Source organism: Carcharodon carcharias, chromosome 3 (assembly GCF_017639515.1).
Source record: "Carcharodon carcharias isolate sCarCar2 chromosome 3, sCarCar2.pri, whole genome shotgun sequence".
Taxonomy (NCBI): Eukaryota; Metazoa; Chordata; class Chondrichthyes; order Lamniformes; family Lamnidae; genus Carcharodon; species Carcharodon carcharias.
Window position 1 is genome coordinate 26,171,144 of NC_054469.1, and position 56,522 is coordinate 26,227,665.

Genomic DNA, 56,522 nt, shown 5'->3' on the forward strand with positions numbered 1-56,522 from the left:
ATTCACTGTCCTGACTTGGAAATATATTGCAGTTCCTTCACTGCTGCTGGATCAAAATCCCGGAACTCACTTCCTAACAGCACTGTGGGTGTACCTACACCACATGGACTGCAGCAATTCAAGAAGACAGCTGTGAATGAATAAAAAAAATACGAGTAACTGTGCCAACAAAATGGTGTTCAGGAATGGTCACTCTCCTAAAGCCAAATGGCTCAATTAAAATCTGTGTGGATTTATCTGAGCTAGACAAATCAGTGGAACATGAGACAAAAACAGAAAATGCTGGAAAAACACAGCAGGTCTGGCAACATTTGTGGAGAGAGAAACAGAGCTAACCTTTCGAGTCCATATGACCCTTCTTCAGAGCTGAAGGTCTGGAATAGTAGATCCACTTTATGGCCTCAGTGGATGAGGGTCTGGCCAAACTATCCAAGAGTACTCTGTTCATCAAATTATATGTAAACTGTGGATTTTGGCAGTTGCCTCTGGACAAAGAATCCAGAATGCTGACTACTTTTATAACGCCATTCGGTCATTATTGCTTTAATAACTTACTATTCAGTATTGTGTCTGCTCCTGAAATTTTCCAGAGAATCCTAGAAGGCAAGGAAGGAATAATGTGCCATATGGACAACATGTTTGTACATGGCTGCACAAGAGACGAGCAATACCATAGAGTTAGAGCAGTTCTGAAAGTCTTACATGATACAGGCCTAACTTTGAATTAATAATATGAGTTAGCCAAACTTATGGTTAAATTTCTAGGTCATATTGTACCAGCCTCTGGAGTAACAGTCAATCCACAAAAAACAAAAGTAATCACTGAGTTCTCACCACACAGGGACATTTCAGAACTTCAGTGATTTCTCAGGATGGCCAACCAGATACTGTAGGCAAATTCCTACTAAATTTGGCATAGGTCAATGAGTTTTTGAGACAGCTATTCAGGCAGGTCAATAGCAGTGCTGGAATATGCTTTTGAGAAAACCAAAACTCTTTTAATTTCCTCTGAATTTTTACCACAAAGGAAGATGGTTGTGCTTGTTGGAGGTCAATCATCTCTGTTCTAGGATATTACTGCAGGATTTCCTCAGGGTAATGTCCGAGGCCCAACCACCTTCAGCTGCTGCATCAACGCCTCCCTCCATCATAAGGTCAGAAGTGTGGATGTTAGCTGATGATTGCACAATGTTCAGCACCATTCGAGACTCCTCACATACTGAAGCAGTTCATGTCCAAATGCAGCAAGACATTATCAAGGCTTGGGCTGACAAGTGGCAAGTAACATTCGCACCACACAAATGCCAGGCAATGACCATCTCCAATATGAGAGAATCTAACTATTGCCCCTTGACATTCATTGGCATTACCATCGCTGAATCCCCCACACTCAGTATCCTGGGTGTTACCATTGACCAGAAACAGAACTGGACTATCCATATAAATACTGTGGCTACAAGAGCAGGTCGGAGGCTAGGAATCCTGCGATGAGTAACTCACCTCCTGACTCCCCAAAGCTTGTCCACCGTCTACAAGGCACAGGTCAGGAGCATGATGGAATAATGTCCACTTGCCTGTTGGCAACTCCAACATCACTCAAGAAACTTGACACCATCCAGGACAAAGCAGCCCACTTGATTGGCATCCCATCCACAAACATTCACTCCCTCCACCACCGATGCACAGTGGGAGCAGTGTGTACCATCTACAAGACGCTCTGCAGAAACTCACCCAGCTTCCTTAGGAGCACCTTCCAAACCCATGGCTGCTACCATCTCGAAGGACAAGGACAGCAGATACATGGGAACACCACCACATGGAAGTTCCCCTCCAAGCCACTCACCATACTGACTTGGAAATATATTGCCGCTTCTTCACCGGCGCTGGGTCAAAATCCTGGAACTCCCTGCTTAACAGCACTGTGGGTATACCTACACCACATGGACTGCAGAAGTTCAAGAAGGCAGCTCACCACCACCCTCTCAAGGGCAATTAGGGATGGGCAACAAATACTGGCCTAGCCAGTGACGCCCACATCCTGGAAATGAAGTTTTAAAAATTACGATCCAGACCTACCAGCAATAGGAGCAGCAAATGCATCGTCTACAGGTCTGGGCGTATTATTATTTCAAGTACAGAGAGACGATAAACGTAGACTAGTTTACTATGTCTCAAGGTCACTCACAGACACAGAAAAAAGATGTGCGACATTTGAGAAGGAAGCATTGGCAATAAAATAGGCGTGAGAGAAATTCTTGGACTACATGATGCGATTGCAGTTCAAAATTGAAATGCACCATAAGTCACTAGTCACTCTTCTGAACATGAAAGAGATTGCGAAGATGCCGCCTAGAATCCAACAGTTCAGGTTAAGATTAGTGAGACATGATTCCATAACAGAGTACGTTTAAGGGGAGTACCAAAGGACAGCAGCTAAAATATCGAGGATACCAGTTGAAGGAACCAATCTAGAGGATTTGCATTTCATCAAGGAGGTGGAAGTATATACACCTCTCATTACTCAACACCTACCACCACCTACTAGAAAGAAATTGCAGTAGATAAAACAAGCACAGCAGCAAGATGATAAATGCATTCAGATAAGGAAATACTGTCTGGATGGATGGCCAGACTATATTCTGAACAAACCAGTACTATGGCAGTAATTTGAACAAAGAAAGTACCTCACAATCATTGATGATTTCTTAGTTTTTAGAGACAGAATAGTCATTCCAAGAACACTACGGCTTGATATTCTTCAAAGATTTCACCAAGGACACTTAGGGATAGCAAAATATCAAGCAAGAGCCCATCAATCAATCTGGTGGCCAGGCATTACTTGTCCTATAGAAGAAATGATTTCCAATTATCTTGCATGTGCAATGAACAGTGAAAAGGAAAAAGAACAACTATCACTTTTCCATCAAGGCTGTGGGAGTACCTGGGAATGGATTTATTTGATTTTAAAGGAAAAATATTCCTTATTGTCATTGATTACTATTCATGATAGATTGAAGTGAACAGATTGCACAGCATCACGTTTAAGGGAAGTAACACCTTTCTTCCATCATAAGATCAGAAGTGAGGATGTTCGCTGTTGATTGCACAATGTTCAGCAACATTTGCAACTCTTCAGATACTGAAGCAGTCCATGTCCAAATGCAGCAAGACCTGGACAATATCCAGGCTTGGGCTGACAAGTGGCAAGTAACATTCGCACCACACAAGTGTCAGACAATGACCATCTCCAACAGGAGAGAAGCCAATCATTGCCCCTTCATGTTCAATGGCATTACCATCACTGAATTCCCCCACTATCAACATCCTGGAGCTTACCATTGACCAGAAACTGAACTGGACTAGCCATAGGTTCAAGAAGGCAGCTCACCACCACCTTCTCAAGGGCAACTAGGGATGGGTAATAAATGTTGATCTCGCCTGCAAAGCCCACATCCTGTGAATAAATATATATATATATATATATAAATACTTTGACTACAAAAGCAGGTCAGAGGCTAGGAATCCTGTGACAAGTAACTCAGTGCTGGACTCCCCAAAGCCTGTCCACCATCTGCAAGGCACAAGTCCGGAGAGTGATGGAATACTCCCCACTTGCCTGGATGAGTGCAGCTCCCACAACACTCAAGAAGCTTGATGCCATCCAGAACAAAGCAGCCCGCTTGATTGGCACCACATCCACAAACATTCACTCCCTCTACCATCGCGCACAGTAGCAGTAGTGTGTACCATCTCCAAGATGGTATCTCCAAGAAGGAATTCAACAAGGCCTCCTAACTGCTGGCCCAGCCAATGAAGCCTACTTCCCATGAATAAATGAAATTTTTAAAACACATGGCGGAAGCAGTCAGTCAGTCACTGAAAGAATTTTATGCAACACATAGCATTCCAGATATTGTGGTGTCAGACAATGGACTGCCATTTTCTATGAATTATTTCAAAATTTTGTAAAGGAATATGGGTTCATTCATCTAACCAGCTCACCTCCTTATCTGCAGGCAACTGAAGAAGCTGAGAAATGTTTACAGACCATCAAAGACTTGATGCAGAAGAGTGAAGATCTTAATTTAGCTTAGTTCTTCTGAGTTAAAGAACCTCACCACTACAAAATGGTTTCGCACCATCAGAGTTGTTAATGGGAAGGAGATTGAGAACACAACTTCCAGCTCTGCTACAGAAACTAAAGCCTAATGTCACCTCCAACAACCATGAGAGGGTGAAATAACATGAGGAAGAATGGAGAAACAAACATGCTCGTGACTTTAACCGCAGGCACAGAGTATGTGATTTATCAGTGCTAAAGCCTGGAGAGAGATTATAGATATGAGACCAAGAGAAAGAAGGTATAATATTTGACAAAGCTCAACATCCAAGATCATACAGACCAGGGAACTATGAAGGTAAACCATAGCGCCTAAATATCCTTGGAAAGAAGGCCAATAGAAACTTGGACTAACGATTCAGATCCTGCTGGAGATAAAGAAGAAGAAACAAGATAAAGATCTACAGCCCCCAGGAGAAGGACACTCATATCAGCAGAAGGGAGAGTGCAGAATATCCTCAACCTCAGAAACAGATCAGAACAAGATCAGGGAGATTTGGCAAGGCACCTCAGAGACTAACCCTGTGAAGTCTGAGATCATGGGGGAGATGTAGTAGTATGTATATAGTTGGAATAAAGATTTGTAGGGGGGGTGGATGCAGAGTACAGGGTTAACATCAGAAGCACACGTTGCTGACGTAATGATGATGTAACATCACATGATTAAGTAACAGTGATCTGGAGGGAACAGGAGTTCCAACCTCATGCAGAGATCTCAATATGTATATAGCAGCTGTAAATAAAGTGTAATGGCTTTAAGAAACTACAGTTTCTTTAGGAGAATAGACAAACTTACTTTAGGAGAATAGACAAACCCCAAAGAAGGCAGTCTCGACCCGAACGTATGACGAAACAGGAGGAGCCCAGCACATCAGTGCAAAAGATAAGGCTGAAGCATTTGAAACTGTGTTCCAGTACAGCTACAACACTGGCACCTAGCCAACAATGTGGAAGATTGCCCAGGTATGTCCTGTCCACAAAAAGCAGGACAAATCCAACCCAGCCAATTATCCCCCCATCAGTCTACTCTCATCAGCAAAGTATGGAAGGTGTCAGTGACAGAGCTAACAAGTAACACAGCAATAACATGCTCACTGATATTCAGTTTGGGTTCCCTCGGGGACACACAGCTTCAGACCCCATCACAGCCTTGGTCCAAACATGGACAAAAGAATGGAATTCCAGGAGCGAGGTGAGAGTGACTGCCCTTGACATCAAGGTGACATTTAACTGAGTGGGACATGAAGGAACTCTTGCAAATTGAAGGCAGTGGGAATCGGGGGAAACTCTCCATTGGTTGGAGTCATATCTAGAAGATAGTTGTAATTGTTGCAGGCCAATCACCTCAACCCCAGGACATCAATGCAGGAGTCCCTCAGTGTATATCTTCAGCTGCTTCATAAGGACCTTCACTCCAACATGAGGTCAGAAGTGCAGGTGTTGGCTGGTGATTGCACAGTGTTCTGTATTATTCACAACTCCTCAGATACTGAAACACAATTACCTGGAAAAACTCAGCAGGTCTGGCAGCATCGGCGGAGAAGAAAAGAGTTGACGTTTCAAGTCTGTCGAAGGGTCATGAGGACTCGAAACATCAACTCTTTTCTTCTCCGCCGATGCTGCCAGACCTGCTGAGTTTTTCCAGGTAATTCTGTTTTTGTTTTGGATTTCCAGCATCCGCAGTTTTTTGTTTTTATCGTCAGATACTGAAGCAGTCTGTGTCCATATGCAGCAAGACCTGAGCAAAATTCAAGCTTGGGCTGATAAGTGACAAGTAACATTCATGCACACAAGTGCCAGGCAATGACCATCTCCAACAAGAGAGAATCTAACCATCTCCCAGAATTTATCATTTCTGAACCCAGCAACCCTGAACATATCAACATCCTGGGAATTACCAGTAACCAGAAACTGAACCATATTAATACTATAGCAACAAGAGATGATCAGAAACTTGGGATTTTGTGCCAAGTATCTCTACCCTTGACTCCCCAGGGAATGTCCGCCATCTACAAGGCACAAGTCAGGAGTGTGATGGAATACTCTTCGCTTACCTGGAAGAGTGCAGCTCCAAGAACATTCAAGAAGCATGGCACCATCAACTATCTTAAGGATTTACTTCCTTCACCACTTCTGACTACCCACCCACCCCCTGATATCCCCCTCGCCACACATGGACTAGCCCCACATCCCAACTACCTTTCTGAGACCCCAATTACCTCCACCCCCAACTACCCTCCTGACCTACTGACTAACCCCCCAACCCCGACTATCCTCCCAACTACCTGACTACACCCCTTCCCTCGACTACCCTCCTGACAACGCCCCAACCCCCAACTGACCACCTGACCCTACCCCAATCCCCCCAACCCACCTTATGCTCTCACTGTCCACCCACCCTACCCAACCACCCAACCCTCCCCACCAGCAAACACCCAAAAACCCCTCTACACCTACCCACCCCACTCCACCCTATCCAACATGATTACCTTCTCCCTGGCATCTCAATGTGGCTGAGACCTTTAGACTTACCTGTTTTACGGCAGCTAGTACCCTAAAAAGAGGGCATGGCTTCCTTTCATCTGACTCAACTGCCCTTGACTGAAGGCCTTGGAAACCTGCTGCACTGCCCCTTTCTCACCTGACCTGAGTCGGAAGGTCAGGCAAGGAAGGCGTAGCTCCTGACTAAGGTAGGATAAAAGGAGCAGAGGAGTAATCCGACTGTGATTACTACTCCTCATAAACTCTGGCCCAATCTGTCAGGCTGATGATCTTTCATTAGAACAGTAAAAAGGGAGAGATAAAAAAGTTCAACTGATCAACGATCTCTTATGCTGCTGGTGGACCCTGGTGTGTGTGTGCAAGTTCCCTGCTGTGTTTGTTTACATTGCAATAGTCATGACAATTAAAATTAATTGACTGGTTGCTTTGAAACTTCCTGAGGTGTTTTATCTAATTATTAGGCCTAGACAGGGAGGAGTTGCTTGAAATGTTGCTTGTGTTAATTATTCTGTATCATCCTGATAGTCTTGATGACACAAGGGCTCAAACAGTTTTTATCAGTAAACATCTTATCAGGTCAACAACAGCTACTATAATAATAATTCTGTTTTTGTTTTGTTTTCAACAATAGCTACTGCCTTCTGGCAATGAGGCGATGTGATTTTTTAAATATTCATTAATGGGTTGGGGACATAGCTGGCTAAGCCAACATTTAGTGCCCACCCCTAATTGCCCTTAAGAACTGAGTAGCTTGCTGGACCATTTCAGAGGGCATTTAAGAGTCAACCACATCACCGTGGGTCTGGAGTCACAGACCAGGTAAGGGCAGCAGATTCCCTTCTGTAAAGGACAGTAGTGAACCAGATGGGTTTTTGCAACAATCGACAATGGTTTCATGGTCATCATTAGACTTGTAATTCCAGATGTTTTATTGATCTACCATGATGGAGATTCGAACCCAGGTCCTCAGAACATTACCCTGAGTCCCTGGATTATTAGTCTGATGGCAATACCACTACAGCACTGCCTCCCCGACCAATGCCAATCATACAGTGGGAGCAGAATATTTACCAATATTTGCAGTTCGTAACATAAAAGATGGCATGGACACTTAATCATAAACATTGGGCAGTTCGACATATCTATGTGATCCAATGAATGTGCATTTAGCTATTACAAGGTCTACAAACACAATGCTAAGCGGGGTTAGTATGCCATGGGTTTTTTAAAATCATCTGTTTTTCAGTTAACCAGATGGAATCGTATTTTCAGATCATTCCAACTCCTAAATGCTCCTGTCTTCCTCCAAGAGGAGCTACTATGTAGCAGGGGCCAAGGGGTTAAGAAGTTAATTGTAAAAAAATACGTTTTTAAATTCATTCTTAGGATGTGGGCATTGCTGGCTAGGCCAGCATTTATTCCCCCATTCCTAATTACCCTAAACAACAGAATGTTTTACCAGTGTTCTATTCCAGAAAGCAAGTTGCTGAACTTTGATACTGGAGCCAATCTTTACTTAGTCTTATATTTATTTAGAGTGAAACATTACAAGCAATACAATAGTCCCTGGATTATTAGATCCCTAACTCAACCGCACCACAATAAAGGCAAAATACTGCGGATGCTGGAAATCTGAAACAAAAACAAAAAGTGCTGGATAAACTCAGCAGGTCTGACAGCATCTGTGGAGAGAAAGGCAGAGTTCATGTTTCGAGTCTGTATGACTGAAGAAGAGTCATACAGACTCGAAATATTAACCCTGTCTTTCCCTCCACAGATGCTGTCAGACCTGCTGAGTTTTTCCAGCATTTTTTGTTTTTGTTTCAACTACACCACAGTTTGAGTATAAAGTCTCCATATGTATGCTCAAGTGAAATGTGAGTTAATGCCCTCCAATTGATTTACAGTTAAAAACTAGGCTACTTCAGAGGGACAGTTGGGTGTCAACTCCGGGTTGTAATCTCCGGATTACTCCCAGTGACTCATGCTAGCGAGCTCAGGAATAGGAGAATAGCGCAGATGAATACATGGCTTAAGGGTTGGTGCAGGAGGGAGGGTTTTAGATTCCTGGATCACTGGGACCCTTTCTGGGGAAGGTGGGACCTGTACGAGTTGGATGGTCTACATCTGAACCAGAGTGGGACTAACATCCTTGCTGGCGGGTTTGCTCGTGCTGTTGGGAGGAGTTTAAACTAATTCGGCAGGGGGAGGGGACACAGAATGTTAGCAGAATAGGGACACCTCATAATACAGTAAAACAATCAAGTCAGAGGGAGTACAGCTGCATTAAGCTTCAAGGGAGTAAGGCAAGGCTGGATGGCATCCACTTTAATGCCAGGAGTATTACAGGTAAGACGGATGAGTGAAGTGTGAGGATTCACACATGGAATTGGGATATAGTATCCATCACTGAGATGTGGTTGAGGGAAGGGCAGGATTGGCAGCTCAACATTCCGGGATATAGAATCTTCAGGTGTGACAGGGAAGGGGGTAAAAGAGGAGGAGGCATTGCATTATTAGTTAAGGAGTCAGTTACTGCAGTAAGGAGAGATGATATCTTGGAGGAGGTATCGAATGAAGCTTTGTGGATAGAGCTTAGGAATAAAAAAAAGGGCAGCCACATTGTTAGGTGTTTATTATAGACCCCCAGATAGTCAGTGGGAAATTGAGGAGCAAATATATGCACAATTTGTGGAGGTGTGTAAAAACAATAACTATAGGGTAATTATATGAGGTGATTTCAACTTTCCCAACATTAATTGGGATAGACATAGGCTTGGATGGAGTGGATTTATTGAAATATGTACAGGAGAACAGGTCAGTATGTAGAGGGTCCAACAAGGGATGGTGTATTGCTGGACCTAATTCTGGGGAATGAAGACAGGTAGCTGAGGTGATGCTGGGGGAGCATTTTAGTGATAGTGATCACAACATGGTACAGGTTAAGTTTGTTAGGGACAAAGAAATCAACAAGTTACAAAAAAATGTTTTGGATTTGGGGAGAGTGGATTTTAGTAAAATAAGGCAGGATCTGGCCAAGGTAGACTGGGTACAGTTACTTGTGGGGAAATCTACACAGGAACAGTGGGGGGCATTCAAAAATAAAATGGGGAGGGTACAGGCTCAACATGTTCCCTCTAGGGTGATAGGAAGGAGTAACAAGCCCAGAGAACCATGGATGACCAGAGATATTCAGGTTGCGTTGAGAAGGAAAAGAGAGGCTCTTAGGGGGTAAAAGGGAAGCAAATCAGCAGATGCATTAGTGGAGTACAGAAAGTGCAGGGTGGAGCTTAAGAAAGTAATTAGGAGAGCAAAAAGGGGATATGAGAAAGCTCTGGCTGGTAAAAGTAGGGAAAATCCCAAGATATTCTCTAAGTATATCAATGGGAAGAGGATAATCAGGGAAAGAGTAGGGCCCATAAGGGACCAAGGGGGTAATCTATGGGCGGAGCCAGAGGACATCACTAGAGTGTTGAATGAATACTTCACATCCATCTTCACCCAAGAGAATGAGGATGAAGGTATCGATCCCAGGGAGAGAGACTGCGAGGTTCTGGAGCAAATTGACACAGGGAGTGACAAGGTACTGGAGGTGTTGGCAGGTTTAAAAGTGAACAAATCTCCAGGTCCAGATGATTTGTGTCCCAGACTGCTGAGGGAGGCAAGGGAGGAGATCGCAGGGGCTCTGACCCAAATTTTTAATTCTTGTCTGGCCATGGTGGAGATGCCAGAGGACTGGAGAACAGCTAATGTGGTTCCACTATTTAAGAAGGGTTGTAGAGAGAAGCCAGGGAACTACAGGCCAGTGAGTCTCACGTCAGTGGTAGGGAAACTATTGGAGAAAGTTCTGAAGGAGAGTATCTATCTCCACTTGGAGGGGCAAGGTTTGATCAGGGATAGTCAGCATGGCTTTGTCAGAGGGAGGTCATGCCTAACAAATTTGATTGAATTTTTTGAGGAGGTGACCAGGTGTGTAGATGAGGGTAGTGCAGTTGATGTAGTTAATATGGATTTCAGCAAAGCCTTTGACAGGGTCCCACATGGGAGACTTATAAAGAAGGCAAATACACATGGGATACAGGGTAATTTGATAAGGTGGATTCAAAATTGGCTTAGTTGTAGGAGGTAGAGGGTGATGACAGAAAGATGCTTTAGTGACTGGAAGCCAGTGTCCAGTGGCGTACCCCAGGGATCCGTGCTGGGTCCCCTATTATTTGTCATTTATATAAACAACATAGATGACTATGTGGGGGGTAGGATTAGTAAGTTTACGGATGGCACAAAGATTGGCCGGGTGGTTAACAGTGAGGTTGAGTGTCTTGGGCTACAGGAAGATATAGACGGGATAGTCAAATGGGCAGATAAGTGGCAGATGGAACTTAACCCTGAAAAGTGTGAGTAATACACTTTGGAAGGAGTAATTTGACAAGGAAGTATTCAATGAACGGCATGGCACTAGGAAGTTCTGATGAACAAAGGGGCCTTGGTGTACGTGTCCATAGTTCTCTGAAGGCAGAGGGGCATGTTCATGGGGTGGTGAAAAAGACATATGTGACACTTGCCTTTATCAATCGAGGCATAGATTATAAAAGTGTTGGAGTTGTATAGAACGTTATTGAGGCCACAGCAGGAGTACTGTGTGGAGTTCTGGTCGGCATATTACAGGAAGGATGTGATTGCACTGGAGGGGGTGCAGTGAAGATTCACCAGGATGTTGCCTGGGATGAAACATTTAAGTTATGAAGAGAGGTTGGATAGACTTGGATTGTTTTCATTAGAGCAGAGAAGACTGAGGGGCGACCTGATCGAGGTGTACAAGATTATGAGGGGCATGGACAGGGTGGATAGGAAGCAGCTGTTCCCCTTAGTTGAAGGGTCAATCACAAGGGGGCATAAGTTCAAGGTGAGGGGCAGGAGATTTAGGGGGGATGTGAGGAAAAACTTTTTTACCCAGAGGGTGGTGACAGTCTGGAATGCACTGCCTGGGAGGGTGGTGGAGGCGGGTTGCCTCACATCCTTTAAAAAGTACCTGGATGAGCACTTGGCACATCATAACATTCAAGGCTATGGGCCAAGTGCTGGTAAATGGGGTTAGGTAGGTAGGTCAGGTGTTTCTCACATGTCGGTGCAGACTCGATGGGCTGAAGGGCCTCTTCTGCACTGTGCGATTCTGTGATTCTGTGAACCATGTTGAGGTAGGTAGTCACATGTAGATCAGACTAGGTAAGGAAGGTAGGTTTTCTTCCTTAAAGGATATTAAATAGGATTAGGTTTACATAGGATACAAAGCACAGAAACAAGCTATTCAGCCCAACCAGTTCATGCTAGCCCTTATGCGCTGCTCAAGCCTCCTCCCATCTTTTCTCATCTAAAGCTATCACCATAACCCTCTATTCCCTTCTGCCTCATTTGCTTCTTTAGCTTCCCCTTAACTGCTATTATTATTTGCTTCAACCACTCCCTGTGATAGTGAGTTCCACGTTCTTACCATTCTGGGTAAATAAGTTTCTTCTAAATTTCCTATTGCATTTTTTGGTCCCTAGTTATGATCTTCCCCACAAGGGGAAACATTCTCTCTGTATCCACTCAAACAAAGCTCTTCAGAATTTTATATATCTCTGTTAGGTCACTCCCCAGCCTCCTTTTTTCAAGAGATAAGAGACCCAGCCTGTCCATCCTTTCCTGCTTTGTAAAGCCACACATTTCTGGTATCATCCTTAGAAATCTGCACTCTCTCCAGTGCCTCATTCCCTCGTCACCAGACTTGCCTCAGCTCCTCAGAGTTGTGAACCAGCTGTATTGTCACCAGTGGTCACTGCTCCTATTGGGTCTAGAGGGCTGCAGACTAATCGTGACAATCTAACAAGCCTTTTGACTGATACCTGCTTTGTAATTGAATTCAAATTCTCAAGTTGTCATGGTGGGTTTTGAACTTGTGACTCATGACAGTAGCATGAACACCACAGAAATGTATCCTAACGTTTGCCTATCTCTCAGAAATGACAAAGAGTGTTCTGCTCTTTCAAGGCATTAAGGAAGCTCAGGTGTGACACTGACAGGGCACAAATGGGTTAGCCATTGATTTTTACATTGAAGGTGAGCAGTTCATTTTTTAAAAATTAATTCATGGGATGCGGGCATCACTGGCTAGGCCAGCATTTATTACTCATCCCTAATTGCCCTTGTTCAGGGGGCATTTAAGAGCCAAGCACATTGCTATGGGTCTGGAGTCACATGTAGGCCAGACCAGGTAAGGATGGCAGATTTCCTTCCCTGAAGGACATTAGTGAACCAGATGGGTTTTTAGGACAATCAGCAGTGGTTTTGGGGTCTTCATCAGACTTTTAATTCCGGATTTTTATTGAATTCAAATTTCACTATCTGCTGTGGTGGGAGTCAAACCCAAGCCCTCAGAGCATTACCCTGGTCTAGTCCAGTACTATTCCAGTAACAATACCACTGTGCCACCACCTCCCTCATGAGGGATGGCAGACTGCAAGAGGAATTGGAAGCAGCTATTGGACATCACCTGGTGTGCTTTCCAACAGGTATGACTGGACATTAATCAGAAGATTAATGATTTTCCCCAGCCCTGAGAGGGCGTTGGCCAATTGTGGCCCTCCTGCAGTTGAAATTAGGCAACACGGTATAAATTTGGGATCAAACTTGGCGTCACTGTGTAGTGCCATTATTCTCCCAAACCCCTCCTACAAGCTTTTAACAGAGTCAGTGGTTGAATCGCAATGTCCCAATGCCATTTTATCTCTGCATCATTTTTCACAATTGAGTTCATGCTCACCCGTGCAGACCAGAATAATGTGCAAAGGTCATGATGCATTTAGAATTGATTAAGCTCTGTGTCGTCAAAGCATTTTTTGGCAGGCACATGATAGATTTATAAATTCCAGAGTCACCTCTCTTGCTGCACATTATAACGCAGAGTAATGATCATCTTGAGGCTTCTTGGCCCCATTCCAAGCATGATTATTCATGAAGAATTAGACATGGATGGGGAGAGCGGTGAGTACAGATACTATAAATATACAAAACAGATGGTCAGCAATGAATTGCAAGCATTTATGTGCTCCTAAGTTGGTTCTAACACGTAAGCAGGAACATCATGGAATTGCCTTATCTGTATTCGGCTGTTCAAACACAGGCCATGTGCTGTTGCTTCATTCACTTGTTTCCATTAGCAAAGCACCTGGTGCTACATCGGACCAACTTGTAACAGTGTGCAGTGAGGATAAGGCTACACCTGTTCATAATCTCACTAGGCGACTGGCAATGAGGTTCAAAGTTGCATACATGTTATAATCAAGGAATCATTAGAGCTCAGAAGGAGGCTATTCAGCCCGTTGTTCCAGTGCCTGTTGAATTATCCAATTAGTACCACTTATCCTGCTCTTTCTCATAAACCTGCAAATTCTTCCTTTTCAAGTAAATATTCAATTCCCTTTTCAAATTTGCTATTGAATTGGCTTCAGGTACTCTCTAAGGCAGCGTGTTCTAGATCATAAAAACTCGCTGCATAAAAGGTTCTCCTCAGCTTCCCCCTGGTTGTAAGGTTTAAACATGCTGATTCTGGATTTTGGAAAGTAGTTTGTATAAATATCACAAACATCTAACTATTAAAGGGTTCACTGGTGACCAAGCATAAGAAGTTCTTTATCTTGACCCAGAATATCAGGGTGGTGTGCTAACATGAGATTATGGTGTTTCCGCTCCGTGAGTGAAGTGGATGATAGTTAATCCATGCCGTTTCTTTTCTCAGTTTCAAGTCACTGAACAGCAAGAGGAGAAACTCATGAGTAAAAGTGACTCATTGCCCAATCCCATTAGCCAGGGACTGAGTGCTGTTTGATCTGAAAACATCTATGAGAGGGAGGATACAGGAGCTTGGTAGAGGTAAACACGCCAACGGTTGGGAATGGAACATTGTTCATGTTTTTTGTAGCCAAATTTCAAACACTCTAGGCTAAATTTTCATTTTTGTCCAGGGTCCGAAGACTGGCAATATCAGAAGCCAATAAAAGGGGAGTTGTGTGAACCACACAGCCAGACAGTCTGACACTGCACACAGGCAAAAACTCTACCTCTGTCCATCAGGGAACCTACACATTAGATGGAGCATTAAGCTTCCATCACATTGTCCCTAAAACCATCTTAATCCCAGCAAAGTGTCAGTGAAATAGATCTATTTCTCACATTGAGTTCATGTTCTCCAGTAGCTGGAGTCATAGGGCCTATTGTTCTTTCTCTTTGGGCCCTTACAGTAGTAAAGGGCAAAAGAGGAACAAAAGGAGAGACTTACATTTCTATAGTGCCTTTCATGATCTCAAGCTATCTCAAAGTGCTTTACAACCAATGAAGTGTTTTCTTTGAAGTGTAGTCAAGGCTGTGTTCTGGGAAATTTGCCAAAATGCCGATTTACTTACAACAAAGTCCCACAAACAGCTATAAGTGCCAAACGAGATCATTTGTTTGAATGGTTGAGGAACAATTATTGACCAAAATAGCCTGTTCTCCTATGAAATAGTGTGACCAGAGAGCTTATGTTCCCCTGAAAGGGCAGATGAGGCCCCAGTTTAATATCTCATCTGCAAGATGCACTTATGACAAAGCAGCTCTCCCTTAGTGTTGCACTGGCATGTCAGTCTAAATTATGTCCTCAAGAATCTGGGTGGCACCTGAAGCCACACAAAGATGGCAGTGTTTCTGACAGAGAGAGAGAGAGAGAGAGAGCAAGAGAAGAAACATTCTGTCAACAGAGATAAAGAGGTAAAAATACAGTGTTGTGTCACGCATAACTCGGAGGGAAAAGAAACTTATTAATATAAAAGCATTTTATCAATAGCTGTTATCCAGTGTTACCACCTTGTCACCATTGAATCACATTGCCAGTGATTACCAAGCAACAGAGGATCAGTTATTTCTATGCAGCAGGAAGATCAGTGAGTAAAATGCAGCAGGAGAATCAGTGAGCAAAATGCAGCAGGAGGATCAGTGATTACCATGCCGTGTGAGGAGTAGTGATTGCAATGCAGCAGGAGGAGTACTGTTTACCATGCAGCAGGAAGAAAAGCCATTACTATGCACCGGGAGGATCAGTGATTTCCATGCCCTATCTAGAGTAGTGCTTATGATGCAGCAGGAGTATTAGTGATTACCATGCAGCAGGAGGAGCAGTGATTACCATGCAACAGGAGGAGCTGTGAGTAAAATGCAGCAGGAGGATCAGTGAGTAAAATGCAGCTGGATGAACAGTGATTACAATGCAGCAGAAGGATCATTGATTACCATGCAGTGTGAGGAGTAGTGATTGCAATGCAGCAGGAGAAATACTGTTTACCATGCAGCAGGAAGAAAAGCCATTACCATGCACCGGGAGGATCAGTGATTTCCATGCCCTAGCTAGAGCAGTGCTTATGATGCAGCAGGAATATTAAGATTACCATGCAACAGGAGGAATAGTGATTACCATGCAGCAGCAGGAGGCCAGAGTTAACCATGCAGCAGGGGGAGCAGTGATTACCACTCAGTAGGAGGGTCAATGATTTCCCTGCAGAGGGAGGAACAGTGATTACCAAGCAGCAGGGGGATCAGTGATTTCCCTGCAGCAGGGGGATCAGTGATTACTATGCAGCAGGATGACAAGTGATTATTATGCAGCAGGAGGATTAGTGGTTACCATGCAGCAGGAGGAGCAGCATTGCATACAGCAACAATTTGCAATGATACTGCGTTTAAATGTCCCAAGGCACCTCACTAGGATGTTATCAAACAAAAGCCTCTTCCAGGAGAGGACAGATTTGGAGAGGATTTCCAAAGCTTAGGGCCAAGGAAGCTGAAGGCATAGCCACCGTTGATGGAGTGATGAAAATCAGGAATCGGCACAGACAGAGTTGGAACAATGCAGAGGCCTCAAATTATGGGACTGAAGACGTTTCTGGAGATCAGGAGGAGGTGAGGCCATGGAAACATGGATAAGAATTATAAAATCGAGCAGTTGCTGGACTGGGAGCCAATGTAGGTCAGCGAGCACAGGGCTGTTTGGTGAATGGGACTTGGCCTCATTCTGTGAGATTGCCACCGAAAACAACAGATAATTTGCATCTTCCAGTTCCTCAAGACTGCCCAAAGCACATCACAAAGGAAATGCCAAATTCCGTGCTGTGGGCACTAGCCCACTACTAACTAGTTAGAAAGAAAGACTTGCATTTATATAGCAGTTTACACAACTACTGGACCTCTCAAAGTGTCTTACAGTATACGACATGCTTTTAAATCCTAATCACTGCTGTAATGTAGAAAGTACAGCAGCCAACCTTTCACACAGCAACGTGGTGATGACCAGATTATCTGTCCTTTTTTGAGATGTTGTTTGAAGGGTCAGTATTGGCTAGGACTCTGGGAATAACTCCAGGCTCTTCAAAATAGTGCCATGAGACCTTTATAGCTCCATGAGAGGCAGATGGAGTCTCAGTTTAACATCTCATCTGAAAGATAGCACCTCTAACAGTGCAGCACTTGCTCAGTACTGCACTAGAGCACCAGCCTTGATTTTTTTTGTGCTCAAGTCCTGGAGTTGGACTTGAACCCAGAACCTCGTAATTTGGAGATGAGAGTGCTACCAGCTGAGTCACACCTATCACTCAAGGGCACCAGAGATCAGCCCAAGTTCTAATGTAACTGATTTTGTCCCCAAAATAGAAGAAACAGTAAATATTGGAACTGAGTAGTTGGCTAGTCAGCTCCTGACAGGATAAAATTCTGAATCTTTAACCTTTACCCAATTAAAGATTGTGATAAAGTTAGAAAATTAGCATTAAATGCAGGGATGAATAAAGGGAGGGAATCAATAAATGCACCAATCAATGGCAGAGGGAGAGAGAGAGAGAGAGAGAGAGAGCTCTTGTGTTAAAGTGTCATGTAAGTTAGTGATAAGAAAGATGATTGGTGAGATAATGCAGAGAGGTAGAAAGGACGTCAGAATGTACAAATGGTAGGGAGGAGAAGGACGTTTGAAGATATACAGGAGAAGTTCCTCTGCATCAAAAGCATGAAAAACCAAAGAAGCAAAGAAGAAAAAAAGAACTGTTCTTAAAAACAAAGAGCTGCAGCTGCAACAGCTGCGAAATGAGAAATTCTAAGTGAGGCAGAATGGATCCACCAGACACTGAAAGAGACAAAACAAAAACAGAATTACCTGGAAAAACTCAGCAGGTCTGGCAGCATCGGCAGAGAAGAAAAGAGTTGACGTTTCGAGTCCTCATGACCCTTCAACAGAACTGAAAGAGACACATGGATCTCCCTTCCTCCGTCTGCACGATGCACTAACAAAGGTTCTCCAGCCACATGTTAATCCTCACTCCCTTTCCCATAGACTGAAAATCCCTCCCATGTCACCGGCACCCGGTACTGTGAAGAGAACAGAGGGAGTTAGCAATATCCGAAGTTACTAAAGTCAGCGTTCAAACCAGAGGCTTGTGGTTAGCCCTGGTGAAAAGTGAGGTACTCTTATGAATTTAAAACCTACTCCTTTGACCAAAGTTTTGGGCAATGATCCTTGATATCTCCTTATCATGGTTCCGTGTCAAATGTAATCTGATAATGCTCTTGTGAAGTGTCGTATGTTTTAGAAACAGACATAGAAAGGTTTGTGACACAAAAGAAGGCCATTCAGCCCAATCGTACTGGTACTGCCCAAAGAAGTGTTACCCAGTCTAATCGCACCTTCCAGCTTTTGGCCCATGGTCCTGCAGTTGGCACCTTAAGTGCATATCCAAATTTTTTTTAAAGCGATGAGGGTTTCTACCTCTTCCATCCTTTCAGGCAATGAGTTCCAGACCCCCACCACTCTCTAAGTGAAAGATTTACTCTTCAATTACCCTCTAATGCTGCCATCAATTATGTTAAATAATGTCAGAGCCTCCGCTATTTCTTCCTTTTGTTCCCTTAGCAGCCTGAGATATATTTCACTTGGCCTGGTAATTTATCCACTTTCAAGGTTGCTAAAAGCATTAATATTTCCTCTCTCCAATTTTACCCCATCCATGACGCCGTCTCCTTAACTACAATGTCTGCTTTCTCCCTCTCCTTTATGAAAACAGATGCAGATGCAAGGTATTCATTAAGAACCATGCCCATGGTCTCTAATTAGCACTCTTCCTTCCTTAGTTATCCTTTTGCTCTTTATGTATTTATAAAACATTTTTGGGTTTTCCTTTGTTTTCCTTGCCAATAGTTTTTCATACCCTCTTTTTGCTTTCCTAATTTCCTTTTCGATTTTATTTCTGAACTTTCTATACTCCTCTAGGTTTTCTGCAGTATTGAGCTTTTGGCATCTGACATTAGCTTTCTTTTGTTGCCTTATCCTATCTGTATGCTTTTTGACATATAGGCCGGAATTTCCCAGCACAACCACCACCCCCCCGCCGCCCCCACACTGCAGGGGAACCCATGGCAGGGCCAGCAAACCATTGACATCTCCGTTCACATCAACGGAGCTGGAAGACCCCGCTGGGGTGAGGGGCTCGAAAATTCCAACCATAGGGTACGTGATAGGGGTGAGTCTAGATTTGTTAGTCCCTCTCCTTTTCTTTGTGGGAACATATTTGTTCTGAACCCTCTTTAACTCCTTTAATCCTCCCACTGCTCTGACACTGATTTACCTACAAGTAACTGTTTCTGGTCAACTTTTGCCAAATCACATCTCAGTTCGGTAAAAATGGCCTTTCCCCAATTTAAAACTTACACTTTGTCCATCTTTATCCTTTCCCATAACCATGCTAATTCTAATTGAATTATGATCACCACCATTAAAATGTTGATACCTCTTCCGCCTGCCCAGATTCATTTCCTAAAACTAATTCCAGATCTGTCTCTTTTCTTTTGTTGGACTTGTTAAATTCTATTTGAATTCAGGTGTAGAATGACAAGTTTTAAGAATAGTCTAATGCTATGTCACATCTGCTCAATGAACAACTTCTAATGACTGTTAAACTTTGAACCCTGATAACATAAAGACCCTAATCTGATGATCAGTATGTTATTCTACTCTGTTCTTTCTGTCTTTTTTCTTTGTACTTTATACTTTATTTGGAATGATTGACTATTAAACTTACCTCAATTCAACCCTTGACCACAACTGAAGTTGACTTTTTAAACAAATAAATCTTTGTTTATCGTTACAATCCAGTTAGTGACCAGTAACTTTTGTTGTAAAGTAGACAAATTTTTAAATCCCAGATATTCACTAAGAGAATAAAAAGAACGCGATTCCACAGTTTCAAACAAACAGAAGAATCTTTACTGCATAAGAATCAACAAAGCAAACAGTCAATACTATGTATCTTATACACTAACTTCCAAAATTAACAGACAAACTGTGGCGAACGCACAACAAACTGTACGTTAAATGGCAGACACAAGCAAAACAGATCCTAGAATTTTCTCAGCAGCCTACCCAGATGTCAATGATCGCTGTGAATCACAAAAATACTTCAAACTTTGTCCTCCTCATGAGAGATTTCAACTCCTCTCCTCCAAGGATTTAACCTCTGATTTCCATTCAACAGCAGTCCTATTCAGACTGGAGGCCCTCCTGTTTCTTCTGCTGCCTGCAAGTAGCTGTCAGGCAACAGGACTTAGGATACCCTGGCAACTGCTCTTTTCCCAGCTGCTCAATCTCTTCTCCCGAGATTATGTCCCACTGGGTTTACAAGGCCACATCCCAACATCTAATCCTAGCTTCAGGGAGCAGACAACCAGTTCAGCTTCACTGAACTGACAATTGCTCTTCACAGGCTTCTCTGAGTCCCAACTCCCAGCTTCATGCAGCCAAACAGCTGCTGCTCACTGCTGCTTAAACTGATCTGTGCCCTGTTAAACTTCACCGCAATGGATTGTAAGAGCATATAAAAAGGAGGACAGTAGTTAAAATAAACACAGGCCACTTAAAGATGGATACAGCAGAAATTATCATGGGGAATCAGGAAATGTCAGAGACATGGAACAAACGTTTTCTCTGTCTTCATGGCAGAAGACTCACATTACATATCAGAAATATAGGGTAACCAAGGGACTAATAAGAGTGAGGAACTTAAAATAATAATTAATATCAATAGAGAAAAAGTATTAGAGAAACCTAAGAAACTAAAAGCCAATAAATCCCCAGGATCTGTCAGCCTACATCCTGCAGAGAGAATGGATGTACAGGTTTTGATTTTCCAAAATTCCATGAATTCCAGAATGTTTCCAGGAGATTGGAAGTTAACAAATGCAATAGTGCTATTCAGGAAAGGGGGGAAAGAGAATGTATGGAATTGTAACTGAAGGCTATTTATCCTGACCTCAGTCATGAGGAAAATTGAAGAATTTATTTAGAATCATTGAATAGTTACAGCACAGAGGAAAACCATTCAGCCCGTTGAGTCTGCCTCAGCTCTCTTTAAGTGTAATTTAGCTAGCCTCAAAGCCCTCAAATCGTTCAGCTTCAGGTGCTCATCCAATTCTCATTTGAAAGCCACAACTGATTCTGCACCCATCACCCTCTCATGTGGTTTTAACCCAACTACTGCATAAAAAATGTTTTCTCATGTCGCCTTTGGTTCTTTTGTCAATCACCTTATAATGGTGTCCTTGGGTCCTTGAACCCTCCATCAAAGAGAACAGTTTCTCCCTATCTACTCTGCCTAGACGCCTCATGGTTTTGAACACCTCTGTCAAACCTTCTCTTCTCTAAACTAACCTCGAAACTGAAGTGTCTCATCCCTGGCACCATTCTCGTGAATCTTTTCTGCACCCTCTCTAAAGCCTCCACATCCTTCCTAAACTGCAGTGCCCAGAACTGGATGTAATTCTCAAGTTGAGGCCAAACCACTGTTTTATGAAGATTCATCATCACTTTCTTGCTTTTGTACTCTATGCCCCTATTTATAAAGTTCAGGATCCCATATGGATTTTTAACCACTTACTCAACCTTGACTGCCACCTTCAATGATTAGTGCGCATGTAACGCCAGGTATCTCTCTGTTCCTACACCCTCTTCAGAACGTTCTCTTTAGTTTATATTGCCTTCCCTCTTTCTTCCTCACAAAATGCATCACTTCACCAGTGGACACCTTCCTCCAGTTCACCACTACTCTCTTTTCTGTTACTCAACCAACTTCAGTTTTGCTGTCAAATCTACTATGTAGCACTTTATCAAACACCTTTTGGAGGTCCATGTACACCACATCAACTGTGTTATCCTCATCCCTTCTCTTTTACCTCATCAAAAAAATTCAGTCCTCGCCTCTGCATCCCACCTGAGACTTCTGTTTTATAGGATCATAGAACAGCACAGCAGAGAAATGGGAAATTGAGTCTGCAGCAGCTCTTCGAAGAGCAACCCAGATCATCCTGCTAATTTCCAATACCTCTGCAATATTTTATCTTTTGAGTACTCCCTTTTGAAAGCTACTATTGAATTTGTTTCCACCACCTCGTCAGGCAGTGCGTTCCAACCCCTAACCACTAGTCCCATCAAAAAGCTTTTCCTCATGTCCCCTCAGTGTAAAGGCAAGTTCTTACTGAGGCTGGTGTCGAGATTCTTCACCTCTCCATATGTGGCATAAAACAAGATTCCACTCTACTTGTGAGACCTATCTTCAACCCGGTGAAATAGGAAAGAATACACATGGCCATGAATGATTTTTTTTAATGGTTTTATTTATTTTGCAATTTTGAATGTTAATGGTCTAGGTTTGATCTCGACGGAACGAAACGTTTGTGGCTCGCTAGAAGTAGTTGACCACTCTTCGCAAGGACTGGATGTTTCCATTTTGTGCCTGCCACTCTGTGTGCGAGTGGTAATATCCTCGCTCCAAGACGTACATTCTACCTCGGTAGTTGGGTTCATCGTATAAAACCCAGCTGAGGATTAAAGGGCAAATAATTAAATGGCTGCAGAACCAAAAGGGTTGAATTATGATGATAGATTATATAAACAAGGTTTGCAATCATTCCTTCTGGTAAAATATTAACGGGCTTGCTGACTCATGCAAACAAACTTAAATTACCATAAACCAAAGTTGCTTAATGACACGCTCAAGCCTCTTGAGTATAGAAGATTCAGGGGGTGATCTAATTGAAGCATTTGAATGGTTAAAGGAATTGATAGTTCAGGTAGGCAGAAACTCTTTCCTCTGGTGAGGGACTCCAGAACAAGTCCAGAAAATCAAAATTTAGTCATTCAGGGGTGAGGTCAGGAAGCACTGCTACACACAAAGGGCAGTGGAAATCTGGACTCTGTCCCCAAAAGAGCTGTTGACGTTGGGGGAGGTATGAGATACGACTCAATCATGACCTAATTGAATGAGGAACAGGCTTAAGGAGCTTAATGGCCTACTCCTGTTCCCATGTTTTCAAATGCCAATAGTAATCAGGGAACTGGGGTATTGAGATTTGTTGTTGCAAAAAGACATTTTATTGGGTGAGCAACTAAATTATAATTTACTATTTCAAGATATGAGATGACTTGTAACATATCAAAAAGTGGAATTAAAAATCGTTGATAAGGGTATCAAGGGGTGGGGCAAAGGCAGGATAAATGAGTTTGAAGAGCAGATCAACCATGAGCTAACTTGATGGACTAAATGGCCACCTCCTGTTGTTATGTCCCTGTTCTAAGATGTCCCTGGAGTTTGTTGAGTTAACCCCATTTCTGCCAGGTGTGGGCACTAATAGTGGGGATGCAAGCATTTCTTAGTCCCACTCCTGTTATGTCCTGGGACAAATTGGGGGTGCTTCTGGAGCTAGTCCTTGGATACCCCATGAATTCTACCCAGCTCATTTATGATAGGCCCAACTGGGCCTACACCTGCTGAGTGCTATGGATCATGTTGGGGGTCAAGGGAAAGCCCATACAGTTTACAAGAAATTGATTCCTAAAGGCTTGTTCCAATTCAAAGAGATGGCCAGAGGGACTACAGCACAGGGGACCATTTGGCCCATCAGGTTCATGCCAGCAGGTTCTAGTAAGAAGATTCAGAAAGGGGTTTTCTACTCTTGTCTTTGGTCCGATGAGAGTCTAGGGTGACTCCAATCAGAGAAGAAGGATGGCATCTGAATTCCGTGCCTCTGCACCATGTCTACAGGCATTAAACATCCTTTCTGAGTATTTAGATGATGCTCTTGCCTGGGATTAGTGCCAGGGTCACTGCGTCATTAATCCCATGGTATTATTTTAAAGTGGGTACAGGAATAAAGATTCTGGGGCAGGTGGAGGTGGGGGGGTCGCAAATACAAATCTCTGAAGGTGGCAAGGCAAGTTGACAAAGATATGTTTTTTAAAACTACACCGGATCCTTGGCTTTAAAAGGAGTGGTATGGTGTACAAAAACAAGGAAGTTATGGCAACCCTTTATAAATTACAGGCTAGACCTCAGCTACAGTATTGTGTCAATTTCTGGCCACCAGACTTATGAATGATATTAAGGCCTCTAAGAGCATGAAGAGGAGAATTTTAAGAATGGTACCAGGATGACAGAATTCAGTTCTGCGGAGAGCCCAGAGAAGTGCTCCTCGGAACAGAGAAAGCTAAAGGGAGATTTAATAGGGGTTTTAAAATTATAATGGTTTTTATTGGGGTAGATAGGTAGAAATTGTTTCCACTGGCAGGAGGGCCTGTAACCAGAGGACACAGTTTTAAGACAATTGCCAAAAAAAACACCAAGGTGTAGATGAGAAGAAATAATTTTATTCAGTAAGTTATCTGCCTGAAACGGCGGCAGAAGTAGATTCAGTAATAGCTTTCCAAATGGGAGACATATTTAAAATTGACAAGGCTGTGAGGACAGAGTGGGATTACTTGGGCAGCCTTTTCAGAGAGCTGGCACATACATGATGAACTGAATGGCCTCCTCCTGTGCGTGATTCTATGAAGTGGCAGTCATGCCCGACTACACCTTTGCCTCTTCAATAAGATCCGCCAATTTTATTGGCTGCTGTTTTCAGGGGAGAGTGGGAGACCAACCAGAGAAAAATTTACCACCTCGAGATGACACCAGCCCATGTATTTTTGTTTTACATCTTTCAATGAATTATAAAAAGATCTTGGCTTCCAAACAAAGATTAGAGATTTAACTTACAGCAGGTAAGAGCTTCAAGCTGGCAGAGAAATCTATACTTACGCTCCATCACCATAAACTCTGATGGAATTGACACAAGTCTTGTTCCAGCCTCTACTCTGCAGGAATGGACAATCCTCACGGAACTCCATACACTGGCCATTGAAGTCGCAGTTTTCAAACAGTTCTATTCTGTAATGTTCGCCATGCTGAAACAACACATCAGAAATAAAAGGTGAGTGGGTACATCGTGTTCATTAATCCTGGGAAATCCTGGGCCCCCGCAGCTTATTGGGACCTAGGCTCAAGCAAGACAAAGATAAGAACAGGAATAGACCATTTAGCATGCCCCGGTAGAACTCTGCCATTTTGTTAGGTATGGCAGCTCATTATTTGAGGTTACAGAAATAAAAGACAATCTACATTTTACCTACTGATCAGAGTGTATTGGAAGCGTTCAGTGGGTAACAGAGTCCAGGAATCTTCAGGGACCCCTCATATCTCACGATGATAAAAAAATCATGGAGGAGGGGGAGAAACATCCTCATGTAAAATTTGTCAATCTGGTGTGGGATTAGATATGGGGAATGGGATGATGATAAGATCATAAGTAGGGGTAGGATGAGGCCATTCAGTCCATCAAGTCTGTTCTGCCATTTGATAAGGCCATGGCTGATCTGATTGTGGCCTTAACCCCGCTTTTCTGCATTTCCCCCATAGCCCTCAAGTTCCTTGTAGATCAAAAACCTGCCTAACTCAGCCTTGAATATCTTCGTTGACCCAACCTCCACCGCTCTCTGGGGGAGTGAATTCAAAAGATTACTGACCCTCTGAGAAAAGAAATTCCTCTTCATCCCTGTTTTAAATGGGAGACGCCTTATTTTTGAACAGTACCCCCTAGTTCTAGATTCCCCCATGAGAGGAAGAATCTTCCTATCAAGCTCCCTCAGAATCTTAAATGTTTCTTAGATGTGAAGTACTTGGATGAATGGGCTGAATGGCCTCTCGCAAAATCCTGAAACTCCCTATGTTTTCATCACTAGTGCGTTCACCACATGGACTGCTGTGGTTCAAGAAGACGGCTCGCCACCAACTTCTCAAGGGCATTCAAGGATTGGCAAAAATGCCACCTCCCACAGCCCTGGCCAGAGACAATCAAATCCCCAGAATGGACATCAATTAACTCATATTGCTGTATGTTCTTGCACAGAGCTTTCTCAACAGCAAGACTGTGTTGAACCCCTCCCTCACAGGCTGACAAGGCAATGGACATTCCTGCTCTTTTCTTTAACATACCATTTTCACAGGTCTGCAGGATCCCATATGGTCATTGTGGGCATTCCAGCGGAAGAAGTCAGGGTACTCTCCTCGTTCTAGGATGTATTGATGCCCTTTGAAATCAGGATGATCGTAGCAGATCCAAGCACTGCTCTCCACTCGGATGGAGTTCACTCTATTCATGAATCCCCTGTCCTGGAAGTTGTCGCAGTCTCCACATACCTCCAGCTTTTGGCCGGTGAAACATTTCCCCTCGTAGAAAATGATCTGATGGAGAGAAAGAGCACAAATGTCTCAACTAATGTTCTAGTGGCGTAGCCAATTCCTGAGTATTATGAAATCCAAAGCAAACTGGAATCTGTCAAGCTAACTCTAATACATAACGAACATATGAATTAGGAGCAGGAGTAGGCCATTTGGCCCCTTAATCCTGGTCCACCATTTAATAAGATCACGACTGATCTGATTGTGGCCTCAACTCCACAATCCGTCTACCCTCTATAACCTTTTGGCTCCCTTGTTAGTCAAGAATCTATCTACCTCTGTCTTAAAAATATTCAACGACCCTGCCTCCAACACTCTCTGGGGAAGAGAGTTCCAAAGACTCATCGCCCTCTAAGAGAAAAAATGTCTCCTCATGTCTGTCTTAAATGGGAGACCCATTATTTTTGAACTGTTCCTCTAGTCTCTCCCACACGGGAAACTCCTCTCAGCATCCACCCTTTCAAGTCCCTTCAGGGTCTTATAAGTTTCAATGAGATCACCTCTCAATCTTCTAAACTCCAGTGGATACAGACCCAACCTGTCCAACCTTTCCTCATTAGACAACTCCCCCATCCCAGGTATCAGCTGAGTGAATCTTTTCTGAACCACTTCCTAGTGCATTTATATTCTTTCTTAATTAAGGAGACTAAAACTGTACACACTGCTCCAGATGTGGTGTCACCAATGCCCTGTACAACTGTAATGAAATATCCCTACTTTTATATTCCATTTCCCTTGCAATAAACAACAAGGTTCCATTTACTTCCCTAATCACTTGCCATACCTGCATACTAATTTTTTGTGACTCATGTATCAGGACATCCATATCCCCCTGTATCGCAAAGTTCTGCAATCCCTCTCCATTTTAATAATATATCATCTTTCTATCTCTGGAGGCTGAAACCTCACCTCTAATTTTCTTAAAACATTTTGCTCTTGAAGGCACTTTTCTCAGGTATTAACAGTGAGTGTTACAGAAAAAAAGAGCCTGCATCTATATAGTGCCTTACACATCCTCAAGAAGTCCCAAATTGGATGTCAATTATAGTAAATGAAGTTGTTTTGAAGTGCATTCACTGTTGTAATGTATGAAATGCAGCAGCCAATTGCAGACAGCAAATTCCCACAAAGATCAATGTCACAGTTACAGTACTAGACAATCTGTTTGTTTTAAGCAATGTTGATTGAAGAATATATATTGGCCAGGAAACCGGGGAGAACACAGATCCTCTTCAAAGTATTGCCATGGGCGCTACCTGAGAGGACCTTCAATTTAACATCTCATCCAAAGGATAGTGCTTCCAACAATGCAGCACTCCCTCAGTTCTGCACTGAAGTATCAATCTAGATTCAGTACTCAAGTCTCTGGAATGGGACTTCAGATGTGGAAAGGAGAGCACTACCCACTGAGCCAAGGCCAACACCAGAGTGTTTAAACATTGGGAACGTCCCAAAACATTCATACATGTGGGCTTTCCGGCACCAGTTACAAAGAAGTGTTTTAAAGAATCCTGTCTGATATTTCCTTGTCCTCGTCCAAGAATACTGAAGCCGTCTTCCATCACTGCACTGAGCTCACAATAACACAATACAGTAACCTGCACCCCTGCTGTAGTCCAATTGTGTGGGCATTAGGGTTGGGCTGAACTGTGATGCTCCTGTGGTTGAATAGGTCACTCATGAAAAAGGCTACCTCGGTGGTAGGATGGAGCACATTCAGCAATCACGAGAGAGAAGCAGCTCAGAGCTAAGGTTGAAACATTGGATGGAATGGGCCTAAGTATACATTGTCCATATTCGGCCAACTTGGGACCTCACTGCCATGAGCTTGTCCTCCAATCCCACACTGCTGTTTATGTCAAACTGAAAGGGATAACGCAGTCAGGATGGAGAGCTTAAAACTCAAAGGAGAAAATAATCTGCAGTCAGTTTTGGCTGAGTTCTGACAAACAAAACAGGCTGACATCAAAGTGGGGGGAAAGATCATAAGATGTAGGAGCAGAAGTAGGCCATTTGGCCCATCAAGTCTGATCCACCATTCAATGAGATCATGGCTGATCTGCTAACCCTCAACTCCACTTTCTTGCCTTTTCTCCAATAATCCTTGATTCCTTTACTGATTAAAAATCTGTTTGTCTCAGCCTTGAATATACTTAACGACCCAGCCTCTACAGCCTCTGTGGTAAAGAATTCCACAGATTGACTACCCTCCGAGAGAAGAAATTCCTCCTCACCTCTGTTTTAAATGGGCACCTCCTTACTCTGAGATTAAGAACTCTGTTCCTAGACTCTCCCACAAGGGGAAACAACCTCTCAGCACCTACCCTGTCAAGCCTCCTAAGAATCTTATATGTTTCAATAAGGTCACCTCTCATTCTTCTAAGTTCCAATGAGTACAGGCCCAACCTACTCAACCTCTCCTCATAAGGAAATCCCTCCATACCCGGAATCAACCTAGTGAACCTTCTCTGGACTGCCTCCAATGCCAGCATATCTTTCCTTAGATAAGGGGACCAAAACTGTTCAGAGTATTCTGGGTGTGGTCTAACTAGTGCCTTGTATAGTTTTAGCAAGACTTCCCTATTTTTATATTCCATTCCCTTTGAAACAAAGGCCGGCATTCCATTTGCCTTCCCTATTACTTGTTGAACTTTTATATTAGCTTTTTGGGATTCATGCACTAGGACCCCCAAATCCCACTGTGCTGCAGCCTTCTGCAGTCTTTCTCCATTTAAACAATATTCAGCTCCTTTAGTCTTCCTGCATAAGCGCATAAACTCACATATTTCCACATTATATTCCATCTGCCAAGTTTTTGCCCACTCACTTAACCTGTCTATATCCCTCTGTAGGCTCCTTGTGTCATCCTTACCACTTGCCTTCCACCTATTTTTGTCTCATCCGCAAACTTGGCGATAGTACATTCACTTCCCACATCAAAGTCATATATATATATATATATATATATATATAGTAAATACCTGAGGCCCCAGCATTGATCCCTGTGCCACTCCACTAGTTACAGGTTGCCATCCCAAAAATGCCCCCCTAATCCCAAATCTCTGTCTTCTATTAGTTAGCCCCTACCCATGCTAATATACTACCCCGAACACCATAGGCTCTTATCTTATTAAGTAGCCTTATGAGTGGTACCTTATTGGACGCCTTTTGTAAATCCAAATATATTACATCTTCTGGTTCCCCTTTATCTATCCTGCTTGTTACCTCCCCCAAAGAATTCTAATATATTTGTTAGGCATGATTTCCTCTTCATGAAGCCATGCCAACTCTGCATAATTATATTATGCATTTCTAAATGCCCTGCTATTACATCCTTTATAACAGACTCTAACATTTTCCCAATGACAGATGTTAAGCTAACTGGCCTATAGTTACCTGTTTTTTGTCTCCCTTTTTGAATAAGGGTGTTACATTGGCAGTTTTCCAATCCTCTGGAACTTTTCCAGAATCTAAGAATTCTTGGAAGATCGCTACCAGTGCATCCACTATCTCTGTAGCTACTTCCTTTAATATCCTAGGATGCAACCCATCAGGGTCCAGAGGACTTATCGGCCTTTAGCCTGACCTCCCCTCACCCCACCATTAGCTCTGCCAATGAGAGAAGAGGAGAAGAAAAAGTAAGAATATTGGGTGGAATCCTAAGAGACAAAGAAAATAATTTATACAACAGCTGAAAGAATCTGGGAAGTCCCATTAACCCCACATTGTTAACATTTGAATATACATTCATGATTAATAGCAAGCTGAAGTTAAGCTTCTTAATAACAGAATGAGCATTTCTGCCAGGATTTGCTTTATAATTACAGTCAATTGCTATGATTGATTTGCCTCAAATACTACATCATTGAACTTTTCACTGTAACAAACTGATGTGCAAATCTGAAACATGGGAACAAATCGGGCACAAGCTTCGTATGTAGGGAAGTTCGTGAGGAACAGCAGTCACTTCCTGAAATAGTTAACTAATTCCACTCAGCAACAGCTGAGGAGCATTATAAAGGAAGACTATCACCCCATTGCCCCAAGCTTCTGTTCATCTAACCATCACCATCCTCTTTAGCCCTGGTGATGTCCTGGACTGTGGCAGCCTCACCCTTTGCACAGGTTCTGAATCGAAAACACAAATCTATATCAGCTTTGCTGTTAAACAAAGAAAGTGAGTATCTTGCATTTACATAACGCTTTTCACGACTTCAGCTAATGAAGTACTTTTGAAGTGCAGCCACTGTGGAAAGGTAGGAGACACGGCAGCCATTTTCACACTCAACAAGGTCCCATAAACCATGATGTGTTAATGACCAGTTTAGCGATGCTGGTTGAGGAATAAATATTGGCCAGGACTCCGGGGAGAGCTCCCCTGATTTTCTTCGAAATAGTGCCACGGGATCCTTTACATCCACCTGAGAGCTTTGATGGGGCCCTCGGTTTAACCTCTCATCGAAAAGATGGTGCCTCCAACAGTGCAACACGCCTTTGGTACTGCACCGGGAAACGTCAGTCCAGATTTTTGTGCCCAAGCCTCTGGAGTGGGACTTGACAGGGAGTAGCCTGTAATTGTAAACAGCATGATTTTTTTTCTTTTTAAAAAAAGGAAGGTAAAATAGTTGGCTGCTTACCTTTCCAGAGTACTGGGACATATTGCTGCTGGATTGTGTCCAACCAAGCTAAATGCCAGAATGCTTTTGACACCAGGGAATAATTGGACACCCCAATATATACCTCTGGGGCTGGGAGGAATCCATCTCTCGCGAGGATTCCTCATCAATAGAACTGCAAAGCAGGGCTGAAAAGATTTTGCTTCTCTCACCAAACCATTTGGAATGCATTTTGCTGACCCAGAGCTTTCATAGCTGTTGCAGGCGGTTCAACAAAAGGTTTGCTCAAGGGAGAGGATTATCAAGGATTAGCCCCCTTTATTCAATGTCTTTAATCTGCTGGCGAGAGCTGGGGTTGGACTGACTCAGGAGGGTATTGGCAGATGTCAGAATTTGAAAGAGTAAGTGTAATCTGTGTGTTCAGTAAAGGACAGGATGATAATGTCAGTGGAGTTTGTACATCAGAGGTCAGTTTGTCAAATACTCACCACGCACTGCTCTTTCAAACCTCCCTGGTGCTGCATAGAGGCGTAGTCATCAAAAATGGATCCAAAGGCGGGAGCGCTGGGAGGGATAATTGAAAGCTTGGTCAAGGTGGTGGCTCCAAACTTCTGCACTTGCCATCATTAGGCCCAGTTTATCGGCGGTTAATGTGGATGAGCTTTCATTCACCTTCGGTGGGGAAGTGCACCATTTTATGACAGTATGCGGAACACATCGGGAGCCAATCCACCGTCCGGGGCACAAGCATGTTGGAGGGGAAAAAAAATACACCGACCTTCCAGGAAAACTCCGGCTCCTGAATGGAAGCTGGAAAACCTGGAGAAAACAGGAGACAACTTCAACTCGAAACAATATCAAATTTTTCTCCTAAAACAAATCTTGCACTTATGCTGCATCATGCACAACATCAGGACACCCCAAAGCGCTTTACAGCCAATGAAGTAGTTTTGACGTAAAATAGAAGCAAACTACTGTGGATGCTGGCGATCTGAAATAAAAATAGAAAGTACTGGAAAAACTCAGCCGGTTTGGCAGAATCTGTGGGGACAGAAATAGGGTTAATTTTTCGAGTCCAATATGACTCTTCTTCAGAGCTGAAGAGAGGTAGAAACATGATGGGTTTATAGCTGTTGACATGTGGGGGGACAGAGTGGAGCAGGTAGAGCAAATAGAAGGTCAGGGATAGGTTGGAGGTCAGGAGAGATTAAATAACAAAGACGTCATGGACACATGACAATGGGAGCAGTAATTAAGTAGTTTTGACATGTAGTCACTGCTGTAAGGTAGGACAGGTAATGGTGAAATTCCTCTTTTTTTGGTGAAGCTACTTCGTTCTCTTCCTCTTTTTTTCATGCTAAGTGACTTCCTCAGTTGAGGGCATTGTGGGGTTGGATGATCTGCTCCCAATCTCTGCTAACATCGCTGCAAAACTGTCTGTGATACATGTCCAGCAGCAGCAATTAGAGGCTCTTTGAACTCTAGCAACTCCTCCCTGAGAGAGAGCATCTGATCTCCCACAAGTGACAACATTTCAAAAGGACTTCATTGGCATTAAAGCACTTTGCAACATCCTGCAGCTATATAAATGCACGTTTTCTCTTTAAGAACATAAGAAAGAAGAGCAAGAGGAGGCTATTTGGCCCCTCTTGCTGCTCCAGTATTTAATACAATCATGCCTGATCTTTTACCTCATCTTCACTTTCCCTCACTATATCCATATCCGTTAATACCCCTAGTGCTCCAAAAAATCTATCAACAACAGCTTATATTTATATAGCACCTTTAACTTAATAAAACATTTCAAGGCACTTCACAGGAGCATTATAAACAATATTTGACACCAAGCCACATAAGGAGATGCTAGGTCAGATAACCAAAAGCTTGGTCAAAGAGGTAGGATTTAAGGAGTGTCTTGAAGGAGGAAAGTGAGGTAGAGAGGCAGAGAGATGTAAGGAGTATATTCCAGAGCTTAGGGCCTCAGCAACTGAAGGCACAGCCGCCAGTGGTGGAACAATTAAAATCAGGAATGCATAAGAAGCCAGAATCGGAGGAGCTCAGGTATCTGGGAGGGTTGTACGGCTGGACGAGATTATAGAGATAGGGAGAGGTGAGGCCATGGAGGGTTTGGAAAGCAGGAATGAGAATTTTAAAATCGAGACATTGCTTGACTGGGAGCCAGTGTAGGTCAGTGAGCACATGGGGATACAGGGCTTACTGCAAGTTATGTCACAGGCAGGAACATTTTGGATGGCCTCATGTTTACAAAGGGTAGAATGAGGGAAACCAGCCAAGAGTGCATTGGAGTAGTCGGGTCTAAAGGTAATGAAGGAATGAATGAGGGTTTCAGTAACAGATGAGCTGAGACAAAGGCGGAAACAGGCAGTCTTAGTGATTTGTGGTCAGTAGCTCATTTTGGGGTAATTTTATTTTATTCTTTCATGGGATGTGGAATTTGCTGGAAAGGCCAGCGTTTGCTGCCCATCCCTAATTGCCCTTGAACTGAGTGGCTTGCCACACCATTTCAGAGGGCAGTTAAGAGTCAACCACATTGCTGTGAGTCTGGAGTCATATGTAGGTCAGGAGATTGCCTTCCCTAAAGGGGCATTAGCAAACCAAATAAGCTTTTATGACAATGGTTTCATGGTCACTGCTACTGAGGCTAGTTTTTCAATTCTAGATTATTAGTTGAATTTAAATTTCACTGGCTGCCATTGTGGGATTTGAACCCATGTCTGCAGAATTCCAGGAAAGGTGAGCCTGGATTTGGGAGAAGACAGCACATTCAAGAACTTAGGATCGGAAAGGGAGGTTGGAGGTGGGATGGTAGTTTGCAAGGACGGAGAGGCCAAGAATTTCTTTTGAGGAGAGGGTTGATGACAGCAGATTTAAAGGAGGGTGAGTCAACATCTGAAGAGAGAATAGTTTACAATATTGGCCAACATGGGGACCAGAAGGGGAAGTTGGATGATCAGCGGTTTGGTGGGAATAGGATCGAGAGAACAGGTGGTGGATCTCATGGACAAGATGATCTCAGAGAGGGCATGAGGGGAAATAGGAGAGAAACTAGAGAAAGTTATGAGCTCAGCGGCAGGGCAAAGCAGCATTGGAGGAAGTTTGGCCAGGTGGGCTAGTGGAAGGGACCAACATGGCAGAAGCAGCTGATCGGAATGGTCTCAATCTTAGTGACAAAGAAGCACTTGAGCTCCTCACACATTGTTGGAGGCGAAGGTGGAGCTGACGGGGGAGAGTGGTTGTTATGAACTTGATGTACCGGACAGGTTTCTTACTTGAAACAGATAACTCTATTACAGATCTCTTTTGGAAGCTATATGCTTGAGCCAGGTCCACAACTAGAAAATTCCGACCCTAAAATTACCTGTGCTTAGGGTTTATTCGTCAGAACAATCACATGACCTCTATAAAGGCAGTAGGAAAAGTTAGATCTACAATCACTACAATTCCTCCCGCTTTAGTTTTTTTACATTTCCTATTTGCAAAGAATATTTTAACCCACAACATAAACATATATACACAGCTTATGCGATTAAAGATTAAGTCTCTGAGATGGTTTGCTAATTCAGTTAGAGAAGCATAGCTCTACCGCTTGACATTCTCCTACTGGATCGACATGATCAGGGACATCCTCAGAAAGTGGCAGTTCAGAATTAGGTAATTCAACAGAGGCATCAGGTATGTCTATTCTAGATCAATCTGTCACCACAGGGATTAAAGGCTCAACATCAATTACAGGTGGAATAGTTGGTTGTTGGAATGTCTCTCCTTAGATGATCCATAATCTGGTCTTTCATTTCCACTTGGAATGGCAAGAGTCCAATTTCAGTGACAATTATACCAGGAACCCAACTAGGACCATTTCCAAAATTCCGCATGAAAACTGTATCTCCCACAGTAAATCTTTGAGCTTTGCTATGAATATCACAATTCAATTTTTAACTACTCTGATTCTTTTCCGCCTTCCCCTCTAAGTTTGGAAACACCAGACTTAACCTTGTATGAAGGCGCTGTTTCGTCAGTAATTCAGACGGTGTTGAAGCCGTAGTTGCATGAGGAGTCGTACGATAATTGAGAAGAAAACGTGAAAGTCGAGTTTCTAAAGTACCTTCTGTAATTTCTTCATTTCTGATTTGAAAGTTTGCACTGCTCTTTCAGATAACCCATTGGGTGAGAGATGATATGGTGCTTTTCTTTTATTCATTCAGAGGATCTGGGCTTCGCTGGCTGGGCCAGCATTTATTGCGCATCCCTAGTTCCCCTTGAGAAGGTGTTGGTGAGCTGCTTTCTTGAACCGCTACAGTCCATGTGGTGTGGGTACATCCACAGTGCTGTTAGGGAGGGAGTTCCAGGATTTTGACCCAGCAACAGTGAAGGAACGGTGATATATTTCCAAGTCAGGATGGTGAGTGACTTGGAGGAGAACTTCCAGGTGGTGGTGTTCTCATCCATCTGCTGCTCTTGTCCTTCTAGATGGTTGTGGTTGTGGGTTTGGAAGGTGCTGTCTAAGGACCCTTGGTGAATTCCTGCAATGCATCTTGTAGATGGTACACACTGCTGCTACTGTGAATCGGCGGTGGTGAGAGTGAATGTTTGTGGATGTGGTGCCAATCAAGCAGGCTGTTTTGTCCTGGATGGTGTCAAGATTCTTGAGTGTTGTGGGAGCTGCGCTCATCCAGGCAAGTGGGGACTATTCCATCACATTCCTGATTTGTGCCTTGTAGATGGAGGACAGGCTTTGGTGAGCTATTCATTGCATGGCTCCTAGCCTCTGACCTGCTCTTGTAGCCACAGTAGTTATATGGCTAGTCCAGTTCCATTTCTAGTCAATGGTAACCCCCAGGATATTGATAGAGGGGGATTCGGTGACGGTAATGCCATTGAACATCAAGGGGTGATGGTTGGGTTCTCTCTTGTTGGAGATGGTCATTGCCTGACACTTGTGTGGCACGAATGTTACTTGCCACTTGTCAGCCCAAGCCTGGATATTGTCCAGGTCTTGCTGCATTTGGACATAGACTGCTTCAGTATCTGAGGAGTCGGGAATAGTGCTGAACATTGTTTTAATATGTTTAATTCCAATTAAACTCATGAACCTCTGAAATTTTGTAGTAGTGAAGAAGTACCATTATCCGAAACAATGATTTCCGGTAGGCCATGCGTACTGAAACATTGACGCAGCTTTTCGATAGTTGCACACAATGTCGGTGATTTAACTTCAAATACATCCATCCACTTAGAATATGCGCTGATGATCAATAAAAGCATGGGGTGGAATTTTCCCAAATTTGCACTTAGTGCGGTAGCAGGTGGGCAAAATGGCGGTCTACCCGCCAGCTGTGATGGTGGGTTTTCATGTCATATCGTCCCAAATCCGCCACATTATTTATGCATTCCTGGAAAAACACGCCGTTTCCATGGCGGGCTGGGTCTCATTCGCCCTCCCGCCATCACCACGCCATGGCATCACGCCGGCCGCCATGTTTAAAAGGCAGCCGCCAGCAAAGTGCTCATTGCTAACAGCTCACCACTGCTGCCCGGGAGACTTGGCCAGCAAAGGAAAAAAGACTGCAGCACCCCCCCACCCCCCCAGGTTTAATGACGGGTCCCCCTATCCCCCTAGCAATGCCTGGATGCCATGGAGGCCCGAGGGGATGTCCTGTACCCCAGCTCTGGCCATAGGATGGGCAGCAACATGACCAATCCAGCTTGGGAGGTGGTGGCAACAGTGGTCAGTACCAACGCCCTTCAGAGGAGGACAGCCACCCAGTGCCGCCAGATGATAAATGATCTCCTCCATTCCACCAGGGTCAGTCACTCTCAACTCCGCAGGGATGTCTGCCAGTTCAAGGGACATCACCATTCAGTCTCTCACAAACACCTTCAATGTCCTCAGCCCATCCATGGGACCACTCACCATCTGCACAGGCCAGGCACATTTATCATCTGGCCCAGCAGGCATCCTGCTTACCCTGTCTCCATCTCTATCCATGCAGGACAAGCTGGCACACAAGAGAGGTCGCAGACCAATAGCAGAGTGCCCGAAATCAAGGTCCTCACAGACCTTGAAAACAGAACCATCCAGCTGGCCGGTGAGGATCCGGACCGTTCCTGCGCGACAGTGAGGTTGGTGATGCTCTACCAAGTGAGGGTCCAGCAATGCAACATCAATCAGACAACTACGCTGGGAGTGATGTGTCCTCTTTCACAGGCCACTGCCATGCACTAATTATCTCCTCTTGTTTTCGCAGGCACATCTGCCAAACAGCCAATGGAGTCAGGGCTTCCAATCAAAGGCAAGCTCGGGAACAACAGGAAGGGATGTCCGCTGCACTCCTCAGATTCCAAGGCACGATGGAGAAGTCCGTCCACCTTCAGGCTGAGGTGATAGCACCGGCATTGCAACACACCAAGGTCAACACTGGCAGGATGGCGGCCGCCATGGAGACCTTGGTCCAGGATGTCACTCCTGAACTGCTGTGTGAGCTCAACTCCATCATTGAAGCCATAGTTGACCTCCAACAGTGTGTACGTGAGAGGGGTGCGGGGCAGCTCGGTCTCACTCCAGCTACCCCTTCCTCACAAGGAGTCAGCTGGGGCCCAAGGGCACCCACAGGGAGGGTGATCTGTAGGTGCACACTCCGGGGCCATCCACCCAGGTGGCTCCAGGAGTGACCGGCCCATCCAACTCCCCTCTTCCTGTGACCTCAGCAGCTCCAGCTTCGCCCAAGGAGAGTGCCACTGCCACACCGCAGGACCCCGAAAGCAGTCCAGTGCCCTCAAAGTCTCGGCCCTCCAGAGGACGTCCACCAAAGCCATCACAGCTGCCCCCACCTCCGCTGTGGATGTCCGGGGAGCACCAAGACATAGAGACAGGGTTAGGAAAGTTAGGTAAAAGTAGCTGCACAGCCTGGGCATGGGTGTTAATCACTTGTACATACTGTTCACAATTGTCAATAAACTCCTAAAAATGTCTCCCTGCCTATGGCTCCTTGTTCTGATGAGCAGTGTTCTTGTTATTCAGATGTGAAACCTTTCTGCACAAGATAAAAGGCAGGTGACTCAGTCCAGGGCCTCTTCCCTGTGCTCTGTGCAGCCTTCAGACCAAAGTCAGTCCTTACACTCCCTGGAAACATTACTGATGCCTGCACCTCGATGGTGCTGGTCATTGCTGCCAGAATGTTGTGGGCAGGTGCCACAGAGTTCTCTCATTCTCTCTGTGTGTTCTCAGCTCCTTTAAGGAGGGGCTGGCCTCCATCTCTTCAACATCTGTGACCACTGCTGTGCTCCTGAAGGGCTCAGGTGCTGAAGGCGGACAAAGCATCAGATGCTTCTAAAGTTTCATGGCTGCTTCTCTGTGATATGACCCTGATCACAGGGCACAAGCAAGCTGCCCTCGGCCAGACAGGAGTCGGACATTCTCAGAGGCTATGTGAAGATCTATGGAGCGTCCTCACTGCATGTTGTCATCATCCTCCTGCAATCGAGTGACTATTAGGGCCTCCACTGCATCTCCATGACAGGAGCGTTTTCAAAGAGGGTATTTGTGCTGCCATAAGCCAGACTGGAGTCAAACATTCACAACTGCACTATTAGGATCTATGGAGTTACCTCATTGCATGTCGTCATCATCCTCCACAAATCTAGCAGCTATGAGGGCTTCCCAAGCGCGCCTGCCTCATCCAGCCAGTGCGAGGGCCTCAACCCCATCAACGTTGCCTCCGAGGACCCCCTCACCCTCATCCCCATCGGCGTCCTCCTCATTGGAGGAGATGTGCATCTCCTCCATCTCCTCCTCAGCCAGCTCCTCTCCCTGTTGCAGCGCCAGGTGTAAAGGTCACAGCAGACGACGATGATGCATGACACCCTCTGCGGGCTGTATTGCAGGGCTCCCCCAGGCCGGTCCAGGCCCCAGAACCACATCTTCAGCATCCCGATGGTCTCCACCAAGTTGCGAGTTGCAGCGTGAGTTTCATTATGCAGTCACTCTGTTGCAGTCTGAGGCTGCAGGACAGGTGTCATCAGCCACGTCCTCTGCAGGTAGCCCTGCTCCCCGAGGAGCCATCCCTACAGCCTCTGTGGATCCTGGAAGACTCCAGGGTTCTGTGAAGGACTGAGGATATGGAAACCGTGCGCACACCTGCAGGGTGTGTTTCTGATGGTCGCACACCAGCTGCACATTCAGTGAGTGGAACCCTTTGCGGTGGATGTAGGCCACCGTGTGCAGCAGACCTGGGCGCCACATAGGTGCAGTCGATCACACCCAGCACCTGTGGGAATCCAGAGATCAGGGCGAATCCAATGGTCCTTGCATCCTGGCTGTCCTGGTCCCGGGCGAAATGCACAAAGTTGTGTGGCCCTTGAGAAGATGGCGTCTGTGACCTCATGGCTGCATTTGTAGGTGGTGGATTGTGAAATCCCACAGAGGTCACCTGTGGAGCCCTGAAAGGAGCCACTGGCATAGAAATTGAGCATCACGGTCACTTTCACAGCCACTGGCAGTGGATGCCCTCCATGTCCCCTTGGCACCAAGTCCTGCAGTAAGTGGCAGATGTAAGCCACCAGGTCCCTAGACATGCGCAGTCACCGACAACACTGGCTCTCAGTCATCTGCAGGAAAGGCAGGCGGTGTCTATAGACCCTGGGTGTCACTAGGCGCCAACCAGCCACGGCTCGCTGTCGCTCCTGGGCAGCGTGTGCGAGAGCCCCTGCTGCCCCTTCATGAGGTTGCTGCTCCTGCCTTTGCACAGCCAGGAGCCTCAGTCACTCTCTCCTCCGTCTTCTACGGTCTCTTTCGCCCATCAGGCGTACAGCCAGGTCACCAGAATCCAAGATCCTGATGTTGTCCTCATGTAACATGAAAGAGAGAGGGAGTGATGTGGTTAACATGGATGTACTTAGCACCTTTCCTGGCCCTGTGTGAGTGCCCATTAATGTTTCCCGGAGAGTACTGGTCACCCCTCAGCTGCCCTGTCAGCCTGCCACATGGGGGAAGAATGCTCCTAACCGGGATGCTGAGTTGTAAGGGGCTGTGAGCGCCTCCAGCAGTGACTGCTACATGGCCAGTGTTAGCGAGGAGATTGTACAACATGTGCAGCCCAACTGCTCCGCAGTCCAGGGAAGTGGTTCGCAGTCTGTGCTGGGCAGGTAAGGTCTGGAGCACTTGGTGGCCCTTTGGTTCTTCCACATTGCTTGCATGGGTGGGCAGGCTAGGAGCCTGACCCCCAGTCATATCCCTGTGGCTGCGCCTGATCTGTCTCAGTTGCAGAGGTATGGTCAGTTTATACAAGTGTCCCTAATGTGCGGCCACTTCCCTCACTTACCCTGCCCTGCTACCTCGATTGCCTGTGCGCGGGACCCAACACCAGGGCAGCAGTTGCCCACCCCCCAACAACCCCCGACGATAGCAAAGGTCGCCTCTGAGGCTGGGCAGCACTTAACCCCACAACCACCCCCCCACAGCACCCCTGAAGCGTGCAAAGCAACAGGCCCTAGTGAGCTGCAGAAAACAATGCTGTTCACTCACCTCAGTTCCCTCAAGGTGAAGTCCACCAAGTGCACGTCACCTGTGTGCTGTCGTGAAACACGTCAACATACTTTCCCGCCCACGTGGACGAATGATCCGGTGGGGGTCCATGAGCCTGGTGGGATGGCCTTTTAATGATTTGCTGCTGTATTACAATGAGCTCCCCAGTGACCGTTGGCAGGAAAGGTAGCCCTCCGCCGGTGGCCTGAGCGGAAGATCGGGATCTGCCTTCCGGCCGTTGTGAAACCGATCAGGCCATATTGTCTGTCCACGCACCTATCAAGCCGGCTGCCAACAGGCACAGAAAATTCCACCCATGGTGCCTCAAAATGGACCTACATAATCAATATTCCGTCAACCAGGCCACTCCCACAGATGCAGTGGAGCTGAAACGGGCAACTTCTGTTGTTGCTGACACTGGAGACAGTGCTTGACCATGATTTCATTGTCACTGTCTATACTTGGCCATCAGACATAGCTTTGCGCAAGCATCTTCATCTTCAATATGCCTGTAAAGCTCTGTCAAGAGTGGTTCTCTTCCTTGTGAAGGGACGATGACTCTTGATTCCCACAACAGAATGCCACCTTGACAAATTAACTCTGTTTTACAGGCAAGGGATGGTCTTATCTCTTCAGACACTGATGAATTCGACCATTTTTGCAATACCAGGTCTCAGACTTGACAAAATTGGATCCCGGTTTGTCCAATTCCTTATTTGCTTCACACATACTGGTGAAGAGTCCAAGAAATTCAGCACAAGCACAACTCCTTGTGGCGCTGGAGAATGTACAATGCCACCTGGTAACGAGAGATGACAGAGTGTGTCTGTATTTGCAATATGCACACCAGGATAGTACATAAAGGCGTACTCATATGCTGATAATATCAAAGCCCAACACTGAATTCTGGCTGATATTATTGGCGGAACAGCTTTATCCTCACTAAATAAACCCATTAGTGACACTATGATGACATGTCATCCATGCAGATAGTGGTGGAATTTCTTCACTCCAAATATTCTGGGTAAACGTTCCTTATCTAGTTGTGAATAACCCTTCTTGGCTGCAGAGAGCGTTCTGGAGACATAGCCAATTGACCTTACAGAACCATCTTCCATCCTGAGTGACAACACAGCTCCCACTCCATAAGGAGACATCATATCAATTCTTTTGATGGGTCATAATGTACTAGTCGACATGATGAGTGTAATAGCATTTTGAGTTTTTTAAAGGCTTCTTCGTGTTGCCCATTCCATGACTAACAATGGTTCTTCTTCAATAGTAGGTGTAAAGGTGCTAACACTGTTGACAAGTTTGGCAAGAAGCGACTATAAATAATTTATCATGCCCATAAAAGACTTGAGTTCAGTGACACTGGTAGGAGAGGATGCCTCTTCAATTGCCCTGACTTCCTTCTCTACTAGTTGCAACCCTTTGGCATCCACTCGGTGACCCAAGTAAGTTACTTCTGTTGCTTGGAATGTATGTTTCTCTTTCTTCAATCATACAACAGCTCCCAAAAATCTTCTTAAAACCTCTTCTAGATTGGCCAAATGTTCAGCTTCCGTTGATCCTGTGATCAGGACATATCCAGGTATATCGCTACTCAGGGAAGCCCTTGATCCTATGGAATTGCACATGCAGATGATACAAAGGGCGGGTGTGTATATTGGTACAGGCCCCTGTGCGTGTTGATGGTTACATAGCCTCTAGATGTGCTGTCCAGCTCTAGCTGTTGGTACGCATGGCTCGTGTCCAGATTGGTGTAGGATTTGCCTCCACCTAGTTTAGCATACAAATCTTCTTATGCTTGGAATAGGATATTTACCTAGTTTAGCAGCCTATTTGTGATCTCTGCAAACGTGAATAGTTTGATCTGGTTTCATCACAGGGCCTATGGGCGCTGCCCATTCTGATAACTGGACTGGTGGGATGATGCCTACCTTCTCTAAGTGGCACAATTCTGCATCCACTTTCTCTTTTAGGGAATAAGGCACAGGTCTGGCCTTAAAGAACTGGGGTGCCACCTCCAAATCTACATATATATTTGCTTGTAAGCCTTTTATCTTTCCCAATTCATCACAAAATACACTGTCGCATTTCCTTAGCAGCTCAGGAATTCCTCCTGTTCTCACTTAAAATATTTCTGAACAGTTGAACTTCATTTTTTGTAACCAATCGTAGCCCAGAAGACTAAGTCCTTCATTTTTCACTATGATCACTGGGAGCTGGGCTGCCTGTACAGCCTTTCCACATTCAAAGTATAATTATTACTTTCTTGCATCAAAATGTACCACCTCAAGTCTTATAACGTTGAATACCACCTTGCCTCTTTTTTAGCCCATTCCATTAACTTCTCAAAATCCTTTTGCCTCTTCCTTTTGTCCTGGGAATTGCTTACTGTTTCAGTAGCAATTGCACAATTAGGCATCACTCCCTCTTGTTCTACATCTAAATCACACGGTGATCAGAAGCAGTTTCAAAACAGGCTATTTGGGGCACCAGTCTGGTATCCAGCCACTCTGAGAAGCTGCCCTTAAACTCCTGCTCTTTGTTTTTTCCCTTTCAGATCAGTTTTTAGTCCAATTTGTAAGCCTCCTTCTAATTCCCTACTTCTTAATCCTCTCTGATAATCTTCTGTGTGGTATCTGTCAACTACTTTCTATAAGTCCAGGTCCACTGCATCTCCTCCATACGCCGTATGTGTCAACCCCTCAAAGAGCTCTATCAGATTTGTCAAGCATGATCTTCCTTCTGTGCTGACAGCTTCAACTTATTTGTTCTTCATCACAATACTTAGTAATTTCATCTTTAATTGAAGATGACGAAATTTTCTGTATGACAGATAACAAACTCTGTTTCATTTACAATTCTGAGCTTTCAAATATTGTGGAGGCATACTACAAATAAATTTCTATTTTAAAAGTGTAATTGTAAAACATACACACAGAAATAGGGCAGCATGATCTACATAGGATACTTCATGAACATATGTATGAAGATGCAAACAAAAATGAGTGAAGAATTGATGGGTACCATTTGGTCTAGAAGTGAAGGAGATCACATTGTATTGAAATGAGTTACACAGTTACAAACAAGTTGGTTTTTGATCTTTTCCTGTGCATTATTCTGCCAAGCTAGCATTTGTACCACCTTATAATTGAAAATAAATGAGCACACTATGAGAAGGTTTTCATTTTTTTCATGACTTGCGATGTGGATATTATGAACTGACATTCATTCAAGACAGTCATTATGGTGAAAGATTTGCATTTATATAGCATCTTTCATAACGTCATAATGTCCCAAGGTGCTTTTGAAGAACTTTTGAAGTGCAGTCACTGTGGTAGTGTTGGAGGCAATGCAGCTGATTTACACACAGCCAACTCCCAGAAATAGCAGTAACTAGATAAGCTGCTAAAGGGTGGTGTAGTGGTGTTGCCACTGAACTGCTAATCCTGAGACCCAGGGTAATGCTTTAGGGACCTGGGTTTGAATCCCACTACAGCAGATGATGGAATACTCAATTCATTAAATATCTGTAAAGAGAATATCATTTTCCCTAATATTACTGTGGGATACTATGATACAGGCTATTGGGGGCTGTGTGTGGTGTGTGTGTGTGTGTGATTGATTTAATTATACTGAAGGCAGTCAGGCTGCAAGGTTTAAATTATCAAATGGGTTGGTATAAAAGCAGACATTTTGAAATGGAGATGGGTGAGCTAGGTTGAGATCCCAGTAGATACAGTATGAATGGGAATTTGCATTAGGAGATATGTGAGGAGTGAAATGTTAGCTGTTGAATTTCAAAGAGACATAACAGGAAGTTTTACAACTGGCAAAAATCATAGTGAGATAGTTGATGCATTGGTTTTAATTTTCTGAAACTTCTTAGATTTGGGGAAGGTCCCATGAGATTGGAAGATAGCAAATGTAACTCCATTATTCAAAAAGGGAGGGAGATAGAAAACAGGAAATTACAGCCAGTTAGTTTAACATCTGTCACAAAGAAAATGTTAGAAGCTAATATTAAAGAAGCTATAGTAGGGCACTTGGACAAGTTCAATCAAGTAGAGTCAACATGGTTTTGTGAAAGGGAAATCATGTCTAACCAACTTATTAGAGTTCTTTGAGGAAGTAACATGTGCTGGGGATAAAAGGTGGATGTACTGTACTTAGATTTCCAAAAGGCATTTGATAAAGTGTCACATCAAAGGTTATTGCTGAAAATAAAAGTTCATGGTGTAGGGAGTAACATATTGGCATGGATGGAAGTTTGTCTGGCTAACAGGAAGCAGAAAGTTAGGCATGAATGGGTCTTTTTCAGGTTGGCAAGGTGTAATGAGTGCTGTGCCACAGGGATCAGTGCAGGGATATTGACCATTTACAATTTATATAAACGACTTGGATGAAGGGATGGATGGGATGGTGGCCAAATTTGCTGATGACACAGAGATAGGTAGGAAAGTATGTTGTGAAGAGGACCAAGGAGGCTACAAAAGGATATAGCTAGGTGAAATGCTTGGGTAAAGATCTGGCCAATGTGGGAAAATGTGAAATTGTCCATTTTGGCAGGAAAAGTAGAAGACAAGCATATTATCGAAAAGGTGAGAAACTGCAGAGTTCTGAGACACACAGGGATCTGGATGTCTTAGTGCATGAGTCGCAAAACACTTGTATGCAGGTGCAGCAAGTAATTAGGAAACCAAATAGAATGTTATCATTCATTGCAAGGGAAATTGAATACAAAAGTTATGCTTCAGTTATACAGAGCACTAGTGAGACCACATCTGGAGTACTGTGTACAGTATTGGTCACCTTATTTAAGGAAGGATGTAAATGTGTTAGAAGCAGTTTAGAGAAGGTTTACCAGACTAATTCCTGGGATGGGTGGGTTGTCTTATGAGGAAAGGCTAGACAGGTTAGGCTTGTATCTGCTGGAGTTTAGAAGAGTAGAGGCGACTTTATTGAAACATATAAGATCCCAAGGGGTCTTGACAGGGTGGATGTGGAAAGGATATTTCCTCTTGTGGAAGAATCGAGAGCTAATGGTCACTGTTTAAGAATAAGGGGTCACCCATTTAATTCAGAGATGAGGTGAAATTTTTTTCTCTCAGATGGTCATGAGTCTTTGGAACTCTCTTCCCGAAAAGGCGATGGAAGCAGATTCTTTGAATATTTTTAAGGCAGAGGTGGATAGATTCTTGGCAAACAAGGGGGTGATAGGTTATCATGGGTAGGTGGATACAGAGTTGAGGTTGCTATTAGATCAGCCATGCTCTTATTGAATGGTGGAGAAGGCTCAAGAGGCTGAATGGCATACTCATGAAGTTTATTTTTCCCAAAAGTGCTGGCCATAATGACAATATGAAAAATTTTTATATTCTGGGAAAGGTAACTTCCAAAGAAAGTTTAGAACAATGGGTTTAGAGGTAAAAGGGGAGGAAATATATTTAAAGGAAGATTGAAAACTGTATGAAGTGAGTGGCCATGTGAAATCTTGAAAGGTGGGCTGTGTGAAGGTAGACCTGTGAAAAGCAGCCTCTAGCCATCCCGGAGAAGTGCTTGGTTGTTCCAGAAAGCAAAGTTTTGTTTAGCCTTGGATTTCTATTGTTGAGTGAGAGAAAGGGAAGTCCTGTGAAATACTTCTCTTAAAGAAACAGTAGGTGCCTTGTGGTAATATTACAAGATGTTTTATAGATTAAGAATCTATTTGGACTGCTGCCTGGAAAAGGGTGTTTAGTTGGGAGACTAGCTAAGTAGAAATCTTTTGGGAAATGTTGCAAGACTAAATTGAACTGTGTAACTTTAGCCATGTGTGTTTAATTTTTTTTTTTGTTAATAAATGTTTCAATTTAATATTTAAAATCTCCAAAAGTGATCGTGGAATCTTTACTTCTGATTTCAGTGCACATACCTTCTCGTAATAAAAATACAAATTGCAAATTGTTGTGATAGCTTGGCCAAGTTTCCCTTCGAGATTTGGTCAACCCATCAATTGCCACCTGTCATATCATAACACCGCCTGAGAAGGCAATCAGAGCCTCAGTTTAACTTGTCATCCAAAAAACAGCACCACCCTCAGCGCCTTACTAGAGTAATAGCCTGGACTATGTAATCTGGTCTCTAGAGTGGGGTTTTAACTCACAACCTTTCAACTCAGGAGCAAGCATCTTCCCAACTGAGCTACAGCTAACCCAGGCAATCAAGCTCTTCTTCTCCAGCTATAAATCACATGCATACTTTTTTGTGGTGTTGCTGAAATTAAACTAGCATATTGCAGAGCTTTGATCTTCCATATTTTGTAATATGAACCAACATTCATTCAGGGTAGTTGTTGTGATACTTGTGATGCTATAAGTTGGAGTTTAGTGACTGAAGTCTATGTTAAGTGGGTTCCTTCAATGGCCCAGTGGGTAGGAGCAGTGATCATGACACCACAATAGAAAAGATGCAGATTTGACTTGCAATCTGTGCTGACTTGGCTGGTTTTGTCTGGTTTAGTAATCACAGTTAGCTCAGCCCTGGGGAGAGAGAAACAAGATAGATTATATTTGATAAGCATGGGTTTACATATATAATTAATTATTGGGATTTGATGGAGACATTTTGATTAGGTGGGATGTTTGTATGAGTTTTTGTTGAAGTAATTTGCTGGGTCAGTAAATGTTTTCTGTATTGTTGACATTCAAATGTGCAGCCTCAATGAGAGAGGTGACATATTTACAACTAGTACTGGCTGATAGTGGGAACAAGCTCCCAGCAGTTTGACTTATTTATAACCTAACAATGCATTGTAGAACATTAACCCATAGGACACTGACAATCCATTTCAACAGCTTCAGAGGGAAGATGTCCTTCATCACTAGCCATATGGGATGATTGCTCTGGAGTTCGTGGTGCTCCAAGAGGTTAAACTCTGGTCAGGTCACATGAAGTTCATGGAATATACATACCATATACTATCTGAGTCATGTGAAAATACAAACATACAAAATAGGAGCAAAAGTAGGCCATTCAACACAGGCCCCTGTAGGATGAGCTTTTTTTAAAAAATTCATTCACAGGATGTGATTTTCACTGGCTAGGACAACATGTATTGCCCATTCCCAATTGCCCTTAAGAAGGTGGTGGTGAGCTGCCTTCTTGAACCGCTGCAGTCCATGTGGTGTGGGTACACCCACAGTGCTGTTAGGAAGGGAGTTCTAGGATTTTGACCCAGTGACAGTGAAGAAAAGGTGATTATATTTCCAAGTCAGGATGGTGAGTGATTTGGAGGGGAACTTCCAGGTGGTGTTCCCCATCCATCTGTTGCCCTTGTCCTTCTAGATATTAGTGGTCGTGGGTTTGGAAGATGCTGTCGAAGGAGTCTTCTTCCTTTGTGTTAGGTATAACTCCAACCAGTAGAGAGTTTCACCCCTGATTCCCATTGACTCCAGTTTTGCTAGGGCTCCTTGGTGAATTCCTGCAGTGCATCTTGTAGATGGTATGCATGCTGTTACTGTGCGTCGATGGTGGAGGGAGTGAATGTTTGTGGATGTGGTGCCAATCAAGCAGGCTGCTTTGTTCTGGATGGTGTCAAGCTTCTTGACTGTTATGGGAGCTGCACTCATCCAGGCAAGTGGGGGGAGGGGTGGGGGGGGGTATTCCATCACACTCCTGACTTGTGCCTTACAGATGGTGGGCAAGCTTTGGGGAGTCAGGAGGTGAATTACTCGTCGCACAAGTCTTAGCCTCTGACCTGCTCTTGTAGCCATGGTATTTGTATACCTAGTCCAGTTCAATTCAGTTTCTGGTCAATTATAACCCCCAGGATATTGATAGTGGGGGATTCAGTGATGGTAATGCCATTGAACATTAAGGGGGCGATGGTTGGATTCTTTCTTATTGGAGATGGTCATTGCCTGGCACTTGTGTGGCGTGAAAGTTACTTGCCACTTGACAGCTCAAGCCTGGATATTGTCCAGGTCTTGCTGCATTTGGACATGGACTGCTTTAGTACCTGAGAAGTCGCAAATGGTGCTGAACATTGTGCAATCATCAGCGAACATCCCCATTTCTGACCTTATTATGGAAGGAAGGTCATTGATGAAGCAGCTGAAGATAGTTCAGCCATTACCCTGAGGAACTCCTGCAGTGATGTCCTGGAGCTGAGATGACTGATCTCCAACAACCACAACCATCTTCCTTTGTGCTAGGTATGACTCCAATCAGTGGAAAGTTTTCTCCCTGATTCTCATCGACTCCAGTTTTGTTAGGGCTCCTTGATGCCACACTCATTCAAATGCTGCCTTGATGTCAAGGGCAGTCACTCTCACCTCACCTCAGGAGTTCAGCTCTTTTGTCCATGTCTGAACCAAAGCTGTAATGGGTCAGGAGCTGAGTGGCCCTGGCGGAACCCAAACTGGGCACCAGTGAGCAGGTTATTGCTAAGCAAGTGCCGCTTAATAGCTCTGTTGATGACCCTTTCCATTACTTTACTGATGATCGACAGTAGACTGATGTGGTGGTAATTGACCAGGTTGGATTTGTCTTGCTTTTTGTGCACAGGACATATCTGACAACATAGTCGGGTAGATGCCAATGTTGTAACTGTACTGAAACATCTTGGCTATGGGCGCAACAAGTTCTGGAGCACAAGTCTTCAGTGCTATTGCCAGAATATTGTCATAGCCTTTGCAGTATCCACTGCCTTCAGCCATTTCTTGATATCAGATGGAATAAATCAAATTGGCTGAAGACTGGCATCTGTGATGCTGGGGACCTCTGGAGGAGGCTGAGATGGATCATCCATTTGGCATTTCTGGTTGAAGATTGTGGCAAATGCTTCAGCCTTATCTTTTGCGCTGATGTGCTGGGCTCTTCCATCATTGAGGATATTTGTGGAACCTCCTCCTCCAGTGACTTGTTTAATTGTTCACCACCATTCACAACTGGATGTGGCAGGACTGCAGAGCTTAGATCTGATCCGTTGGTTGTGGGATCGCTTACCCCTGTCTATCATTTGCTTCCTATGTTGTTTGGCACAAAAGTAGTCCTGTGTTGTGGCTCCACCAGGTTGACACCTCATTTTTAGGTATGCCCGGGTGCTGCTTTTGGCATGCCCTCCTGCACTCTTCATTGAACCAGGGTTGATTCCCTGGCTTGATGGTAATGGTAGAGTGGGGGATATACTGGGCCATGAGGTTACAGGTTGTGTTCGAGTACAATTCTGCTGCTGCTGATGGCCCACTTTGCCTCATGGATGCCCAGTCTCAATGCCCAGTCTGTTTGCAACCTATCCCATTTAGCACGATGGTAGTGCCACACAACACGATGGAGGGTGTCCTCAATGTGAAGGTGGGACTTCATCTCCACAATGACTGTGCAGTGGTCACTCCTACCTATACTGTCAGGTGGGTGAAGATGAGGCCAAATATGTTTTTCAATCTTGTTGGTTCTCTCACCACCTGCCCCAGACCCAGCCTAGCAGCTATGTCATTTAGGACTTGGCCAGCTCGGTCAATAGTGGTACTACCAAGCCCCTCTTGGTAATGGATATTGCAGTACCCCACGCAGAGTACGTTCTGCGCCCTTGCCACCCTCAGTGCTTCCTCAAAGTGGTGTTCAAAATGTAGGAGCACTGATTCATCAGCTGAGGGAGGGCAGTCTGTGATAATCAGCATTTTTGAGCAGATGCCTTGAGACTTCATGGGGTCCAGGGTCTGGAGTTGATGTTGAGGACTCCCAGGGAACTCCCTCCTGACTGTATATTTCTGCGCCACCACCTCTGCTGGGCCTGTCCTGCGGTGGGATAGGACACACCCAGGGATGGTAGCGTCTGGGACATTATCTGTAAAGTATGATTCTGTGAGGGTGACTATGTTGCTTGACTAATCTGCCAGACAGTTCTCCCAATTTTGGCACTAGCCCCCAGAGGTTGGTAAGGAGCACTGAGGTCGCCATTTTCATTTCAGGTGCTCCTTTTTTGAGGTTTAATACAACCGAGTGACTTGCTTGCGTCAACTACATTGCTATGGGCCTGGAGTCACATGTAGGTCAGACCAGGTAAGGACCACAGATTTCCAGTGAACCAGATGAGTTTTTAACAACAATCGATAATGATTCCATGGTCATAATTAGACTTTTAATTTCATATTTTTAATTGGATTCAAATTCCACCCTCTGCTGTGGTGGGATTCTGACCTGGGTCCCCAGAATAATACCCTGGGTCTCTGGATTGCTACTCCAGCGACTATACCACCACACTTCATTCCCCCTGCAAAGCCCAGCCAGCCAGCCAGAGCCCTGAAACTTTAGAAAGAAGGGACACAGAGGAAACCATACCAAGACACAAAAGGTGCTTAACCAGAGAAAGCAAACCTAGAGTAAATGGGTGTGACATTAAACTGCATTTCCCTTAACTGTTTTGTCATTTAGTTCTGGCCTCTTGCACATTCCCTGATTTTCTTCACTCCACAATTCATGACCATGCCCTTCAGCTGTCTGGCCCCCTAAGCTCTGGAATTTCTTCCATAAACCTCTTTACCTTGTTTCCTCCTTTAAGACACTCCTAAAACCTGGCTACTGGTCATCCCTGATGAATCATCCCAAAAACGCTTCTGTAATGCGCCTTGGGATGTTTTACTCCATTGCAGGCAATATATAACCACAAGTTGTTGTTCAGGTGGACATTACAGATCAATCGGTGTTATTGTCAGGAATCCTGGCTAACACCGTGTGAGCACCTCATTTATCTCATTGGTGTGTGAATGTGTGCAGTTCATGATTCTTATGAGACACACTGAGATGGTGTGTATAAAGGGACGCAGCTACAGAAGCCTAGGTATTTTATGTAAGTATGTCCTTCAAAATAGGATTTACTTAACTCTGGTACCAGCATGATTCATAATGATAAAGGCATGGTGTAAATGAAGCATTGTGCAAACACCTTCAACATATCCACACAAAGTAAAATACTGCGGATGCTGGAAATCCGAATCAAAAACTGAAAACGCTGGAAATACTCAGCCGGTCTGGCAGCATCAGTCCAGAGAGAAACCCAGTTCACGTTCCAGGTCAATGACCTTTCATCAGAACAGGGGAATGTAGTTTCATTTTTCTTTCACATTAAGTAAATTACCAAAGAGATTTCAGTTAAAAAAATCCACAAGTGAAACCTGGTTGCTAAGACCTGATGCAAAAAGAAGCAATGTTCAGACAAGCTCCCCAGAAAGACATCTTTCACTGACAATCTTGGCACCTATTACTGAGACCCTACAGGGCTATGACAGTCCATTAACTATACATGTCTCTGCATTGCCGTAAAATGAGAACTGGAACAATTGCTGTCGTCAGCACCAAATGTGATCCATAAGAACTGTGTCAGCTTTTAATTCCAATGTGAAAGAACGCCAGCTCAGATATTCTGTTGTTGTGGCTCACTTCATATTGTTTCTACCACACCCCCCTAACCCTGTATTAGAATAAGCCAATAATTGTTTGCTCTGCACATTATCTCAGCTGCCTTACATACACAATTATTTTGGTCTGCCTTCTAAAAGGCCAGTGAGCCCAGCTTGGGGGAGAACTTTCCTCCCTCACACACACTTTATCGCTCAGGCTCTCTGTCAAACTAGGCCTCACTGCTCTATTCCTATCTTACCACTAAGGTACTTACCCCTCACTTCCTTCCTCCCAGCACTCTCCCTTCAATCCCTCCTAGATACTCACTTCCTCTCAGATACTCCCTCACTCCTTCCCACCCATTGTCTCCTCACTCCCTCTCCAGGACTCACCCCCACCCTATCCCTCTTTGAGATTCTCCTCCTCACTCCCTCCTTGGGACTGTTCCCCTCAACACCTTCTTGCTGCTCTCTCCTCACTCCTTTCTTCCCACTTTCCCCTCAACCCCTTCCTCCTAGATTCTCTCCCCTCATTCAAACTCTCCCATCACTCCTTACTTCCTACTCTCACCTTGCTCCCTCCTTCCAGGACACTCTCCCCTCATTCTTAATCCTCCCAGACATTCTCGCCTTCTCTCTTAAACCTTTCACTTTTTTGTCATCGCCTTTCTGACCATCAGGTAAGATGATGAAAATTTTTTTAATGCAATATTTTATGATGATCTGGATATACTGCCTGAAAGGATGATGGGTGGAAGCGGATTCCATAGTAGGCTTCTAAGGGGAATTGGATTTCTCCTCTCTTAAAAAGGAAACATTTGCAGGGCTGCAGTGAAAGACCAGGCAGCGGGACTAACAAGATAGGTACATTGGGCCAAATGGCCTCCTTCTGTGATGAAGGATTCTATATCTGGGTGATATTATGCAATAAATTGCCTTCAACCAGTCAAGAATAGAAAAGTCTAATTGCGAGTCAATAAGCACTACAGTCCAACGACAGTATAGAAGCAGAAGACCAACCAACATTAAAAAAATCAGTAATGGCATGGGAGTGCCTAATAATCTATAATAATACTCTTGATTATGGAGCAGGTATCTCCCACAAACCCCATTTCTGTATCATAATTTGGAGACATGCTGCAAAAAGGTGTAAACAATTCATTGGGAAATACTGCAGTGTCAAGTTTGTTAGCAAAACAATTGTGACTTTTTTTTAAAAAAAGGAAGATTTTGCCTTCTTTCTTCCTTCAGTAACTGAAATTTTTGAGCTCCATAAAGGGGTTTATCTTTAACGATAAAGTTTGAAACGTCACATTTCCACAATAAGATGATCAGATTTACCCAGTGAGCTGTCTTTCACTATTTTCATTAAAGCTTTACTTCAAGGTCTCAGTCTGTCTTGAAACCGTGTGTTGTCTGAACATTTTTACATCCCTTCGAGCTTTCAACCACATCCATGAATTTTGAACACTCCGGTTAGAGGCTGGGAGTTCTGCGACGAGTACCTGCTGTCTCCTCAAAGCCTGTCCACCATTTACAAGGTGCATGTCAGGAGTGTGATGAAACACTCTCCGCTTGCCATTGTGAGTGCAGCTCTAACTACACTCAAGAAACTCGACACCATCAGGACAAAGCTGCTCATTTGATCAGCACCCTATCCACCACACTAATCATTCACGTCCTCCAACACTGGCATACAGTGGCAGCAGTACCATTTATAAGATACACATCAGCAGCTCACCAAGCCTCTTTCAACAGCACATTCCAAACTCTCAACCTTTAGCATCTAGCGGCGAAAGACCAGGGAGTGGGACTAACAGGATAGCAGAAAGGACAGCAGATACACAGGAAGAACCTGCAAGTTCCCCTCAAAACCACACACCCTCCTGGTCTAGAACTATATCTCTGTTCCTTTACTGTTGCCAGGTCAAAATCCTGGAACTCCCTCCCTAACAGCTACTGTGAGTGTACCTACACCACATGGACTGCAACGGTTCACCGCCACCTTCTCAAAGGTAATTAAGGATGGGCAACAAATGTTGGCCTTGCCAGCAACACTTGCAGCCCATGAACATTTGTAAAAAGAAAAATCACCCCCCCTTCTATATTCAAGAAACTGGTTCATGTCACATGCAATATTTGTTTATGGAAATAAAAAGGTTGCACAAGTCAGCAACCTCAATAAAAATGTACTAAAGGGCAAATTTTGCACTCAAAATCCTGACACGTTGGGTGTGCTTTTTGGGTGATTACAAATCCTCAACCTACGATTTTTCATGGCCTCTGATGTGCAATTTTCAAATATGCACTGTCAATATATGCCAAGAGTACAGTAGAATTTTTTAACATGACAGGGACCACTGACAATATGTAAAGCACCAGAGTTGCTGGCAGGTTGGAGACGAGGCTAATTGGTGGTGATGTGATTGGAGATGGTGCCTGATGGTTCAATGTAGCAACGTGGGGCCTGTTCTTATGCTCCACTCCATATAGACTTGCTGGACTCTGTTCTTCCCAATAACCCAGATTCCAGCTGTCCAAATACAGCCTAATCTCTGCCTCTTCACTGTAACAACTTTCCTTCCCACACCCTCTAGGCTCCAGGCTTTCTTTCTCAGATTTCAACTCCAAGCTGCAGATCCTGAGGACAAATCTGTGCTCACAAACATCTAGACGATAGTCTCCTAGTGTTCTCCAATCCCAGGACTATGTCTAATGTTGCCATTCTCTAAAACCACTTTTGCCAGTTCTCCCACATCACCTCGTTCAGTGTTTCCAGCCCCTAACACACCCTAAGAATACTGATAACCCATTCCAAGGAGACCATAGACCCCATCCCAGAGCTCACACAGCTGACCCAATGTTGATAAGTCATAACCCTTGTCAATAACACTTGCTGTAACATCACTGCTCTCATAAAGCCTTTTAAGCTACTGCAAACAACTTCATGATTTGCACCAAAAAAAGCTCCAGCTAATATTGTCAGCACCAAATGGCAGTGGATCTCTCGCCACCATCACCAGCTGAAGTGAAAGTCTTCCACAACCATGAACTTTATTTTGATGTAGCATTATTTCAATGGATGTTGTAACAACAGACTCCGATGACAATGATGTTTCCGTCCCATTTTTGATTTTCTGCAGAGAAGTATCTGGCCCCCAGTTAATCCATTTCCCAAATGCTCAAGGAAAATTGGCTACTGTGAACTTGTGTGATTTGGTGACAGCAATGATAATCCAGCACACTGAGGTGCGTCAAGGTAACCCTCCCCTCTTCATCCCACAAAACAGAACTGCCCACATATTACCAGTAAATGTTGTAAGGTCACAATTCCCTACATCACCAGAAATTAATAGGTTTAATGAATTCAAAGTACTGACATTTTATCAAAGCTTATTTATTGTTACTTAAGAGTCAGACACACAAAGTTTCATTTTCCAAATGGTGGGAAGAAGTTGCTTCAGGTTGTCTCTAACCTAATCACTTGCGTTACAAAAGGCACATTAAAAGCTTGTAAATTTACTTGTACAAATTCAGATTTTACGAAGAAGTTTTGTTACCCAACAAGAGCTTAGTCCACAGAAGTCTTTATAGTGCAATGTTCTAATGCTCCCCATCTTATATTACACTAATTTAGATATTAAATTTGTGTCACGCACTCCTTATTTGGGCATCACCATTCTAAGAGACATACCTGCAGCTGTATGCTTCTACCACTAGATGGAGTTTAATAGGCTGCAGCTACCCACATCTATATCACTCATGTGCTTTATCCCAACCTATCCAATAAGTCCTACACCTCCATGTTCCTACCCCATTCTTTTCCTAAAACCCTGCAACATCTTTCCCTTTCAAGTATCTATGTAATTTCCTTTTGAAGGTTACTACTTAATCTGCTTCAAATGCCCTTCAGGAACTGCCGGCCAGATACATCCACGCTGAGTAAAAATAATTCTCTTCTCCCTTCTGGTTCTTTCACCAACTCTCAAGTCCATTTCCTCTGGTTACCAACCCTCCTGCCACTGGAAACAGTTCCCTCCTTATTTGCTCTATGCACACCCATCATAATTTTAAACACCTCTATTAAACCTCCCCTTATCCATCTCTGCTCAGAATAAGAAAAAAAATCCCAGTTTCTCTAGTCTCTGCGTAACTGAAGCCCATTGTCCCTGGTATTCTAAACAAAAACAGAAATACCTGGAAAAACTCAGCAGGCCTGGCAGCATCAGCGGAGAAGAGCACAGTTGACGTTTCGAGTCTTCACGACCCTTCAACAGAACTAAGTAAAAATAGGAAAGGGGTGAAATATAAGCTGGTTGGGGGGGGGGGGGGGGGTGAGGGGGGAGGTGGAGAGAGGGCGGCGCAGGGGAGGAGAGAGAAGGGGTTTGTTGGGACAAGCAGCCAGTGATATGAGGAGATAACCAAAAGATGTCACAGACAAAAGAACAAAGGTGTTGAAGGTGGTGATATTATCTAAAGGAATGTCCCAACAAACCCCCCCCCCCCCCCCGCCCCACCCCACCTTAAACCAGCTTATATTTCACCCCTTTCCTATTTTTACTTAGTTCTGTTGAAGGGTCATGACAACTCGAAACATCAACTGTGCTCTTCTCCGCCAATGCTGCCAGACCTGCTGAGTTTTTCCACGTATTTCTGTTTTGGATTTCCAGCATCCGCAGTTTTTTGTTTTTGTCCCTGGTA

General features: G+C 44.2%; 1 protein-coding gene across 1 annotated transcript; it reads right to left on the reverse strand.

The window, feature by feature from the left end:
- Nucleotides 1–22,404: 22,404 nt before the first annotated feature.
- LOC121276501 (gamma-crystallin N-like) lies at nt 22,405–30,935 on the reverse strand. The gene is made up of 4 exons (XM_041184991.1): nt 30,915–30,935; nt 26,032–26,280; nt 24,799–24,944; nt 22,405–22,540 (listed from the first exon to the last, which is right to left on the reverse strand). Exons 1-4 carry the CDS (start codon nt 30,933–30,935, stop codon nt 22,405–22,407), a joined length of 552 nt encoding a protein of 183 aa, XP_041040925.1.
- Nucleotides 30,936–56,522: the final 25,587 nt, after the last annotated feature.

Coding starts and splice junctions, on each gene's coding strand:
- LOC121276501 (XM_041184991.1), bottom strand. CDS start 30,935: ATGTCCCAGTACTCTGGAAAG. Junction 24,945..26,031: donor CCTGCAGACCTGTGAAAATG/GTATGTTAAAGA, acceptor GTGTTGTTTCAG/CATGGCGAACATTACAGAAT. Junction 22,541..24,798: donor AGAGTTTATGGTGATGGAGC/GTAAGTATAGAT, acceptor TTTAATCCTCAG/CTGGGTTTTATACGATGAAC.